This window comes from Zingiber officinale, chromosome 4B (assembly GCF_018446385.1).
Source record: "Zingiber officinale cultivar Zhangliang chromosome 4B, Zo_v1.1, whole genome shotgun sequence".
NCBI lineage: Eukaryota > Viridiplantae > Streptophyta > Magnoliopsida > Zingiberales > Zingiberaceae > Zingiber > Zingiber officinale.
The window spans coordinates 5,849,646-5,921,734 of NC_055993.1; the positions used below are offsets into that span (position 1 = coordinate 5,849,646).

The 72,089-nt window shown below is 39.8% G+C and overlaps 2 protein-coding genes across 2 annotated transcripts; both read right to left on the bottom strand.

The window, feature by feature from the left end:
- Nucleotides 1–41,281: 41,281 nt before the first annotated feature.
- LOC121974556 lies at nt 41,282–42,526 on the bottom strand. The gene is made up of 3 exons (XM_042525666.1): nt 42,319–42,526; nt 41,637–42,241; nt 41,282–41,546 (listed from the first exon to the last, which is right to left on the bottom strand). Exons 1-3 carry the CDS (start codon nt 42,410–42,412, stop codon nt 41,454–41,456), a joined length of 792 nt encoding a protein of 263 aa, XP_042381600.1. The 5' UTR covers nt 42,413–42,526; the 3' UTR covers nt 41,282–41,453.
- An 802-nt stretch (nt 42,527–43,328) lies between these two features.
- Nucleotides 43,329–53,045, bottom strand: LOC121977337 (CSC1-like protein At3g21620). The gene is made up of 11 exons (XM_042529920.1): nt 52,711–53,045; nt 49,603–49,752; nt 48,335–48,470; nt 47,177–47,278; nt 46,973–47,092; nt 46,778–46,858; nt 46,034–46,374; nt 45,664–45,909; nt 44,850–45,174; nt 44,081–44,314; nt 43,329–43,722 (listed from the first exon to the last, which is right to left on the bottom strand). Exons 1-11 carry the CDS (start codon nt 53,022–53,024, stop codon nt 43,468–43,470), a joined length of 2,304 nt encoding a protein of 767 aa, XP_042385854.1. The 5' UTR covers nt 53,025–53,045; the 3' UTR covers nt 43,329–43,467.
- Nucleotides 53,046–72,089: the final 19,044 nt, after the last annotated feature.

The following is a 72,089-nucleotide window of genomic DNA, read 5'->3' on the forward strand; positions in this document are numbered from 1 at the left end:
ATTAGATTAGTTTCCTACTTGCTTCGCTTTTCATTTGTTAGGTTCAGAATTAAAATCCAAACCCCCCATTTTTATATTTAAACCCCCAAAAATAGAAATAACAAACAATCCTAGATTACCATCTTATCGTTGCATTCATTGGGAGACGACCTAAGTCAATTCCATACTTCATTCATGTAGTTAGAGGGGGTTCAGAACTTTTAAATTCTTTTGATATTGTGTTTTCATGAGTATCAAAAATTGGCTCCCTTGCCGGGACAACTGGAATCAAGAAGAAGAAGGAATGGACTATGGATGGTCGGCCGGCGGCAGTGAAGAGAAGAAAAAGTCGCTAGCCGGTGGTGAGGAAGAAGAAGGTCGGTGGTGGGAGGTCGCGTGCCCTAGCTGCGGGAGAGGAAGCAATGAAAAAAGATGGGGGATCCACTATGCCATCTCGCATGAAGACTTAAGGGAGGAATTTCTACCCCCAGGACGTAGCGCAGACGGTGGGCGCATGGTATCTCTGGCATAATGCCAGAGGTCGATTCTCAGGAATTGACGACCTGGGGTTAACCCCGCCATACGCCTATGGCCTGTGTACCTGCATGAAGCTCCCTCCATATCCATGGGGCCGACACTAGGGGGGTCGCTAAGGTAGCGGATCTACCTTTTTTAAGGGAGGAATTTCTCTCTTTCGATCTAGGTTGTCCATCTTGATAAGGAAGATAGATGAAGATCTGACCATTTGATCATGAGATAAGCGGTCTAGATCATTTGAAATTAAATTGAGATTGACTTGATCAAACGGTCCATGTGGCTCCAAATCTAGATGGAGGGCTAGATGGCTTAGATCTAAATGAAAGGGAAGATCTCTCTTAATTTGGATCAACGGTTTATATTAATTCTTCTTGATCTCCTATGTTTGACCTCTAAATCAAACCAAATTTGATCTGGCTTGACCCTAATCCATGGCTATTTGAATTTCATACAAAATCACATAAAAATATGAAATTAAATTTCATAATTTGTAGAAAATTTATAATTAAGTCCAAAATATATCCTACTTACAAAACATTATATAAACACAATATTAAACATGTGAGAAGGTAAAAATGATAAGTATAAGAGCCAAAATAATGCACAAAAATATTAATTATCAGGCAGCATCTTCAAAAAAATACATCTGCTTGGGTGGGAAGTGGGATGGCATCATCTGCTCCATAGACTCTGCCCAAGCATCCCCTAGCTTCCCCTACAGTAAAACTATACCGGCATAAAGAGGGAGGTCATGATGTAGCCCCTGCTGGGAAAGCGCAGAGGCATGAAATTGAAATATCCGAGACCTGGAGGATCCATGAGCAGTCTTGTCGGAAGCATGTCTTGAGGAAGCAGAAGGTTGAGAGGAGGAAGGGCCGACCAGGGTAGGTGGTGGGGATCGCCTCTCCGGAGCGCTCTCCACCTGATTGATCCGAGTTTTCCCTTGGTCAGGATCTGTTTGAACTTCCGGAAGAACAGTAGAGCCGCCTAAGGATCCTAGCTCTAGAGAAGAAGTTGGAGTCGGCCTGGGTATCTGGACCGTAGAGGAGGTCCCAGCTACAGGGGAGGCTCCAGTAGGTTTGTGCCTCGGCCAACACGCAAGTGGTCATTCATCTGAATCTGACTCCTCTTCTAGAGTCAAGGGGCGACGATCAAGAGTAGCAGGAGGAGTTCGTCGAGTAGGATCTGAGGAAGAACAACCCGGTTGTGTCAATGGAGGGGCAGAAGGACTAGAGGTAGCAACAGCCACGCCCATCCGGGGAGCAGTCAGAACAAAGGATGAGATGCCCCATCCGCTCAGGATTATTCACCCTTGGCAATTTATTTCTAAGGCACTTAGTGGGAGAGGCCTGATCACAGACGCCCGAGTAATAGTGTCTACTGCAGCAAAGCGATGATCAGAATAGGAAGGCGAAAGCAAGCTAGGGCAAGTACATACCCAGAGAGTGCGGTAGTTGTGAACAAACGAAGCTCAACCCAAACAACCTGCTAGCTGCGTCGTTGTCTCCATAAATGTCGGGTCCAAGCGATAGTCTCCCAAAAAAGACACAGAAGGGAGAGTTGAGTGGTACCTGATGGGCCACACTATAGCAGAAGGGAAGTGCAGAAAGAAATACTTCTCTTTCCATTCTGGCTCGGAGGATGGTAGGGGAACGAACAGAGTTGTCCTAGTGCGAGCTTGGAAATGAAATAGACCCTTACTGTGGCGTCGAGGAGTGAAAAAATAGTAAAACGGGCGAGGAGTTCAGCGGATGTCACACAAGTTACAAATGAGGGCAAACCCGCATAAGATTCGGATGGAATTAGGGGTGAGTTGATAGAGGGATATGTGGAAGTAGTGACTCACGTCAAAGAAAAAAGGGTGGATGGGAAAACGAAGACTTGCTATGATTTGCTCCTTGAAGAAAGTCACATAACCATGTGGAGGTTAGGAGAGTCAGTGGACCTCAGAGGGTATGATGATGTGCATAGCAGTGGACATTTCATAGGTAAAGCGAAGATCGTCTAGATCTACGCTGGTAAATGTCGAGACTCCAAGAGCGTACCTAGGCGCTGAAGGATCCATGAAGAGGTTATGGAGGAAGGACAAGAAGATAGAATCAGAAAAGAAAGGAGAGAAGGGAAGTTGACTCTGGCTGCCTGCAAGAAGTTCAAGAGAGAAGACAAAGGAGGATATATATAGCAAGCAGAAAGGGCGCTAGGCGCAGCGTCTCGACATCAGCATCAATCATACGATTCATAGAAAAAGTGGGTGATGCCAGCCAAGGGCAAGGAAGTTGTGTTGGCCGTTGGATCGTCATAGAATATCACATAAGAGTGGTCTTGTCAGAAATGGCGAATCGAGGGGCCACATGGTAAAAGGGGAGTGGAAGCCTTTATGACACCTTAAATAGACTTCGAATTTCCTCCCTCCTTTTTCAGTTCTTTCATTTCAGTTCCTTAGCTTTAGGATAGGGAGAAAAGAAAAAAAGTATATGGAACCTCAACAAAAATGTGATAGATCGAAGATCGAATTTGGGAGACCTAAAATTTAAATGTGGATTCAGTCTAGGGAGGGTTCCGCGAGAAAGAAGATACTTAAATTAAATAAGAATAATAATTTAGATGATTTAGGATAGGAACAATTGATAGTTAGAAAGAAATTGTATTACTTAATTATTACTTCATAAAATAAAATTATTATTTTATTACTCTATAAAATATAAAATGAAAATCTTTACTTAAGTACAATTACATTAATATTAATTTTGAAACTTGAATAAATAAGAATTTAATAATAATTGCAACGAAATTTTTAGAAAATTATATTTCTAGTTAGTAACTTCTATTTAATTTATTTTTGTTTTCTTCTTCAGCTCGGATTGAAAATGTAAGAGTTAAGCCGATACAAAATTCAAAGGGGGTTTATGGCTAAGGCTAAGGATGTAAGAGTTATAGTTATTTTAGAATGTACCGGTTGTGCCCGAAATAATGTCAATAAGGAATCGCCGAGTATTTCTAGATATATTACTCAAAAGAATCGACACAATACGCCTGGTTGATTAGAATTGAGAAAATTTTGTCGCCTATAGTGACTCTCGCCTAGGCAAGTGAGGGGACTCCGAAATCACTGTAGCTCACAACCGAGCAAGCGGTTCACATTGACACAAAGTAACCTGCTCTTGGCACAGAAGGGCCTGCTCAGGAAACTAGATTGGCTAGTGCCCTATTAAGGCACGACCGAGGGGAGCGAGCCTCCCTTGGAATGAGGCTGGCCCAGGTAGATGGGCCGACCAAATGTCCATCTAGAGGCCAAACACTTAGCCTATCACTTAGAGGCATAAGCGGAACTATTAAAGGGCTCTGAATAAAGCCCAATGGGCATTCGCATGACACAACACGATAACAACATAGCCATTTACACAACATCCTAAATAACTACATTTCCAACGTTTGAAGCAGAGTCTAGGATATTAAGTAGTTGTTTTAAAACAAAGATTAAAACAAGAAGATAGTTATAGTATGCCCCTGGCTATTCAAAAATAGGGAAAGCCTCTTCAGGTAGCTCTTTGAGTAGATGGGTGCGGTACAGTAAGTCTTCAAGTGGAGTTGATCGGAGTAGACCTTTCTCTTGTAGTTATACTAGGGCCCCTTTGCCACCATAGCATAATATCTGATTTATAAGGTGGCCCACCATAGACCCGAAGTCTTTGGAGGCTAGGAAAGAAGTCTTATGGGATGCAAGGGAAGAGTCCTCCCCCACCTGGTAATTCTTCAGCTCTTCTTGGGCCTTGCACCCCTCATCTCAAGCTCCAACTAACGCTTGGATGGGCAGTCGCTACCTCAGTTTTAGCTGCTAAAAGTTCCGCTCGCAAAGACTTGAGTGTAGCCTAAGCTGCTTCCACTTGTTTGTGAAGAGTGGCTTCCCGATCAGCGCTAGCGAACAGGTCAGTTGTTTTAGCTACCAGCTCTATCATCAAGGAGGAATGGGTCTCCTGGAGGTCCAGTAGTTGTGAGGAGAGGTTGGTAACCTATGTGTCCTTCGCCTCTAGGTCGGACAAGATTTGAACTGGAAGAAGAGGATGGGCCCAGCACTTGAAGGGATGGTAGTCGAAAAGATGAAGTGAAGGCATACCTGTTGGTTAGTCCTAGGAAAACGTACCGGTTCCTCTGTACAAAAATATTTTTTGTACAAGTGTCGAACCTTTCCTTAAATAACCTATTGTGTTCTTTAGAAGTTAAATTAGGAATCGCAGACGGAACTTAACATCATTGATTCCAAATTTAACTTATCTGTTCTTAATGGTTTAGATTTGAATCGCAAACGGAACTTAACACTATTGATTCAAATCCACCTATGTTATTAATTCCATTAAATATTAATTTCCAAAATTAATTTCCAGGACTACATGGCGAGGCACATGGCCTTCTTGGATATGGGAGCAATCACCACCGCCTAGACAAAACCTATTAAGGAAAGTTAATATTTAATTTCCTTAAATAACTCTAGGTTAACCAAAAAGAACAATCGAATCACAAATTCGTAAAAGAAGAAAACACAAATTCGAAAAACTAATTCGAAAAACTAGATCTAATGCCTCTTGTGTTTGGAATTCTTACAAAAAGAAATAACTAACATGATGCGAAAAACAATTGCTAATTATACCTTCTCTTTGTATGCTAATGATCTCAAGATCTTCTGTCGTATTCCTCGCCTCGCCTCGACTTGGACGCCTAGCCTCACCTTGGGCGTCATGTGGGCGACGATCCTCCAAGATGAACACCACCTAAAAGCTTTCTTCCTCTTCCTCTAAAATCCGGCCACCACCACCACCAAGGAGAAGAGAACAAAGGGAAAGGGAGAAGAAAGAGAGGGCCGGCCACACCAAGAGAGACTCCTCTAAGAGAATAAGAATTGTGTCTCATGAAGCCTCCTCACCCCTTCTTTTATAATACTTGTCCAAGGCAAATAAGGGAAGAATTTTTACAAAAATTAAAATCATCCTCTAGTTTTTCCTTTTTCCTTTTAATTTTCCTTTTCTTTCCTCTTGATTGAATCAATCACCAAATCAATTAGATGATGATTTTTTTTTTATAATTGGTCGGCCCCTTGCTTGGGCTCCAAGCAAGGTGGCCGGCCACCACATCAAGGATAAGGAAATATATTTTTTAAAAAATTTACAAGAAGAAATCCTCTTATAAAATTTACAAGCACTCTTTCCTAAAGTAGGAGATAAAAAAGGAAAGTTTTAAAAATTAAAACCATGTTTTAAAATTTAAAACATCTCTTATAAAATTTCCTTTTTTAACATGCTAATAGAAAATTTAAATTTTAAAACTTATCTTCCCTTTTTTTTCTTAAACCATGAGGATGGTTAAAAAAAGAAAGTTTTAAAACCTTTTAAACTTTCTTTTAAAACATGTGGCCTAATTCAAATAAGGAAAATTTAAAAATTTAAAATCTCTCTTTTAAAACTTGTAGTTTTCTACAAAGAGAAGATTTTAAAAATTCAAAACACCCCTCCTTGTTTGAATTATTATGGTCGACCCCTACATGCTTGGGCACCAAGCAAAGGGGCCGGCCCCTTAAGAGAATAATGTGGCCGGTCATTGCTTGATCACCAACCAATGGACCGGCCCCCTTCTTGGACACCAAGATGAGCCTTTCTTTGGATGGACTTGAGGCTTTAATGAGGCTACGATAGGGACCTAGAGGAGAAATTGGTTTTGGCCTTCCGATGAGCTTGAGTATCCCGTGTTCGCCCCGAACTCACAACTCAAGTTCATCGATAACAACTCATTCCACTAGAGAGTTATTATCGCACTACCGCACCAATCCCAAATTACATTATGGGTTCCTTCTTATCATGAGTGTGTTAGTCTCCCTGTGTTTAAGATAACGAATGTCCACTAATTAAGTAAGTTACTATCAACTCACTTAATTAATATCTAGCTCCAAGAGTAGTACCACTCAACTTCATTGTCATGTCGAACTAAGTCCACCTGCAGGGTTTAACATGGCAATCCTTATGAGCTCCTCTTAGGGACATTCTCAACCTAGATAACTAGGACACAGATTCCTTCTATAATCAACAACACACACTATAAGTAATATCATTTCTCAACTTAACGGGCATATTGATTAATCATGCTAAACCTCACCCTTTGATAAGTCAAAGAAATAAATATTAAATATATGTGCTTGTTATTATATTAGGATTAAGAGCATACACTTCCATAATAACTAAGGTCTAGTTCTTTTATAAAGTCAGTACAAAAAAAACTTACCTAAAATGATCCTACTCAATACACTTAGAGTGTACCAGTGTAATTTATTAATCAAGATAAACTAATACCTAATTACACTACGACTATTCCGATGGTTTGTTCCTTTCCATCTTAGTCGTGAGCAACTATTTATAATTTATAAAGAACCGACAACATGATCTTCTGTGTGTGACACCACACACCATGTTGTCTACTATATAAATTAATTGAACAATTACATTTAACAAATAAATGTAGATATTGACCAATGTGATTCTTTTATTTCAACAAATAAAAGTTTACAAAAGCTAAGCTTTTAGTATACATTCTAACAATCTCCCACTTATACTAAAAGACTAAGTTGTCATATCTGCTGCCATACATCTAATTCTAATCCCCTCCACATGCCGATCAAAAGCTTTCGCCGGAAGGGCCTTAGTGAAAGGAACTGTCAGGTTATCTGCTGATGTAATCTTGGCGACGATAACTTCTCCTCGCTTGACGATGTCTCGTATCAGGTGGTAGTTGCGCTCTATATGTTTACTTGCCTTATGGGCTCGTGGTTCCTTCAAGTTTGCAACTACACCACTATTATCACAATAAATTATGATGATTTTAGGCAAACCAGGAATCACATCTAAGTCCATTAGGAAGTTCCTGAGCCACACAGCTTCTTTGGCTGCCTCAGAGGCTGCCACATACTCAGCTTCCATGGTTGAGTCTGAGACACATTTCTGCTTAGCACTCCTCCATGCAATGGCTCCACCTCCTAGAGTAAACACATAGCCTGATGTAGACTTACTATTGTCCCTATCTGATTGAAAGTCCGAATCCGTATAACCCACGGGGAGCAAATCGTCTGCTTGGTAAACTAGCATATAATCTCTAGTCCTTCTCAGGTACTTCAATATATGCTTTACAACAGTCCAATGTACTTATCTAGGGTTACTCTGATATCTGCTGACCATGCCCACGCAAAAATAGATATCAGGCCTTGTACACAGCATTGCATACATAAGGCTTCCTACAGCCGAAGCATAAGGGATTGCCTTCATATCCTCCATCTCCTTTGATGTCTTTGGAGACATCTCTTTAGATAAGGCTACTCCATGCCTAAAATGTAAGAAACCTTTCTTGGAGTTCTGCATGCTAAAACGAGCAAGGATCGTATCTATAAATGCAACTTGAGATAGGCATAACATTATTTTCTTGCGATCTCTTATGACCTTGATCCCAAGAATGTGTGCACAATCTCCTAAATTCTTCATATCAAATTGTTTGGACAACCATACCCTTATGTTCGATAATACCTTCACATTGTTGTCAATTAACAAAATATCATCTACGTATAGTACAAGAAATACCACCACGTTTCCGTTACACTTCTTGTATACACAAGACTCATCCGGACACTGAATAAATCCATATGACTGGATTACTTCGTTAAACCAGATGTTCCAAGATCTTGAAGCTTGCTTCAGTCCATAAATGGATCGATTGAGCTTACACAATATATGTTCTTTGCCCTTTTCAATGAACCCTTCTGGTTGCTTCATATGGATATTTTCTTCAAGACTTCCATTAAGGAAAGTTGTCTTGACATCCATTTGCCAAATCTCATAATTCATATGAGCGGCAATGGATAAGAGTATCCGGATAGACTTAAGCATGGCTACCAGCGAAAAGGTCTCCTCATAATCGATTCCCTCTTTCTGAGTGTACTCTTTCGCAACAAGCCTTGCTTTGAAGGTTTCTACCTTCCCGTCTGTCTCTCTTTTCCTTTAGTAGATCCACTTGCATCCAACGGCTTTTACACCATCAGGTTGTTCTACAAGCTCCCAGACCTTATTAGAATACATAGATTCTATTTCGAATTCATTACCTTTTGCCAAGATACTGCATCTATATCTTGGAGTGCTTCGTCATATGTCTGGGGATCAGGTTTATGTTTGCCCGGGATCAAGTCCGAAGACTCTCCCAAAAACATGAATCTATTAGGTTGCCTTACAACCCTCCCACTACGATGAGGCACTGTCTCTGGTTGAGTATCATGTGTGACACGTGTTGTAGTTTCTTGTGGTACTTCATCTTATACTGTTGGTATTAAAGTAGACGTGTCCTCTCTTATTTCTTTCAGAACTATTTCACTCATGGGCTTATGGCTCATTACATAATCTTCTTCTAAAAATCGAGCATTGATGCTAACAATGATCTTTTGATTTTTAGGATTATAAAACAAACCACCTTTAGTTCCCTTATGATATCCCACAAACAGACAAACTTATGTACGTGATTCCAACTTGTCAGTATCTCCCTTCAACACATGTGCTGGACTTCCCCATATCCGGATATGATTCTGACTAGGCTTACGCCCATTCCATAATTCCATGAGAGTAGAAGGAACTATTTTAGAAGGTACCATATTCAGAGTGTACACTGCTGTTTCCAGAGCATATCCCCAAAATGAATTTGGTAATTCTGAATAACTCATCATCGATGTAACCATTTCTATAAGAGTCATATTCCTTCATTTTGCCACACAATTCTGTTGGGGTGTACTAGGTGTAGACAATTGGGATTGAATCCCGACTTCTGATAAGTAACTCCTAAACTCTCCAAAGAGGTATTCGCCACCACGGTCAGAGCGTAGTGTCTTGATACTTTTACCAAGACGTTTCTCCACATCAGCCCTATATTCTTTGAACTTGTCAAAGCATTCAAACTTCCGGCGCATCAAGTAAATGTATCCGTATCTTGAATAATCGTCTATAAAAGAGATGAAGTATTCATAACCACCTCTTGCCTGGATAGACATAGGACCACACAAATCAGAATGAACCAATTCTAACGCATCTTTGTCTCTATACCCCTTGGCCTTAAAAGGTCTCTTGGTCATTTTACCTTCCAAGCAGGATTCAAGTTTTCCAACTCTAATGAACCCAAGAGTCCATCGGCTACAAGCCTTTGAATCCTACTTAAGTTAATATGACTAAGCCTTAGATGCCAAAGATACGTTTGGTTCATTTCCAAAGGTTCTTTTCTCTTAATAGAGTTAGAAGATGTGTTATTAATTTTCATATTTTTCTTTGTGGGAGAAATTGGATTTAAAGTGTATAAATTGCCAACCAATACACCAGAACAGATAATCACCTTATTTCTCTTTATAAACGACATTGTTACTAAAGAAAACAGAATATCCATCCAAATACAGTTTATAACTGAAATTAAATTTTTTCTAAAACTGGGTACATAAAGATAATTTCTTAAAATCAAATTTCTATTCCTATCAAAAGATAAGTAGACGTCTCCCATTGCAACAGTCGTCACCTTAGTAGCATTGCCCATGTAGACGGTTATCTCTCCATCAAATAGTCATCGGGTTTCCTGGAACCCCAGCAAAGAATTGTAGACATGATCAGTGGCTCCCGTATATACACACCAGGTGTTGGTAGATAACACCGCTAAACATGTTTCAACTACTAGAGCATAAGATATATCTTTATTGTTCTGATTTCTACGAGGACAGTTCGCCTTCCAATGTTCTGAATGCTTGCAAATGAAGCACTTGCCCTTCGGCTTTTCATTTCATCTTTTTGTCCCTGAGCTTTATTCACTCTCTTTGTTGAAAAGATCTGTTTCTTCTTCTTCTTGCCTTTCGGTTTAGAAGTAGAACTATTTTTAGCATAGTGAATCTGAGAACTTTGACGAAATATACCTGTAGGACCGTTGGGCCGGTTAGAAGGGGGGGTTGAATAGCCCTGAATAAAACACAACCCTTTCTCGGACAATTAAGTTAACACTTGAAAAATAGATTAAGCAGAAAATAAAGCATAAAAACGAGGCACCGGATTTGACTTGGTTACAACCGGGGAGGTTGTTAATCCAAGGAAGATGGTTGCACTAAGAAATCCTTCAGGCGGAGAAGCCTCGTTTACAGTAGTGTAGGCACAAAAAGAATGAAGCTAATCAAAGCAGTGGAAGCACACAAGTGTTGTTACAATTTTTTAACTGATGAAAAGCTTCTGGACCAAAGCTATATTTATAGCCTTGGTCGGGGCGCCTGGAAGGGCTCTCGGCAAGGGGATAAAGTTTTATCTCCCTTCGGTCGCGTAAATCGCGATCTTCGTCAAAATCGGTCAGGGCGGAAGCATTCGGCGCCCTCCGGCGCCAGATTGGTTCAGGCGCCGGGCAAAAAGTCAACTGCGGTTGACTTTTGTCCGGACCACTTCTCCGTTAAGTCCCGTCTCGGTCCTTTGCTCCGGATCCGCTTGATTGGGTGATCTCGACATCCGAAATAGGGCTCACCCGAACCCATCTTCGGTCTTCTCGAGCATGCTTTACTCCGTCGAAAGCACTGCGCGTGTCCTTCTCGTCCACGGTTTCATCCAGTCAGCTCGACCCTGTGATCCCTTCGCGCTAGCTGCGTCTCTTGCTTCTCGAGCAATCTTCCGCTCCGGCTTTCGTGCCTCGGAACCATCGCGCGCACTTCCTTCTCGTCTGTCGGTGTACTCTTCCGCAGCGCCTCGTCCCTCGGACGCACAGCGTGCCGTCCTTCTCGCTAGCTGCGTCTTCCGCTCGAGTACCTGTGCTCCTAAGCTCCTGCACACTTAGACACAAGGTTAAATACAACGCAGGACCTAACTTAACTTGTTGATCACACCAAAACAACCTTGGGGTTCCAACAATCTCCCCCTTTTTGGTGTGATCAACCCAAGTTAAGCTAGGGTCAACAATAGATATGAAATTAATTGCAATAATATGCAAAAAAATTAAAATTTCAAATTTTAATTTACAATTTTTTCTACCTCCCCCTAGACTTATACTTTCCCTTCTCCCCCTTTGATCACAATAAAAATGGGGTTCCATAAAAAACAATCTAAGGGTAAAAGACTTAAAAAATATTTCAATAAATTTCTAAGTTTTTAAGAAATTTAGAAAGTTTTTCTAAGTAATTTAAGCTGAGATTTCTTGTTTAAAAAGATTCTTAACAAAAAAAATGATTTTTGAGAATAAAGAGATTCTTAGCAAGTAAATTTCTAATTTGAAATAAAATGTTTTGAATAACCTTTTTCAAGCACTAATTAATTCTTGTATTAATGCTTCATTAGTAAGTTAATTAAACATTTATTTCAATATTTTGGCTTCCAGGTCGTGGCGAGGCACTAGGTCTTCTTGGTTATTGGAACAACAACCACTTCCTTAGACAAAGCCTCATAAAGAAATTCTTTGTTTAATTTTCTCACTTAAAGCGTAAATTTTAATTTTAAAATTAATTTAAGGATGATTTAGGAACCCAATATAGGTTTTAACTTACTGGATTAACTAAAAAGTTTTTAGGAACATATTTTCTTGAAATGTTCCTAATTTGTCCAGGGTGATATTTAAAGTACCAATTTAAATTATTAAATCTTCTAACATTGGTTTTAGATGAACATGCATGGTTTTTCAAGTTGTCTACTTGAATTTTCAAATCATCATTTTCAAGTTTCAATTTTTCATTTGCTAGTTTTAATTTATCTAATTCTTCTAAGGGACAAGACTTAGCTAGAATTACTTTTAAATTTTTATTTTCACTTTCTAATTTGTAGCAATCTTTTGTTAAAAGTTTAACAAACTTAAACATTTTATCGGGAGGAAGAGATCGTACCTGACTTACATTGTCGATCTCGTTGTCCGTTTCTCCCCCTGAGCTGCTGCTTTCTTCCGACATGTCTCCCCCTTCATTGATGCTCTCGATGCTCATTTCGGAAGAGCTTGAATCGCAGTCGTCGTCTTGATGACTCGCCATCAGTGCGAGTCCGGAGAATGTTTCGACTTCCGATTCGGACGACGTATCATCCCACGTCGCCTTCAGGGTCTTTCATTTTTGGATAGGCTTCTTACCCTTTTCCTTGTCTTTGTTCTTCAGCTTGGGGCAGTTGTCCTTGACATGCCCTTCTTCGTCGCAATGGTAGTAGCGGATCATTCTTTTCTTTCTACCCTGTGGATGGTTAGTTTTTCTAGAATTATATAACTTCTTAAATCGTCTTACCATCATTACCATTTCCTCGTCGTCGAGAGAAGATTCTGATTCAGGTTCGTCTCTCGAAGCTTTGAGGGCGACGTTGTTCTTTGGCTCTCTCATTCCTGCACATCTTGACTCATGCACTTCAAATGTTGAAAAAAATTCTTCTAATGAAATTTTTTCTAAGTCCTTCGAAATGTAAAAGGCATCTACTAATGATGCCCATTTTGAATTTCTAGGGAAGGAATTTAAAGCGTACCTGATCGAATCTCGGTTACTTACCTCTTCTCCGAGATTCGAAAGTCCGGTGATGAGCTCCTGTATCCTCGAGTGTAGATGTGCAATTGTTTCACCTTCTTCAAGACGGAGGTTGGTGAGCTGGTTGCGAAGTAAGTCCCATCTCGCAAGCTTGGCTTCGGATGTTCCTTCGTGTAATTCAAGGAACTTCTCCCAAAGCTCCTTTACCGAATTGTAGGTGCCGACACGGTTGACTTCTTGTGGAGGAAGTACGGTTAGCAGATGGAATTCTGCTTTCTTGTTTGCCACGTACTCGGCCTGCTCTTTCTTTGTCTATTGACTTTTTGTTTTGCCCTCGGGAGCTTCAAAACCGAGTTCCATTATTAATAAATCAAAAAAATACCTCCATGTGCTTCTTCCAGCTTGCAAAGTCCCCCTCGAATTTTGGCGGGTGGATGTTAGATCCGGCCATCTCGTTGCTTCGTTCGGCGGTTAGTCCTCCTGAAGCGTCTCGGCTCTGATACCAGTTGTAGGACCGTTGGGCCGGCTAGAAGGGGGGGTTGAATAGCCCTGAATAAAACACAACCCTTTCTCGGACAATTAAGCTAACATTTGAAAAATAGATTAAGCAGAAAATAAAGCATAAAAACGAGGCACCGGATTTGACTTGGTTACAACCGGGGAGGTTGTTAATCCAAGGAAGATGGTTGCACTAAGAACTCCTTCAGGCGGAGAAGCCTCGTTTACAGCAGTGTAGGCACAAAAAGAATGAAGCTAATCAAAGCAGTGGAAGCACACAAGTGTTGTTACAATTTTTTAACTGATGAAAAGCTTCTGGACCAAGGCTATATTTATAGCCTTGGTCGAGGCGCCTGGAAGGGCTCCGGGCGCCCTGGGGGGATAAAGTTTTATCCCTCAACTTTCAGATCGCGTAAATCACGATCTTGGTCAAAATCAGGGTCCGGGCGCCCGGGATAGCTCCGGGCGCCCGGATTGGTTCCGGGCGCCCCGGAGCAAAAAGTCAACTGCGGTTGACTTTTTATCCGAGACCACTTCTCCGTTAAGTCCTCGTCTCGGTCCGGGTCTTCTGCTCCGGATCCGCTTGATTGGGTGATCTCTGACATCCGGAATAGGGCTCACCCGAACCCATCTTCCGGTCTTCTCCGGCTTCTCGTCCCTCGAAATTGCCGCGTGTCCCTTCTCGTCCACCAGCGTACTCATCCGCAGACTTCGTCCCTCGATCGCACCCCGTGCCGACCTTCGCGCTAGCTACATCTCTTGCTCCCCGAGCAATCTTCCGCTCCGGCTTTCGTACCTCGGAACCATCACGCGCACTTCCTTCTCGTCTGCCGGTGTACTCTTCCGCAGCGCCTCGTCCCTCGGACGCACCGCGTGCCGTCCTTCTCGCTAGCTGCGTCTTCCGCTCGAGTACCTGTGCTCCTAAGCTCCTGCACACTTAGACACAAGGTTAAATACAACGCAGGACCTAACTTAACTTGTTGATCACACCAAAACAACCTTGGGGTTCCAACAATACCTTCTGCTGTCTGTAGTTCTGTCAGAAGTTCCGCCAACGTATACTCTCTTTTGTTCATGTTATAGTTCAGGCGGAACTGCTCAAAACGTCTGGGTAGCGTTTGGAGAATTATATCGACCTGAGTTTCTCCATCGATTTCTCCTCCAAGAACTTGTATTTCGTTCAGATAGGCCATCATTTTGAGGATATGATCCCTTACGGGTGTTCTCTCAGACATGGTGGTCGTCATCAACTTTCTCATTGCCTCTTGCCTAGCAGTCCGGCTCTGGTGCCCAAAGAGTTCTTTGAGATTGTTCATTATATCATAAGTTGTTGGTAAATCTTGATGCTGATGTTGCAATACATTTGACATTGATGCCAAAATGTAACACCGCGCCATCTTATCTTCTTTTACCCGTTTCTTATGATACTCAATCTCCTCTAGGGTAGAGTCACCGTCAGGTGCATCGGGGCATGCCTCAGTCAGTACAAACTTATAGCTTTCAGCAGTAAGAACAATGTTCAGGTTCCTTTTCCAATCAATATAGTTGGGACCAGTAAGTTTGTTCTCTTTTAGTATAATGGGCAGTGGGTTGAAAGTCATCCAAAGAATCACAAAAATAAACTTTGGTCAAGACTCTAAATTTAGAATAATATTGAACTCTCAAACAATACTATTTTAAATTAACCAACACCTCAAATCACCGTGAATATTGCATGCCACGTTAGTGTGGACGTATACAAATTCAACATTTGTAAGAGGAGGGTGTGACCCATTAATTTTATTATCTTATCATCCTAACTTTATGACAAATAAAATTAATAGTTGGTTTCACTTTGGTCACACAAAATAATAGCAGTGACTCCGTTTGGAGGATACTATTGAATGCGTCTAAGTGTATATCATTACTTGATACTAAGTCCATTAAATAGGATTGCACCCCTTCATTTAGAGAAGATCACACACTCCTAAATAATTTCCTATAATCATCCATAAAGGAAGTTTGATCTAGTGATCCGCAACAAACTCATCCGTTGTGGAGGGAGGCACTCAGAGCCAACACACAAGCTTATTGTATCACTTACAAACTAGTAATGGAGACCATAAGATTTATTAAAATCTCTCTCCCACTTAGTTATTTAAAATGAGGATTTTAACCTATGCTAGCATACATCACATGCACATAAACATCACAGTAAATAAAAGCAATAAATATAGAAATTAATTTTCCAACTATTATGGCCTTTTTTATAACTATCTTCGGTATGCTCCTACCCTTGCTGCTGCCATCTTTAACCACCGCCATCGGGTCGAGTTATCGCATCTATTTAGCTTCTTATTCCGCTACGCCTCAGGTCCTCCAATAGCACCACGCCTTGCAAAGATACGATCCGCGACAAATATAGAATTTTACATATTTCGATCATATATTCCATAAAGGAATGAACATGTATTCTAGATCGAACAAAAAATAAAATTCTAAAAATAATACAGCTCCTGCTGTATTTGATACATACAATCAAGCACACAAAATAATGCCCTTGACATGTCCAATGGTCCAATCACACACAATATCTAAATGTCATAATAGTTGAAGCCTGCAACCACAAAGTTAGCACATCCTACTATTATCCTGCCTAAATTATATATGACATGTGCATAATTAATTTGAAAAACAAAACACACAGAGGCAAACCCTAGCTCTGATACCAATTGATGGTTAGTCCTAGGAAAACGTACCGATTCCTCTGTATAAAATTTTTTGTACAAGTGTCGAACCTTTCCTTAAATAACCTATTGTGTTCTTTAGAAGTTAAATTAGGAATCGCAGAAGGAACTTAACATCATTGATTCCAAATTTAACTTATCTGTTCTTAATGGTTTAGATTTGAATCGCAAGCGGAACTTAACACTATTGATTCAAATCCACCTATGTTATTAATTCCATTAAATATTAGTTTCCAAAATTGGCTTCCAGGACTGCATGGCGAGGCACATCGCCTTCTTTGATATGGGAGCAACCACCACCGCCTAGACAAAGCCTTTTAAGGAAAGCTAATATTTAATTTCCTTAAATAACTCTAGGTTAACCAAAAAGAACAATCGAATCACAAATTCGAAAAAGAAGAAAACACAAACTCGAAAAACTAATTCGAAAAACTAAATCTAATGTCTCTTGTGTTTGGAATTCTTACAAAAAGAAATAACTAGCATGATGCGAAAAATAATTGCTAATTATACCTTCTCTTTGTATGCTAATGCCCTCGAGATCTTCTGTCGTATTCCTTGTCTCACCTTGAACATCGTGTAGGCGACGATCCTCCAAGATGAAAACCACCCAAAAACTTTCTTCCTCTTCCTCTAAAATCCGGCCACCACCACCACCAAGGAGAAGAGAGCAAAGGGAAAGGGAGAAGAAAGAGAGGGTCGGCCACACCAAGAGAGACTCCTCGAAGAGAATAAGAATTGTGTCTCATGAAGCCTCCTCACCCCTTCTTTTATAATACTTGCCCAAGGCAAATAAGGGAAGAATTTTTACAAAAATTAAAATCTTCCTCTAGTTTGTCCTTTGCCTTTTCCCTTTTAATTTTCCTTTTCTTTCCTCTTGATTGAATCAATCCCCAAATCAATTAGATGATGATTTTTTTTATAATTGGCCGGCCCCTTGCTTGGGCTCCAAGCAAGGTAGCCGACCACCACATCAAGGAAAAGGAAATATATTTTTTAAAAATTTTACAAGAAGAAATCCTCTTATAAAATTTACAAGCTCTCTTCCCTAAAGTAAGAGTTAAAAAAGGAAAGTTCTAAAAATTAAAACCATGTTTTAAAATTTAAAACATCTCTTATAAAATTTCCTTTTTTAACATGGTGATAGAAATTTTAAATTTTAAAACTTATCTTCCCTTTTTTTTCTTAAACCATGAGGATGGTTAAAAAAGGAAAGTTTTAAAACCTTTTAAACTTTCTTTTAAAACATGTGGCCTAATTCAAATAAGGAAAATTTTAAAATTTAAAATCTCTCTTTTAAAACTTGTAGTTTTCTACAAAAAGAAGATTTTAAAAATTCAAAACACCCCTCCTTGTTTGAATTATTGTGGCTGACCCCTACATGCTTGGGCACCAAGCAAAGGGGTCGACCCCTTAAGAGAATAATGTGGTCGGTCATTGCTTGGTCACCAAGCAATAGACTGGCCCCCTTCTTGGACACCAAGATAGGTCTTTCTCTGGATGGACTTGAGGCTTTAATGAGGCTACGACAGGGACCAAGAGGAGAAATTGGTTTTGGCATTCCGATGAGCTTGAGTATCCCGTGTTCGCCCCGAACACACAACTCAAGTTCATCGATAACAACTCATTCCACTAGAGAGTTATTATCGCACTACCGCACCAATCCCAAATTACATTATGGGCTCCTTATCATTAGTGTGTTAGTCTCCCTGTATTTAAGATAACGAATGTCCACTAATTAAGTAAGTTACTGACAACTCACTTAATTAATATCTAGCTCCAAGAGTAGTACCACTCAACTTCATTGTCATGTCGGACTAAGTCCACCTGCAGGGTTTAACATGGCAATCCTTATGAGCTCCTCTTGGGGACATTCTCAACCTTGATAACTAGGACACAGATTCCTTCTATAATCAACAACACACACTATAAGTAATATCATTTCTCAACTTAACGGGCATATTGATTAATCATGCTAAACCTCACCCTTTGATAAGTCAAAAAAATAAATATTAAATATATGTGCTTGTTATTATATTAGGATTAAGAGCACACATTTCCATAATAACTAAGGTCTAGTTCTTTTATAAAGTCAGTACAAAAAAAACTTACCTAAAATGGTCCTACTCAATACACTTAGAGTGTACCAGTGTAATTTATTAATCAAGATAAACTAATACCTAATTACACTACGACTATTCCGATGGTTTGTTCCTTTCCATCTTAGTCGTGAGCAACTATTTATAATTTATAAAGAACCGATAACATGATCTTCTGTGTGTGACACCACACACCATGTTGTATACTATATAAATTAATTGAACAATTACATTTAACAAATAAATGTAGATATTGACCAATGTGATTCTTTTATTTCAACAAATAAAAGTTTACAAAAGCTAAGCTTTTAGTATACATTCTAACAATCTCCCACTTATACTAAAAGACTAAGTTGTCATATCTGCTGCCATACATCTAATTCTCATCCCCTCCACATGCCAATCAAAAGCTTTCGCCAGAAGGGCCTTAGTGAAAGGAACTGTCAAGTTATCTACTGATGTAATCTTGGCAACGACAACTTCTCCTCGCTTGACGATGTCTCGTATCAAGTGGTAGTTGCGCTCTATATGTTTACTTGCCTTATGAGCTCGTGGTTCCTTCGAGTTTGCAACTGCACCACTATTATCACAAAAAATTGTGATGATTTTAGGCAAACCAGGAATCACATCTAAGTTCATTAGGAAGTTCCTGAGCCACACAGCTTCTTTGGCTGCCTCAGATGCTGCCACATACTCAGCTTCCATGGTTGAGTCCGAGACGCATTTCTGCTTAACACTCCTCCATGCAATGGCTCCACCTCCTAGAGTAAACACATAGCCTGACGTAGACTTACTATTGTCCCTATCTGATTAGAAGTCCGAATCCGTGGAACCCACAGGGAGCAAATCGTCTGTTTGGTAAACTAGCATATAATCCCTAGTACTTCTCAGGTACTTCAATATATGCTTTATAGCAGTCCAATGTTCTTGTCGAGGGTTACTCTGATATCTGCTGACCATGCCCACGACAAAACAGATATCAGGCCTCGTACATAGCATTGCATACATAAGGCTTCCTACAGCCGAAGCATAAGGGACTGCCTTCATATCCTCCATCTCCTTTGATGTATTTGGAGACATCTCTTTAAATAAGGCTACTCCATGCCTAAAAGGTAAGAAACCTTTCTTGGAGTTCTGCATGCTAAAACGAGCAAGGATCGTATCTATATATGAAGTTTATGATAGACATAAAATTCTTTTCTTGCGATCTCTTATGACTTTGATCCCAAGAATGTATGCACATTCTCCTAAGTTCTTCATATCAAATTGTTTGGACAACCATACTCTTATGTCCGATAATACCTTGACATTGTTGCCAATTAACAAAATATCATCTACGTATAGTACAAGAAATACCACCATGTTTCTGTTACACTTCTTGTATACACAAGACTCATCCGGACACTGAATAAATCCATATGACTGGATTACTTCGTTAAACTGGATGTTCCAAGATCTTGAAGCTTGCTTCAGTCCATAAATGGACTGATTGAGCTTGCACACTAGATGCTCTTTGCCCTTTTCAATGAACCCTTCTGGTTGCTTCATATGGATGTTTTCTTCAAGACTTCCATTAAGGAAAGTTGTCTTGACATCCATTTGCCAAATCTCATAATTCATATGAGCGGCAATGGATAAGAGTATCCGGATAGACTTAAGCATGGCTACCAGCGAAAAGGTCTCCTCATAATCGATTCCCTCTTTCTGAGTGTACCCTTTCGCAACAACCCTTGCTTTGAAGGTTTCTACCTTCCCGTCTGTCCCTCTTTTCCTTTTGTAGATCCACTTGCATCCAACGGCTTTTACACCATCAGGTGGTTCTATAAGCTCCCAGACCTTATTAGAATACATAGATTCTATTTCCGAATTCATTGTCTTTTGCCAAGATACTGCATCTATATCTTGGAGTGCTTCGTCATATGTCCGGGGATCAGGTTCATGTTTGCCCGGGATCAAGTCCGAAGACTCTCCCAAAAATATGAATCTCTCAGGTTGTCTTACAACCCTCCCACTACGACGAGGCACTGTCTCTGGTTGAGCATCATGTGTGACTCATGTTGTAGTTTCTTGTGGTACTTCATCTTGTACTGTTGGTATTAAAGTAGACGTGTCCTCTTTTATTCTTTCAGAACTATTTCACTCATGGGCTTATGGTTCATTACATAATCTTCTTCTAAAAATCAAGCATTGGTGCTAACAATGATCTTCTGATTTTTAGGATTATAAAACAAACCATCTTTCGTTCCCTTAGGATATCCCACAAACAGACAAACTTCTGTACATGATTCCAACTTGTCAGTATCTCCCTTCAGCACATGTGCTGGACTTCCTCATATACGGATATGATTCTGACTAGGCTTACGCCTATTCCATAATTCCATGGGAGTAGAAGGAACTGTTTTAGAAGGTACCATATTCAGAATGTACACTGCTGTTTCCAGAGCATATCCCTAAAACGAATTTGGTAATTCTGAATAACTCATCATCGATCTAACCATTTCTATAAGAGTCCTATTCTTTTGTTCTGCCACACTATTCTGTTGGGGTGTACCAGGTGCAGATAATTAGGATTGAATCCCGACTTCTGATAAGTAACTCCTAAACTCTCCAAAGAAGTATTCACCACCACGGTCAAACCGTAGTGTATTGATACTTTTACCAAGACATTTCTCCGCATCAGCCCTATATTCTTTGAACTTATCAAAGCATTCAGACTTGCGGCGCATTAGGTAAATGTATCCGTATCTTGAATAATCGTCTATAAAGGAGACGAAGTATTCATAACCACCTCTTGCCTGGATAGACATAGGACCACACAAATCAGAATGAACCAGTTCTAACGCATCTTTGGCTCTATACCCCTTGGCCTTAAAAGGTCTCTTGGTCATTTTACCTTCCAAGCGGGATTCAAGTTTTTCAACTCTAATGAACCCAATAGTCCATCGGCTACAAGCCTTTGAATCCTGCTTAAGTTAATATGACCAAGCCTTAGATGCCAAAGATACGTTTGGTTTATTTCCGAAGGTTCTTTTCTCTTATTAGAGTTAGAAGATGTGTTATTAATTTTCATATTTTGCTTTGTGGGAGAAATTGAATTTAAAGTGTATAAATTGCCAACCAATGCACCAGAACAGATAATCACCTTATTTCTCTTTATAATGACATTGTTACTAAAGGAAATAGAATATTCATCCAAATACAGTTTAGAAACTGAAATTAAATTCTTTCTAAAACTGGGTACATAAAGATAATTTCTTAAAATCAAATTTCTATTCCTATCAAAAGATAAGTAGACGTCTCCCACTGCAACAGTCGTCACCTTAGTAGCATTGCCCATGTAGACGGCTATCTCTCCATCAAATAGTCGTCGGGTTTCCTGGAACCCCTGCAAAGAATTGTAGATATGATCAGTGGCTCCCGTATTTACACACCAGGTGCTGGTAGATAACACCGCTAAATATGTTTCAACTACTAGAGCATGAGATATATCTTTATTGTTCTGATTCCTACGAGGACAGTCCGCCTTCCAATGTCCTCACTGCTTACAGATGAAGCACTTGCCCTTCGGCTTCTTCATTCCAGCTTTTTATCCCTGACGTTTATTCACTCTCTTTGCTGAAAAGATCTGTTGCTTCTTCTTCTTGCCTTTCAGTTTAGAAGTAGAACCATTTTCAACATAGTGAATCTAAGAACTTTGACGAAATATACCTTCTGCTGCCTGTAGTTCTGTCAGAAGTTCCGCCAACGTATACTCTCTTTTGTTCATGTTATAGTTCAGGCGGAACTGCTCAAAACTTCTGGGTAGCGTTTGGAGAATTATATCGACCTGAGTTTCCCCATCGATTTCTCCTCCAAGAATTTGTATTTCGTTCAGATAGGCCATCATTTTGAGGATATGATCCCTTACGGGTGTTCCCTCAGACATGGTGGCCGTCATCAACTTTCTCATTGCCTCTTGCCTAGCAGTCCGACTCTGGTGCCCAAAGAGTTCTTTGAGATTGTTCATTATATCATAAGCTGTTGGTAAATCTTGATGCTGATGTTGCAATACATTTGACATTGATGTCAAAATGTAACACCGCGCCATCTCATCTTCCTTTACCGATTTCTTATGATACTCAATCTCCTCTAGGGTAGAGTCACCGTCAGGTGCATCGGGGCATGCCTAAGTCAATACAAACTTATAACTTTCAGCAGTAAGAACAATGTCCAGGTTCCTTTTCCAATCAATATAGTTGGGATCAGTAAGTTTGTTCTCTTTCAGTATAATGGGCAGTGGGTTGAAAGTCATCCTAAAAATCACAAAAATAAACTTTGGTCAAGACTCTAAATTTAGAATAATATTGATTCCTCAAACAATACTATTTTAAATTAACCAACACCTCAAATCACCGTGAATATTGCATGCCACGTTAGTATGGACGTATACAAATTCAACATTTGTAAGAGGAGGGTGTGTCCCATTAATTTTATTATCTTGTCATCCTAATTTTATGACAAATAAAATTAAAAGTTGGTTTCACTTTGGTCACACAAAACAATAGCAGTGACTCCGTTGGGGATGATACTATTGAATGCGTCTAAGTGTATACCATTACTTGATACTAAGTCCATTAAATAGGATTGTACCCCTTCAGTTGGAGAAGATCACACACTCCTAAATAATTTCCTATAACCATCCATAAAGGAAGTTTGATCTAGTGATCCGCAACAAACTCATCCGTTGTGGAGAGAGACACTCAGAGCCAACACACAAGCTTGTTGTATCACTTACAAACCAGTAATGGAGACCATGAGATTTATTAAAATCTCTCTCCCACTTAGTTATTTAAAATGAGGATTTTAACATATGCTAGCATACATCACATGCACATAAACATCACAGTAAATAAAAGCAATAAATTTGGAAATTAATTTTCCAAGTATTATGGCCTTTTTTTATCACTGTCTTCAGTATGCTCTAACCCTAGCTGCTGCTATCTTTAGCCACCGCCATCGGGTCGAGTTGTTGCATCTATCTTGCTTCTTATTCCGCTGCGCCTCAGGTCCTCCAATAGCACCACGCCTTGCAAAGATACGATCCGCGACAAATATAGAATTTTACATATTTTGATCCTATATTCCATAAAAGAATGTACATGTATTCTAGATCGAACAAAAAATAAAATTCTAAAAATAATACAGCTCCTGCTGTATTTGATACATACAATCATGCACACAAAATAATGTCCTTGACATGTCCAAGGGTCCAATCACACACAATATCTAAATGTCATAATAGTTGGAGCCTGCAACCACAAAGTTAGCACATCCTACTATTATCCTGCCTAAATTATGTATGACATGTGCATAATTAATTTGAAAAACAAAACACACAGAGGCAAACCCTGACTCTGATACCAATTGTTGGTTAGTCCTAGGAAAACGTACCGGTTCCTCTGTACAAAAATTTTTTGTACAAGTGTCGAACCTTTCCTTAAATAACCTATTGTGTTCTTTAGAAGTTAAATTAGGAATCGCAGACGGAACTTAACATCATTGACTCCAAATTTAACTTATCTGTTCTTAAGGGTTTAGATTTGAATCGCAAGCAGAACTTAACACTATTGATTCAAATCCACCTATGTTATTAATTCCATTAAATATTAATTTCCAAAATTGGCTACCAGGACTGCATGGCGAGGCACATGGCCTTCTTGGATATGCGAGCAACCACGACCGCCTAGACAAAGCTTTTTAAGGAAAGCTAATATTTAATTTCCTTAAATAACTTTAGGTTAACCAAAAAGAACAATCGAATCACAAATTCAAAAAAGAAGAAAACACAAACTCAAAAAACTAGATCTAATGCCTCTTGTGTTTGGAATTCTTACAAAAAGAAATAACTAACATGATGCGAAAAACAATTGCTAATTATACCTTCTCTTTGTATGCTAATGATCTCAAGATCTTCTGTCGTATTCCTCGTCTCGCCTTGGACGTCGTGTGGGCGACGATCCTCCAAGATGAACACCACCCAAAAGCTTTCTTCCTCTTCCTCTAAAATCCAGCCACCACCACCACCAAGGAGAAGAGAGCAAAGGGAAAAGGAGAAGAAAGAGAGGGTCGGTCACACCAAGAGAGACTCCTCCAAGAGAATAAGAATTGTGTCTCATGAAGTCTCCTCACTCCTTCTTTTATAATACTTGTCCAAGACAAATAAGGGAAGAATTTTTATAAAAATTAAAATCTTCCTCTAGTTTGTCCTTTGCCTTTTCCCTTTTAATTTTCCTTTTATTTCCTCTTGATTGAATCAATCACCAAATCAATTAGATGATGATTTTTTTTTTATAATTGGCCAGCCCCTTGCTTGGGCTCCAAGCAAGGTGGCCGACCACCACATCAAGGATAAGGAAATATATTTTTTAAAAATTATACAAGAAGAAATCCTCTTATAAAATTTACAAGCTCTCTTTCCTAAAGTAAGAGTTAAAAAAAGAAAGTTCTAAAAATTAAAACTATATTTTAAAATTTAAAACTTCTCTTATAAAATTTCCTTTTTTAACATGATGATAGAAAATTTAAATTTTAAAACTTATCTTCCCTTTTTTTCTTAAACCATGAGGATGGTTAAAAGAAGAAAGTTTTAAAACCTTTTAAACTTTCTTTTAAAACATGTGGCCTAATTCAAATAAAGAAAATTTTAAAATTTAAAATCTCTCTTTTAAAACTTATAGTTTTCTACAAAGAGAATATTTTAAAAATTCAAAACATCCCTTCTTGTTTGAATTATTGTGGCCGACCCCTACATGCTTGGGCACCAAGCAAAGGGGCCGACCCCTTAAGAGAATAATGTGGCCGGCCATTGCTTGGTCACCAAGCAATGGACCGACCCCCTTCTTGGACACCAAGATGGGTCTTTCTTTGGATGGACTTGAGGCTTTAATGAGACTACGACAGGGACCTAGAGGAGAAATTGGTTTTGACCTTCCGATGAGGTTGAGTATTCCGTGTTCGCCCCGAACGCACAACTCAAGTTCATCGATAACAACTCATTCCACTAGAGAGTTATTATCGCACTACCGCACCAATCCCAAATTATATTATGGGTTCCTTCTTATCATGAGTGTGTTAGTCTCCCTGTGTTTAAGATAACGAATGTCTACTAATTAAGTAAGTTACTGACAACTCACTTAATTAATATCTAGCTCCAAGAGTAGTACCACTCAACTTCATTGTCATGTCAGACTAAGTCCACCTGCAGGGTTTAACATGGCAATCCTTATGAGCTCCTCTTGGGGACATTTTCAACCTAGATAACTAGGACACAGATTTCTTCTATAATCAACAACACACACTATAAGTAATATCATTTCTCAACTTATCGGACATATTGATTTATCGAGCTAAACCTCACCATTTGATAAGTCAAAGAAATAAATATTAAATATATGTGCTTGTTATTATATTAGGATTAAGAGCACACATTTCCATAATAACTAAGGTCTAGTTCTTTTATAAAGTCAGTACAAAAAAAACTTACCTAAAATGATCCTACTCAATACACTTAGAGTGTACCAGTATAATTTATTAATCAAGATAAACTAATACCTAATTACACTACGACTATTCCGATGGTTTGTTCCTTTCCATCTTAGTCGTGAGCAACTATTTATAATTTATAAAGAACCGACAACATGATCTTCTGTGTGTGACACCACACACCATGTTGTCTACTATATAAATTAATTGAACAATTACATTTAACAAATAAATGTAGATATTGACCAATGTGATTCTTTTATTTCAACAAATAAAAGTTTACAAAAGCTAAGCTTTTAGTATACACTCTAATAATACCGCCCCTTGGAGCAGTCCTTGGATCGAAAAGAGGGCACAGGAGCCGCCGAAGAGGGCTGACTCGAGGAAGCCAGAGGAAGAGAAGGAGCGGAACCCTTCCGATCAGGACGATGTTTGTTCCTGAACTTGGGCGGGGACGAGAGAAGACGTTGTTACTGCTGAGGAGGCCAGAGTGCTTGCCTGAGCGAGAGTCTTGACCTGGGTAGCTTGGGCAGGCACTCGTAACAAAGGTGGCCTCTGGGGGGGAAGACTAAGTGAGCATGCTCTCACGACCAACAATCTCTTGGTCGGCGTTCCAGACTCTCACACCAGCGCAAGTTATAAGTGAGCATGCTCTCACAACCAATGGCCTCTCGGTCGTCTTTCAGACTCTCGCTCCAGTGCGAGTTATAAGTAAGCATGCTCTCATGACCAACAACCTCTTGTTAGGATCGTTTGTACTCGGCTAGAGAGGGGGGTGTGAATAGCCGCCCCAAATTCTCGCGTTCTTCCTACAGTTAGGGTTAGTCGCAGCGGAAATACAAGGAAGAAAATAAGGAGAAGAAAAACAAACCGATGTAACGAGGTTCGGAGATGAACTCCTACTCCTCGGCGTGTCCGTAAGGTGGACGAAGCCTACCAATCCGTCGGTGGATGAGTCCCCGGAGAACCGGCTAAATATGAGCTCCTTATGGGTGGAGAAACCTCGCCACAACTACTTCTTGCAACAGCAAGATAAGGAGTACAAATACAAGAGAAGCAAGAAGTAAATACACAGCAAATGTAAGCAACCCTTGCCTTCTTGTCGACTGTTGAAGAAGCAACAGCTTCTCAGACGCCAACCACAGCAACAGCTCAGTCGGAGTCCCAGCCGAAGGAAGAAGCTCACGCGAAGCTTGCGAAGAAGAGCTCAACAAAGCTCAAGCACCAGAACAGCAGCTCTGTAGCAGAAGAGAAGAGGAAGAAGCTATAGCACAGAAGATGCCCTCGTTTCCTTTATACCTGCGAAGAAGAACACGAAGGAATCTAGCCGTTGCGTCGCAACGGCTAGTTCCCTGATCGGTCCACAGACCGATTAGGAGTGTGCCTGATCGGTCCACAGACCGATCAGCGCTTTCTCCCGAGCTACTGATCGTGCTTTGATCGGTCTGCTAACCGATCAGGGTATGGCCTGATCGGTCTGCTGACCTATCAGGGCTTATTGAGTGCGGTTCCTCGCACTCCTCAAGATCGTTACCTGATCGGTCGGCAGACCGATCAGGATATCGCCTGATCGGTCCCCAGACCGATCAGTAAGCTCACAGAATCGATGCGTGCCTTCTGTTTGTTATCTGATCGGTCACCAGACCGATCAAATACACAAGCGTATCACTGGATCGGTCTGGTGACCGATCCAGAGCTTGGTTTTTGCCCAAACCAAGTCCCAAGTCTCCCAAACCAACATCCGGTCAACCTTGACCTGTTGGTACATCATGCTTAGCATCCGGTCACTCCCTTGACCTGCTAAGACTCCCTACCAAGTGTCCGGTCAATCCCTTTGACCCACTTGGACTTTCCTCTTTGTGTCAAGTATCCGGTCACTCCCTTGACCTACTTGACATTCTCAACACCAGATGTCCGATCACCCTTGATCCATCTGGATTTTCCCTTGCCCGGCTTCACTCACCAGGACTTTCCCACTGCCTGGCTTCACTCACCAGGACTTTCCCTTTCACCTAGCTTCACTCACTAGGATTTTCACCTGGCTTCACTCACCAGGATTTCCAAACTGCCTAGCTTCACTCACTAGGTCTTTCAACTGCCTAACATCCCAGTTAGGACTTTCCACTGCCTGGCTTCACTCACCAGGACTTTCCACCTGCCTAACATCCCAGTTAGGACTTTCCCTCGTGCCAAGCTCCCTGCTTGGACTTCTCCGTGCCAAGTCTCCATACTTGGACTTTTCCAGTGCCAAGTCTCCATACTTGGACTTTTCCCGTACCACTTTTCGCGTGCCAAGCTCCCTGCTTGGATTTTTTTTCGTTGCCAAATCTCCATACTTGGACTCTTTCCCGAATCAGGTCAACCAGGTCAACCTTGACCTACGGTTGCACAAATAATCTCCCAAACATCTATTCTTGTCCCATATCAAGAATACAACTCTTCCACGAGTGTCAAACATCAAAATACAACTCAACTAGGTCAACCTTGACCTAAGGTTGCACCAACAATCTTCCTAAGTCAAACATCAAAATACAACTCGAGTCAGATCAACTCGAGTCAGGTCAACCAGGTCAACCTTGACCTAAGGTTGCACCAACAATCTCCCCCTTTTTGATGTTTGACAAAACCATAATCAAGTTAGGTTAATCCGATAACCTAACTTAGGTTTCCCAATGTTCTTCAATGTTCTTCCTCGAACATTATCTAGAACATTCTCCCATTCTCCAACACTCTCCCCCTTTTTGACACACATCAAAAAGAGAGAATCAAGGTCAAGAGTTTCCTCCTAATGAAAGTCTCATACCTTTCATTGAAACTCTTAATTTCCCCCTTGATACTAAACTCAACAATCAACTTAGTGACAATCCTATGTCACTAATCCTCAAAAGTCTTAAGGAGTAAAAACTCCCCCTAAGAGTCAACTCCCCTTGACAATTAGGTAAAAACTCCCCCTAAAGGTCAACTCCCCCTTGACCATTGCACCAACAATGTCTCGGAGAGTTTCAAACCTTTAGAAACCCGAAACTCAACTCCCAAAAACTGAAATTTCAGACACCTGCTGAAAATCAGAAACTGGCACGCACTGATTGGTCCTAAGACCGATCAAAACCCCCTGGATCAGTCCCCAGACCGATCCATGCTTCATTGATCGCACTGGATCGTCACTGATCGGTCACCAGACCGATCAGGCCTTCACCACATCGCACCCAGCTCTCTGGATCTTACTGGATCGGTCTGCAGACCGATCCATGCTTCACTGGATCGGTCCGCAGACCGATCAGGACTTCCCTGGATCGGTCCCCAGACCGATCCAGACTCTGACAGGAGATTTCTGAAATTTCCTTCCCGAAATTCAGAAACTCCTAGAAAATTCGAAAAATTGTGAAATTTTGAGGATACATTCCTCATAACATATACTATCATGGAAAAATAGTTTTCTATGAAAATAACTTCCATTTTTCAATCTTGATACAAAGTTCAAAAACTTTGAAATAGTTCAAGTTTAACTCAACTTTGTATCACAATGTTCAATGATGAATGCAATCACTAAGATGACTTCATCAAGGTTTTCCAAATCAATTTCAAAATGATTTTAAACCTTTTAATTTAGGACCATAATCTTAGGGCTAAATGTACATGACTTGTACACAAGCTTTCCCTATGATCCTCCATTTCTTGAATTAGGCTCATCTAGGTACAAGAACTATGCACCTTGATCCTAATTCATGATCCTAATATCTCACACACATCTAAAGTGTATCAAACACATCCATGGCAATTTTGATGTGAGATATGGGTTTAGGTATCTTAGACTAAGGTCTCATGCATTTTCTAAACACAAATTTGATCTCAATATCAAAATGTATTCTTCATCCTTAAATCAATTCAATTGATTATTAATGCAAGAGATGATGACATGGCATAAAATGGTATCATAAATGAACACATGTGCCAATGTCATGATGTTATGGCATAAAGTTTGAAACTTAAATAAACATGACATAAAAACTAGCCTAAGCATTATCATGACATTTCAAATGATAATAAAGCTAAACATGATGTCATGACATGTGAGGGCAAACAATCATGGCATAAATAAATATACCTAGATTACCTATCTAAGTATCCTTAGCCTTAGCTAATACTTAAACTTTAACCCTTGATTGCCCTAATATGCCAAAATCCTAATTTTGACACTTCTTGAACTCTAGATTCATTCATGCCACTTAAAGATCAAATTTATCCTCAAATCTTGGCATGTTTCATTTTTCCTCAAGAGTTCTCTAGATTTACCCAAATTGTGCCAATTGAAATTAACATTATCATTTTCCATGATGGCACATTTTACTCTTCCAAGGAGTAAATATTCCATTTCATTTTCAAAGGTTCCCAAAAACCTTGAAAATGCTCCTTGAGTGTCAATTTCCTCAAAGTTGGGTTAACTACCCTTCTAATCGGAGTTGACACTCTCTAACCCATCTATGGGGTAGAGAAGATGCTCCTAGGAACCCAATACCTATTTGAGCTCATTGGGTTCACTAAATATTCACTAGGGATAACTTCCCTAGCAACCCTCCTAATGACCCTCTTAGGCTTTAAAGCCTTGGCCATTTGGGACTCATCAAGATCAACTCTAGGGGTGACTCCCCTTGTGACCTTGGTGTTGGTCTTCCTAGCCCTAGGTTTTGTTCCATAATCGAATGGAACATTATGATAGGTGGGCTTGACCATTTGGGACTTAGGTTTGTGACCCAAACCTTTCTTATCCTTGGACTTGGGTTTTTGACCCATAGACCCTAGAGTCAAATCCTTAAGAGCCTTTTCTAGAGAGTCAAGTCTTGACCTCAAGACTTGATTTTCTTTCTCTAATACCTCAAGTTTTGATTTATCATTTTTCTTTGAGGTATTCCTAGGCATGTGTCTAGATGATTTGGGATTTCTATCTAGATTTTCCTTAGCTTTAGATGAGTTAATTCTAGGGTTAGCATTTCTAGAATTGTTCTTATCTAGGCTAACATGTTGGGCTCCTAAGCACATGTATCGATTTCTAGTATTAACATGCTTATCATTATTGACAATGGCAATAAGACTACTAGCATGCATCCTACTAGAATTGCAAGAATGAGCTTTAAATATTACCTTAGGGTTTGCCTTAGCTCCCCCTTTACATGTGTTTGGCCTCTTGTCTTTGTGAGGTTGCCTCCCCCTTGGACATTGACTCCTATAGTGTCCCCGTTGCTTGCATTGGAAGCACACCACGTGCTTCTTGCTCTTGCATGTCGGGACTCCGGCTTCCTTGACCTTTGGTGCCGGTGGAGTCTTTCTAACCCTCTTTGGACACTTACTCTTGTAGTGCCTAAACTTCCTACACTCAAAACACATTATGTGTAATTTGCTTGAAATCACAGTGTTTGAGTTACCTAGGGTTGTGAATGTATATGAGCTTTCTTCTTTATCCCTTCCGGAGGTAGATGCATCTTCTTGCTCCGATCTTGAACAAGAGCTCTCCTCCTCTTCTTCCTTGGATATTGAGTAGCCCTCAACTCCCAATTCGCTTCCTCCATGATGTGAGCTACTTGGCTCACTAGGCTCCTCTTCATGGAATTTTGCCAAATTGTTCCACAATTCCTTGGCATTGTTGTACCTATCTATCTTGCACAAAACATTATTAGGTAAAGCAAATTCAATAATTTTTGTTACCTCGTCATTGATTTCGGATTGTCGAATTTGCTCTTTCGTCCACTCCTTCTTCTTGATAGGTTTTCCTTCCTCATCCATCGGAGGGGAAAACCCTTCTTGTACACAAAACTAATTTAACATATTAGTCCTAAGAAAATACATCATCCTTACCTTCCAATATGTGAAGTTGTCGTGAGACTCGTAGAAGGGTTGAATCGTGACATCTTCTCCATAGAGATCCATCTCTAGCCCGTGCTCCCCCGGGTGTCGATCCGTCGAAGAGCGGCCTCGCTCTGATACCACTTGTTAGGATCGTTTGTACTCGGCTAGAGAGGGGGGTGTGAATAGCCGCCCCAAATTCTCGCGTTCTTCCTACAGTTAGGTTAGTCGCAGCGGAAATACAAGTAAGAAAATAAGGAGAAGAAAAACAAACCGATGTAACGAGGTTCGGAGATGAACTCCTACTCCTCGGCGTGTCCGTAAGGTGGACGAAGCCTACCAATCCGTCGGTGGATGAGTCCCCGGAGAACCGGCTAAATATGAGCTCCTTATGGGTGGAGAAACCTCGCCACAACTACTTCTTGCAACAGCAAGATAAGGAGTACAAATACAAGAGAAGCAAGAAGTAAATACACAGCAAATGTAAGCAACCATTGCCTTCTTGTCGACTGTTGAAGAAGCAACAGCTTCTCAGACGCCAACCACAGCAGCAGCTCAGTCGGAGTCCCAGCCGAAGGAAGAAGCTCACGCGAAGCTTGCGAAGAAGAGCTCAACAAAGCTCAAGCACCAGAACAGCAGCTCTGTAGCAGAAGAGAAGTGGAAGAAGCTATAGCACAGAAGATGCCCTCGTTTCCTTTATACCTGCGAAGAAGAACACGAAGGAATCTAGCCGTTGCGTCGCAACGGCTAGTTCCCTGATCGGTCCACAGACCGATCAGGAGTGTGCCTGATCGGTCCACAGACCGATCGCCGCTAGCTACTGATCGTGCTTTGATCGGTCTGCTGACCGATCAGGGTATGGCCTGATCGGTCAGCTGACCTATCAGGGCTTATTGAGTGCGGTTCCTCGCACTCCTCAAGATCGTTACCTGATCGGTCGGCAGACCGATCAGGATATCGCCTGATCGGTCCCCAGACCGATCAGTAAGCTCACATAATCGATGTGTGCCTTCTGTTTGTTATCTGATCGGTCACCAGACCGATCAAATACACAAGCGTATCACTGGATCGGTCTGGTGACCGATCCAGAGCTTGGTTTTTGCCCAAACCAAGTCCCAAGTCTCCCAAACCAACATCCGGTCAACCTTGACCTGTTGGTACATCATGCTTAGCATCCGGTCACTCCCTTGACCTGCTAAGACTCCCTACCAAGTGTCCGGTCAATCCCTTTGACCCACTTGGACTTTCCTCTTTGTGTCAAGTATCCGGTCACTCCCTTGACCTACTTGACCTTCTCAACACCAGATGTCCGATCACCCTTGATCCATCTGGATTTTTCCTTGCCCGGCTTCACTCACCAGGACTTTCCCACTGCCTGGCTTCACTCACCAGGACTTTCCCTTTCACCTAGCTTCACTCACTAGGATTTTCACCTGGCTTCACTCACCAGGATTTCCAAACTGCCTAGCTTCACTCACTAGGTCTTTCAACTGCCTAACATCCCAGTTAGGACTTTCCACTGCCTGGCTTCACTCACCTGGACTTTCCACCTGCCTAACATCCCAGTTAGGACTTTCCCTCGTGCCAAGCTGCCTGCTTGGACTTCTCCGTGCCAAGTCTCCATACTTGGACTTTTCCAGTGCCAAGTCTCCATACTTGGACTTTTCCCGTGCCAAGTCTCCACACTTGGACTTTTCGCGTGCCAAGCTCCCTGCTTGGATTTTTTTCGTTGCCAAGTCTCCATACTTGGACTCTTTCCCGAATCAGGTCAACCAGGTCAACCTTGACCTACGGTTGCACCAATAATCTCCCAAACATCTATTCTTGTCCCATATCAAGAATACAACTCTTCCACGAGTGTCAAACATCAAAATACAACTCAACTAGGTCAACCTTGACCTAAGGTTGCACCAACAATCTTCCTAAGTCAAACATCAAAATACAACTCGAGTCAAGTCAACTCGAGTCAGGTCAACCAGGTCAACCTTGACCTAGGTTGCACCAACACCTCTCACGCGGCGTTCTAAACTCTCACCCTGGTCAGCGTTCCAGACTCTTACCCCCAGCGCGAGTTATAAGTGAGCATGCTCTCACGACCAACGACCTCCTGATCGACGTTCCAGACTCTCGCCTCAGCGCGAGTTATAAGTAAACATTCTCTCATAACCAACGACCTCTCGGCTAGCGTTCCAGACTCTCGCCTCAGCAACGAGTTATAAGTGAGCATGCTCTCACGACCAACGACCTCCCGGTCGGTATTCCAAACTCTCGTCTTAACACGAGTTATAAATGAGCATGCTCTCACGACCAATGACCTCTCGGTTGGCATTCCAGACTCTCACCCCAGCGCGAGTTATAAGTGAGGATGCTCTCATGACCAACGATCTCTCAGTCGGCATTCTAGACTCTCACCCCATCGCGAGTTATATGCGAGCTTGCTCTCGCGACCAATGACCTCTCGATCGACTCTCTAAACTCTCGCCCTAGAGCGAGTTATAAGCGAGTATGCTCTCGCAACCAACGACCTCTCGGTCCGCCTATTCGTCCCCATTCAAGCGTCAATGGCCCCTAGCTAACAGCTACACTGGAGCCGCTTTGCAAAAAGTGCTAGCCATCTTCGTACTCAAGCAAGATTCATCCTTTACTAAGATAGTCAACCACACCCCAGTCCCTTGCATGACGGAGGGAGAAATAAAGGGACCAGCATCTAGTCAGTCGGACTTGAGCCTCCTGTTGGTGCAATCGACCCAAGTTTGATCGGTATGATCATGGTTTTGATGTGTGTGTCAAAGAGTTTAAGTTAGGCTTTCATATGTATTTGATGTGTTTGAGTCTTACAGGACTTGGTGAAACACACATGAGGAGCTTGGTGCGGCTAAGCTTGGGAAGCTCATCCTATAGCTCGGGTCCATGAGATCGGTGAAGGATGGTGCATCCGAGGGACGACGGACGAGGAGCAACGGAGTGAAACCAAAGGAAGCGGACTTCAAGGCAACGGGAAGGATGGCATGGAGAGGAGTCGTGGGCTCGGGTGCATTTGAGGGACGAAGGCCAAGGAAGAGGGCTTCAAAGGCGACTCCGGAGAGGATGAGTGTAAGTAAATGTAAAGTACCAGTCGACTCGTCCAAATTCACGAAGAGCACAGAATGCTTCTGTGCTTGTCGGCTATGGGGATCAGTCGACTGGTCTCAAGACCAGTCGACTAGTACATAGCCATTGACAGGATCGCGGATTCTGCAGAGTGTCGTTGGCTGTGTCCAACGGTCACACCAGTCGACTAATGCATGGATCAGTCGACTGGTATCGGGTTGAGTTGATTTGTTGATCAACTCTCTCCACTTATAAAAGAGGAGCTTTGGGGCATAAAGGAGGTTACTGATCATTATTGAATCACTCATTTGTTATTGTCCAAAGCTTCCAAGTCCACTCTTTCTCTCCAAACCTAAGTTCTATCTTGTAAGAGGAAGAGAGCTTTGTGAGAGGTTGTACTCCACCGAGAAGGAGTAAGATCTAGCCGGAGATTGCCGAGAACTGATCCACCGAAGGATCAAGGGTTCATCCACCTCAAGGACACGTCGTGGAGGAGGAGCAAGCAATCTCTGAACCATGTAAAGGAATCGTGTTATCGTTTGTATTCTCTCTTGTTTGCTTTCATTGTTTTAGTTTTTGTATTTCCGCTATGCACTACTCTTTTGTAGAGAAGAAATCGAAGTTGGGGTGACCTAGCTATCCAACCCTCCTTCTAGCCAACCACCGATCCCCTACACCTCCTTCAACTAGACTTGGAGGGGAGGCTTGTGATATGGTGTATAAATGAAGGCACCGAGGGGGCCAAGGAGTCAGAAATCAAGAGGACGTGGCAGTCAAGAGTCAAGGGGGCGTGGTAGTCAGGAATCAAGAAGACGTGATAATCAAGAGTCAAGGGGGTGTGGCTGTCATGAATCAAGAAGACGTGACAATCAAGAGTCAAGGAGACGTGGCAATCAAAAGTCAAGAGGGCGTGGTAATCAACAGTCAAGGAAGAATGGGAGTTAAACCACCCGCGTCACTAGTGTCATAATTCTTGATCGGTCACCATTAGAGAATTGTAACCTCCTATCAGAGAATAACTGTCATCCGTCAGGGAATATTCTAGTGGTCTGCCACTCCCTGAGATTAGAACCTTTCTTCTACCAATGAGATGTCGTCGTACATCCTCTCTCACCTGATAGACCCTGACATCCGGCATCTCCTGACATCGGTCAGACTTGAGCAAGTACGCACAGTCATATAAAAAGGGAGGTCCTCTCCCTTAGCAGGTACGCGCACATACGCACTCATCTTCTACAGTTCTTTTTCTTTAGTACACTGTTCTTCTGGGGGAAAAGGACCAGACTTGAGCATCGGATGGTCTGCGCCAGGGACTTTTTCCCTGGTTTCTTGTCTCTAACGTTCTGGGTGCTTGTCTGAGTGTGTGCAAAGTTCTCTTACCACTAGTTCTCATACTATAAATCTTGGAGTTCCACACGGGGGTTAGCTTTGGAAATGTGTGTATACAGTGTGTGTGAAGTTGCCTCTCCATCAACACTAATGCCATCTCCGTCGGCCTCCGTCTGACTCAAATTTCGGACAGGATCATTGGTGATCCAAGCACCCGAACTAGGTGGTTCGGGTGCTCGGACCAGTCAGCCTAGTGCTGACTCATTCGATGCCTTCTTCGGTCACTGGTTTCATCTCTGGTTGCTGGCATCATCTCCGGCCACAATCTTCATCTCCAGTCGATTAGATGATCCTCCGGTCTTCCAGAGTTGAACTCACCCGAACCCAACTCCAGCCTTCTTCTCGAGTAATCTTCCACTCTGGCTTCTCGTTCCTCGAAAATATCGTGCATATCCTTCTCTCTCCACCGACGTACTCTTCCGCAATTCTCGTCCCTCGGATGCACCAAACCTGTTGACTCGATTCCCGTGTCATCCTTCTCATCCGCCTCGTCTTCCGTTTGACTTCTTGCGTTCCTAAGTCCCTACACACTTAGACGCAAGGCATCAAATAGGCAGAATCTAACTTGATTTAGTTGATCACATCAAAACCATCATTGAGTACTTATAATCTGATTTATGGTAGATCTAGGTATTGATTGTGTTACTTATTACTAGTTTCAGATTCAAGCTTGAGGTGACCTTCGGACTTGAAGACAAGCATGACACTCTACATTTGAGATGGGTAGTTCCTACTTGTTTTCTTTAAATCTTTATGATTCTATTATTTGCTTTGATTTAGTAGTAGTTATTTTACATTGATATTTACTCTATGTTACTTCTTGATCTTGTACTTTTATTGCTTGAGCTTTTATTTTGATCTATTTTAATATCCTTTGTTTTCGTGCATGTATTGTTTGGGTATGCATGATATCATTAGACCATAGTATAGTTACAGATTGATACTTGTGCATGTACATCATACTCTAGTTATATACTTAGGCTTGTACCTATAAGTATACTCATGTATACTTACATGAATGTATATATCAACGAGACTATACCTACCTATACATGATAGATATTTTATCCTAGTAGAGGGGTAGAGTATTCCACTATGTTATTTTCTTTGTAATGACATCTTTGGCTACTTGATTCTGAACACATTGGTTTACGGTAATTATGATGACACTAGGGAGTTAGATGAGATATTATGACTAGGTAACTAGGATTCCCTTGATTGTGATTATTATTACTGTATTATTATTGTTGTACTTAGGTACATGTTGATAGACTTGTTACTTATTGTATTTCTATGCATTTGAACTGCCCCTTAGACCAGATAGTGATATTGGCCTATCATACATAGTTCATAACTAGATAGCTGAGTATCTTACTAGACTCTTGCTCATTCTTTAGGCTCATGCCTATACATTCGTAAGATTATACCGTATGGTAGGATATCGAGTATCCTACTGGACCTTTTGCTTATTATGTAGGCTCATGTCTATACATTAGTAAGATTATACCGTAGTGTAGAATATCGAGTATCCTACTAGACCTTCGAGTATAGGCTCATGCCTATACATTCGTAAGATTATACCGTATGGTAGGATATCGAGTATCCTACTGGACCTTTTGCTTATTATGTAGGCTCATGCCTATACATTCGTAAGATTATACCGTATGGTAGGATATCGAGTATCCTACTGGACCTTTTGCTTATTATGTAGGCTCATGTTTATACATTAGTAAGATTATACCGTAGTGTAGAATATCGAGTATCCTACTAGACCTTTGATTGTTATACAGGTTCATTCCTATACGCTAGTGAAGTTAGCCCATAGGGTAGATTGGAAAGTATTATCCTTGGATGGGTTGTTACTGCTGATTTTGTTATTTTGGCTTAGTATATGTATATATCATGTCCGCCCACAGGATCATTCGCTTATGTATCCTATTTTCCCACGGGACCATTTGTGGTAAACCATTCTCATGTAGAAAGTGACTATTTATATACCCTGACTGTCCACGGGATCATCCGTGGTAGAGTGTTCTCCTGCAAATAGTGACTATTTATTAAGATTTTAAAATTTGCTATGCGCTAGTCGGGCACTAGACTAGCACCTAGAGCCTAGGCCGCCTAGGCAGGGACTAGGCGTCGCTAGGCAGATTCTACGATATCAACATAAATTATATAATAAATCACATTATATAACTCCAACACAATAACTTCAAATTTAAAATGAGTTCAAAATTACACAACTAATAAAATATCATAAATATATTCTACGTCTTGTTCTCCATAATTTTCAACAACTTGTTCTTCATCAGACACAAACTCAATATCATCATCGGACACAAACTCAAGGTTACATTTCAATTTTTTTAATTGGACTTTAAATTTAAAAGCCCAAACTAAAACAAATCATGAAGACCCTGCATTGTTTCCGTTGTGCCTAGACGATTTGACCGATTAGTCGGTGCTTAGGGCCGCCTAATCCCGCCTAGGTGTCATGACCGCCTAAGCTGGTCGACTAGTAGGTTTTCAGTGCGGCTGGTGAACACCTAGAGTCTAGGCGGCTGCCTAGGCTAATTTTTAGAACACTTATATTTATATACTCTGATCGTCCATGAGACTCATTCATGATTGCATATTATTGCGCTAGACAGGATTGGTTATATGCTTACTATATGGCAGTTATGTATTTATTCGTGCAAATTTGGATATCCTGTATGTACTCCCGGTCTATTGGTTATACCTAGTTAAGCAGGTTAGTGAAGTATTTTATTGTTAGTTATGTTTTTGGTTAACAGACGATTATATCAGTGTTCTTACTTTGATAGTAAGTATTTTACTTAAGACTGCATTCTTTGATCTCCTCATATTTAGTATCATGCACTATCTTCTTATACCCATTGAGTTGTTGTACTCACTACCCCTTGCTTTTCCTTTGTCTTTCAGGTTAGCAGATAGAGGATGTGTTATGTCGCTCAGAGGTTTTGGTTATCAGTCTCACATCACACTCGAGATTGCGTTTTTCCATATTCTATTTTGCTACTTTGTATTTGCACTTGATTTTGTTTGTGGTTTTTAGTCTTGCAGTGTACTTTTATTTGGTTGTGACATTTGTTGTGTTAAGCCATGTCGGCACGCAGCCATTTATATTTTCTATATTGTGTGAGGATTGTGTAAATTGTTATCGGTATATTTTATCTTCCGCTATGTATCTATGTCCGTGTTATGGACTCATACTATGTTGTATCGTAGATTGTCACTAGGGGGTATCCTCCGTTCCATCGGACAAGTATACCTTCAATGCGTGATAATTTTTAACTGTTAACAATGATTAACTTTTTTAATAAATATCCGATAAGAATATTTTTTAATGTAAATAGGAAGAAATTACTACTAGGGTTGCATAGACGTCTCAGCCTAGTACAAAGGAAGGTGAGACGTAGATTTTATCCATCGACCAGATAAATAAGAGTTATTATGATGTGGTCAGTGGAAAGAAAAAAGACCTCCACCCTCTATGAGCTTGGGTCCCAGGCAAGAGTTGTATATGATCGGATAATAGCTTCTAGAGCTTGGGATAATCTCAGCAAATCTAGATCATTTGCTAGAGTATATACCTTAGAGTAAGAAAATCAAGATTTGAAAAATTGACTCTCGATCCTGGAAAGAGATTTTCAAGAGAAACAACCATCCCAAATGCATCTTGAGAAAATTAGATGGAAAATACGGGAATTCATGACTCGAATGAGTCAAACACCGCATTATTTTGACTCTCAAGAGACTCAGGACCATACTTGATCAGTAGCTGACTCAGAGGTATGTTGACCTTTTACTTTTGTTTATCACTTATGAAATATACAAAATATATCTATTAATTTTCATATTAGATGCATATTTAATTGTATTATATCTTTTCAGGACATTATAGATCTATTCTATATATTACTATAAGCATATATCCAAACTAGTATTCAGGTGTTTAAAATAATTTTCTATCCAAACTATTCATATTATTAAATTCAATATATTAGTTAAAATTCTAATGATGTATAATTAGTTTGTTCATTCTTTTATTAATAACCTATCGTATTATATTTTTTGCAGGATTGAATACTACTAGTTAGTTTTGAAATGGATTGTCTTTACTAGGAGGTATTGTATTTTGTATTATTAAACTCAAATGTATTATACTTTATTTGAGATGTCTCGATATTTGTTTTTACTTTGTTGTTGGATTAATTTGATACATGTTTAGATTGGGTCTGATATATACTTTCCATTTTTATGAATGTATCATTTTGTTGAATTTCAATTTTGTGAATGTTATAATGTGTTTGTTTATGTGAAAGTGTTATGTTGTTTGTGAAAATATGTAACACATGTTTGTAAATGTATTATCTTTGTTTGTGAACATATATATAAACAGGTAGAAAATGCAAAAATAGACAACTATTGTTGAAAATTTTGATAATTAGCTTAGAAAATGCAAAAACTGAAAATTTACTAACTAGGTACGAAATATTAAAATTCAGTTGCTATTTTATTCGGCTGGAATTGATCAATCGAAGATCCCCAACGGTACTATGGTCACTGCCAACCTCGACCGCTTCCGCCGCCAACTCCAGCTCCTGCGGTCCGCACAACCCCGAGTTTTGTAGGTTTATCTTCTTATTTGCATTCGTTATGCTGACTTTTATTTTTTATTTTTTTTAATTTATCGGATCAAGCAAGTTGGATCATCCGGATCTCTATATTTTTATTGCATTTAGTAGAAATAGAAAAGGTTTGTTAATCACTTGAATCCAGAAAGCACTTCTAGACTAGGGGAAACAGACCATAGGACGTTTATTTGCACTACATTAGAATCAAATCATCTTTGCTTGAGAAACCTATCCGTCATTAGTATGAGATTTGGAGGAACCACCAGTAATAACAAAGATTGTATCTTGCTACAGATTGAAGAATAACACTAAAGCAACAGGACATTTATTTTTGTTTTTAAGAAAAAAGAGTTGACACACTTGAGCTACGAAATTGTCTATGAAACAGTATGGAGTCGAAACAAAATTGTTTCCAGGAACCAAAATCAAACAGTGGCATGCTATTTAACTGCTTTTATAAACAAGCAACCAAAATCATCACTCAGTTAAATTGGCGTCTGAAAGTCAACATATTCCACTGGTTTATTTTCCAAAAATAAACATGACTGCAGCTGCGTCACATTGAAATTAGCAACAAAATTGTTCTTGAAGGGTACTGAAGTACCTGAAACTATCCATCAGGATTCGTGAAAAAATCCAGCAACCCACAGCAATTCCACCATTGATTTCTGCGGCGACCCACCGGCGGAGAGCGATGCAGGAGCTGCGTAGCATGAGAGATTCTCTAATCAGTGCATTGATTCGAGTGAAACGAGAGAAGTAGTGTGCAATCACAAGAGTCCGACTCTAGCACCTCCGTCGCCGGTAATGCCTCGTCTCCTGCAGCAGCTTGACGGCCATCGCCTTCGTGTTTGACGGCCACATCGACGTCGGGGAGTTGTGATTCTTTTTCTCCGTCGAGAACCTCGGCAGCAGCCTGCTTCACCTCGGTCGCCGGTGAAGTCTCGTCTCCTCCGGCAACTTGATGGCCATCGCCGTCGTGATTGAACTTGAAGACCCCTTCAGCTCTTTCTGTATTGTCACCCGACGTCTCTTCAAGAACCCCAGCAGCAAACTCCGTCGTTTGGCTTCTCTCAGTCAGATCGATGGCGTTGTCGACGGAAATGGTCGATTCCACAGCGGGTTTCGAGCTTTCCTTCTCAGATTCAGCTAATTCATTCGATTTAGCGGCCGATTGATCTTCCGGCCGAAAAGCTACTTCCTTTACTGCGGGAGCCAACTCCCGCCCATCCTCCTCGACCAAGTCCTCGCCTTTAGGGTTCTTCGAGCTATCCGCCGCCGCGCTATCAGCAGCGTCAGATCCAAACCACTCTTCGGAGGAAATTGTCGGGGACGGGGACTGTCTGTCCGCCTCCTCTCCGCCCTCGTGCGGCACCCGATCCTCGCTCTGCCCAGCATCTGTCGAAATCGCCCGATGCCACGAATCGAAGAGAAAAGGCGAAAGAGCAAACCAAAGGGGAAGAAAAAGAAGATACCTCGGGGAGAATCGGAAGGGGAAGGGGTCTTCATCCGTTCCTCCATTTCCTTCTTGCGCTTGGCGGCTCTTCTCTTCCTCGGGCCCGGCGGCATGGCGATGAACCGAGGAATCGAGAAGCAGCCGATTCAATCCGGAGGAAGAGGAAGAGGAAGGGATTTGGGATGGGCGGGAGCGGAATCGAGGAGATTTGCTATCCAACCGATCAGGGACGTTTCGATTCGGTTCCTATCCGCTTAAATACGATACAGAGGCAACAAATTATCCTGTTTTTATTTATTTATTTTTTTGCCCAAATGAAATAAATAAATATTTTTCATCATTAATTTTATTTTCAAATCCATTTGAAAACAAATAAAATGTCCTAATAATGAACTCTTGCCTTTTCACATTCTTATCTTCCTATTTATTGCATTAAAAAAGGGGCAAAATAAACTATAACTGTGTAATTAATCCATAATCTCTCTTTGTTTGTTTTACATTATATTATTATATCATATCAAATAAAATGTTCCTTCATGTAGTTATTATTGTAATAAACTCAACTTTAATTAGGTGGACAGATTATAGAAGGAACACAAATACCATTTGAGTTAGGCATCTTATTAAAGCGCTGTTTTTTAGTCTTTAAGGCATGTAATAATATGTAATATAATAAAAATATAATAATAGATTTATTATTTTATTTTCATTGAATAAATTTCAAATTTAAATGAAAGTGAAATTAAGAATTTCTCCTTATTCAATTTTTATAAAAATTTTTTTAAGGAAATCGGCCAAATAAATTTAAATTTATAGTTAAGTTAAATCACACATGTTTATTTATTATATTTTTTTATTTAATATCTCTAATTAAATTTAATCATTAATTAGTGGCCCACCTATCTTGTTAATTTTGAGATAAAAAAAAAGCGGCTTTAAAATTTCTCGAAACTACAAAGCTGACATTGAACTTGAATAGCACATCTATAAATACAACCAGAAAGAAATACAACCAGAAAGATGGGAGATTTCTAGTTTGGGGTTTGTTCTCCCATCAAAGGACACACAAGTTTTGGAATTTTGATCATAGATATCAAATTAGAGAAGAATCAACAAATTTCAATGAAAATGAATTACAGTGGAGATCAATGGGCACAATAAAGCGTGTTTAAAGTTGTTCTTGGATTTCGATAGGAAGGGAAGGTGGTGGTGATGATGCGTGCTTACTGGAGACTGGTGTGTTCTTGTTAGAATTGCGCTTGGTGGCCACCAAAGTATTCTCGTGTTCTATCTCTTCGGCAATACAAACATAATTCTTTTTCTCAGTTTTGAATGCAGGATGAATATAAGCGTCTAAAAGGTATGTTTTCAACTCGAAGTTCGGTTCCCTGGCACGTTCTAATATATCTCTCATCATCGCTTCCTGAGAAAAAAAATCAAGAAAAGGAAAGATTTCCAAGTCAGTAATCCTAGTTGTCAAGAATTTTACAGTACTAACATGGTATTGTAAGTTTAAGTATCACCATAATGAAGCTCTATTTATCTCAATTATTTCGTATAGGCTATATTCGTTCGTTCATTAAGTTCTTTATAAGACAGAGTTTTGAACATATCTCTTTCTATCTTCACTAGTGACATAACAAATAAATTGACATTCCCCTATTCATCAAGTTGCCTGAAAGATTTTTAAGCTTAATAAATTCATCAAGAGAGGTCTTTGCAGATGTGAATTATGAATATTTTAATAAAAAGTTAATAAAAACTTGCAACCAATAGCTTACCTGAAGTGGATATTTAGTAAAAGCAGACGTGTAGCGGTTTATGCAAAACCTATGAAACCATATGGTCAACACCGGTAGGGGGATAAGGAAAGGTGTTGTTAAAGCAGCTTTCTTTGTACTTAAAAGTCCAATTAGAAGCAGTTGGGATACGACCAGTGCAGTGACAATGCGCCTATGAACATCTGGCCAGAATGCTGCCGCACTCTCGTATTCTTGATTGTAGACATTTATGATCTGCAGCAAGAACAAAAATGTCAGATATGAAAGATTTTAACTAATGATTTGTACTAAAGTTCTTAACTTTTAGTTTAGCATTATGTGCAAGGTTAGTGCATTTCTTGTCATTCTTGTTATCAGATTTTTATGCCCAAAAGTGAAGATTATTGCTGGATATTTTGCAAGAAATGGATGAGAATTATTTTTTGCAGCAAACCGAGAGGTTAGCATTTCACAGTGATGAATGTTTTTACAAGGAATTGAGAAGAATAAGATTAAGCTAACATCCAAGATCATACAATGGTTGAAGTAAATTTGAAATGATCTCCATAGAAATATATTCTCATACTTCCCTTTTATTATGAGTGATTCTTTTGCACCTTCCTATTTCTTAGGACATGAGGATTTTTGAAGTTCATTCAAAAAATTTAGAAGCTGAATTTCGCAAATGTTCTAAATTTGCTCTCTAAATCTACACAGTTTATGACTGAGAAAATAAGTGAGCCTAAAATGCATGTATTAAACTATTACTAGCAGACCCAAAGTTGCTCACCTGATGGCGAAAAACAACATATGCCAGACCGAAAAATATTAGTATGAAAGGAAGCAAGAAGGGCGTCACGGTTGAGTATACAAGACCAAGTAGAAAATACAACTGTATTCGAGGTTCCGATGAAGCAAACTCAATGCACCCTGGATCTGTTGCCTCTTCTTTATCCTTCTCTGTCTTCACTAAGAAGGCAATTTTCAAGTGGTATATTATAAGAGGCACCAACCTCACTATCTCCAGAGCAATTCCAGCCCAACCATCAATCATGATGTATGTAATGAAGAAAGTAGCTTTCATAGGAATAGATACACCTATTGCCTTCGGAATTCTACATTAAAGGACCAAATACAAAGCAATCAGGATAGAAAAAATATATATTAATTCCTAAACAAATTGGACAAGCTAGTTGACATTGAAAGACATGATACATGGGGCAGAATTTAGAATTTCTTATTTTTTATGTTTAGGAACAAAGTTTAAGATACTTCCTGTTTCATATTCAATAGAATTTTGCTAAGCAATCTTCATGTAGCCAGGAAAAAAAGGATGCAGTACAATACTTATTCACTTGTAATCCATAAATATAAAGAATATTGTCGAAGCCCTGTAATGTCCAAACCTGTAACCTTTTCCGTTTAAATTATCCCTATCCCTAGTTTATTTGTTATTTCACCTTTTCTCTCTAAAAACTTTAGTATTTTGCCTTTCTTTCTTTTAGTATTTTGCCTTTTCTCCCTAGTATTGGCTTGGAAGTTACAACTTTTTAGAAACTTCAGTTGGTTAAATTCAAATAAAAAGGAAAAAATCTCTAACATACTCATTTGCTGACTGGTGGATGAAAGCATCAAGCTGTTGAAATGCTGTTCCAGCAATTATATTTGCTAAAAGCACGTTAATTATTATGAAGATGTAATATTTAGATGCAGCTCTTCTCTGGAGAGATGACAAAGATATAAACCCTTCATACTTCGACATGATCATCAATATTGTTGGCAGCAATATAAGAAAAATCTTCAAAGCAATTCCCGGGAGAAAACCTTGGATGAACGACTTAACTACAGGTCTGCACAGTCATAAAACTCTTGTCAATGCAAGGGAAAAGTCCATGGAAGGAGAAAAAAACATTAGCAATCACTTAGCCACAACATATGGGTACATTTCATAGTTAAACAATAAACCACACTTACATTTCAATCAAGGGCTTCAAAAAAGGAACTGCCTTCTCAATTCCCTCGATATTTGCAAGAGACTGTACTATGGTTATTGGAACAATATAGAAGAAGGTCAGGAAAAAGAAGGTAACTGCCATAATCAATCGTCTAATTGTAAGGGAAACAAGAGGAATGGATAGATTTGGCCAGTAAACATCACGAGGCTCTGGAGCCCAATCAGTTAACCATAGGGTGGGATTTCTAGTTTGCTGTGTCTGAGCACAAACAGCAGCTCCCCATCTTGTTCGGAAAGAAACAAATGCAGTTGGCATGATATACTTCGGATTTTTTATTATATTTTCTCGCTCAGTAGCTTCCTGATAATATATTCCACCAGAAATTAGGAAACTGAATTCTGTACTAAACAAAATGAATTGTTGTTGCATCATATAATACGTAATAAAAGGAATATATGGCCGAGGAAGACTTTCTTATTGCAGAGTTCACAAGCTAAATTCCAGAAGTTAAATCATATTACTTGCAGAATAACCATGGAATGTCTATATATAACAAGAACATAGAAGATCCATTAGTGCCTATATGTGATATGAAAATACATTGTATAGTAAATAGGAGAGCAAGGATTTCTTATGTTGGATCTGGATTTTATCTCTGTATTTGTCTTTCCTTAGAAATACCCTACACTTTCAGTAATAAATAAGATGATTAATTAATCAAAGTTAACCAATAAGATTAAGTATGAAATTCAGTAATACTTACATCTTTACGTAGTTTATCAATCTTAGATCTATAAAAATCAATTGCATCCACCTTCTTGCCAAACAGTCCCCAAAACCCAGTCTGTTAAAGGAAAACATAGATATCGTGCAGCAGAGATGTGATTATGTAACTTCATTGCTGTAAATAGAATTAGAAAATATTTCCAAAAGAAAGAAACATTTGTTCCAATTTAACCTTGCAAGTAGGTCTTTTTGACGGCCTGCGTTCATATTGCAGCTCATAATAGTCACGCCAGTTCTCCATCTGCTTCTTCTCTTCAACCAGCCCACCAAGTTTGTTTGTATCATAGACAACCTGCATAAATAATCTACTAATTCCCAATATTCTGGCTTGTATCATCTCTTATTTATAATTATTCCGAGAACCATTATGAAATACCTGATGCATCAAGTAGTGATCACGATGATTAACAAGGAAAAAGTGCTCAACAAGTTCGCTAACCGTCTCATCTGGATCAGGTGGCACATTTTGAACAAGTACCTGGAAGTATTTTAACACATTCAACTAATTCATGAACAAGACTACAAGAGACTAGGTTACTCATAAAACTCTAAATGCCTAGTTTTCACCATGAAATTCAAATAGAAACATATTGAATTTATGTGGGATTTTTTGTGTGGTTTAAAAATCATTTGTCAAGTGGGATTAAAAACTGTAGTGAGAATATGGATTCGTATGACCTAAGCTTACTAAAGAAGTATTGAATCATTACAATGTTGGAAATAGATAGTATGCATATAATATGGTAAAAGGTATATACATTGCCATCACAACCAACATAATTGTCAAGCCACATATGTCTTAATTATTTGAGGCTGATTATATGGATTTTATTCCCTTGTTGAGCACTATGCACACTATATCACTAGAAAAATAGAAATATAAAAAACAACTAAATCATTTTTATTATATTAACTAGAGTTTTTTTTTCTATTTCTCTTTATCCTTATATTTTTCAATTCTAGTTGATTTAACTCGTCCAATTATACAATCAATTAGTCACCTTCGAACATATCTATACCATTTCTACTCTTTCTATGCATCACAACACAAAGAAATTGACTTGAAGAGATGCAAAATTCATTCATAAATAAAATTTCACTAAGATTTATGCTTTTATGTAATATTATTTTTGAAAAATTACTTTTTTAGCACATTCGCATAAAGTGATATGACACATGTTATTTTATCATTTTTTAAATTAATATACCCATCTGTGATTAGCATTTCTAATTTTCTAAAACAAATTGAAGAAATTGATTATTCATCATATGCGTCAGGTCATGTGATGTCATTGGAACTTTGCAAATTTTCCCCATCACTTTGTGAAAATGAGGACTTCCCAGGATAGGCACTCATGTTGACAAAGTGAAAAAAAAAAGACAAATGGGGAAGTGAAGGTCAAGCATAATGATATTATCCTATATTATAAAATTGGAACTGAAACTTCAGTTGTATGTTCACTGAAGTATGTTGGTTAAATGAAGATAACAAGTGATTCCAATAACAATTTCAAAGATTCTTAAATGGACTTACAGTAAATTGATCAGGTCGACGTTTTGCTGATGAAAGAAAATGTAGTCTCATGGATACAACAATCCCATATTCCTTAAGCAATATGTAACAGGTCCAAAAGGTAAAGATATATGCCATACCCAAATGGGCCCAAAACCTGTGAAAATTAGCAAGTTTTACACAAAAACATTGACATTTGAGTATGGTAATTTCGGTCAGCGAGAGAAATATCAAAAGTGAAGAATATTGAAAGCGCTAGGATGATGACAGGTAAAAGAGAAACCTATTGATTGTTATTTTAAAATAAAGGGAACATAGTTCTAGACATGTCTCGTTTCCAAAAACCTAAAAACCATTTGCATCTGTAGAGGTTCAAAATTTGGCAAGACTCTATCTCATCTGTCACACAAACTACATGAATTTCAATCAGTTCTAGTACTTGATTTACCCCTCTGTACACCAACATTCCCACATCGACACAGTGGATAAAAAAGGAAAAAGACTACCATCTGAAAAAGGAGGTCAACCAACTTAAAGAAAAAACTTGAAGACAAAGTTAGTGTACTAAGTTATAACCTTCAAGGATTTCTCTTATAGATGATAGTGTCTCTCAATCAGTGGCTACAATCTAGATCTTGAATTACAATTTTCTTCTGCTCTCTACTTAACAATTGGGTATTTGGTTTCCAATTACAATGCCATCAATCTGATCTATGCAGAAACAATCTTCTTCTCCCTTCTCTTTGCTTCACAATTGAGTAGTGTAGAGTTCTTAACTGCATAATCAAATTTCCTTTTCAATTATCCTTTTAACCACTGATTGTAGATTTCAAAGGAGATTAGTTTTATATTACTCTTCTAACATGTGTTTTACTATTTGAGTTGGAGTAGATGCTCAATACACACACACATATACATTTTTTTTTTTAATTTTGTCTTCATCATTGGAGTAAAATGACCACAAATTACTTTCCTCTATCTATGAGAAGATATTGGAACTCTAATCTCACATTTTATCTGTGCCACTTCATCATAATTGTGTTCATTTTTTTTTCTTATTTTGTAATTGAATCATTTGTTCTATTACTTTTAAGTAGATGCACTAGACTTGTCAACAATCTACTAGACATTTGTGATCTGTTACTAAACTGTCCACCATCTAAAGCTGATGCTTGATATGTGTTGGTTTGTTTTTACATGGTTCAGACAAGAATCAGATCAGGAGAAGTCGAAACCCAGAGTTATTTTAACTTATCCAGTTCATTCCTGATCTACATTTAACTGCTTACCTCTGTGATCCTGTAGGAATATTTGATATGGAGAGAGCATCTATCTCACTATGTTCTAAGTTGCCTGAGTCTTTTAGAGTGTCATTTGTCCAGTTGATAGGTGCAAGAACAGTAAATGCAAGGATGGTGATGGGAACAAATATTTTCAGCCTGTAAAGAGAGGGGGAAAATGATAAGAATAAGAATAACAAAGAGACAACATATAACAACTCAAATTTTGGATTAATTGATAGCAAGTTCTATCAGTAGCTACAAAAATAACTCTTTATTGTCAAATGAAGTATATATACATAAAAAGCTATATCGAGTTGGCGTAATCCAATAGCTGTAAGTTAATTAAATACATAGACACACTTAATATGCAGACTCGTTCGTTGTTAAGCTTAGTCTGGCTGCCCCAAAACCGCTAACTTGATATCTCCTGGCCCTCTGTGTTTTTATTTTTGTTGCAGGGCTCAATTTGGAGAAGTATTAATGGCTTTAGTTATTTCAGATATAACTTTGACCTTAGGCATGAGGTGGAACACAAGTATATCATAATGACAAATAAAAGAAATATTATTCTTGAGGCATACAATAGCAAGAAATTTACTACATAAAATTATAAATAAAAAAATTTACTACATAAGTCAGAAATTAATTTTTTCCCTTGAGCTCTATAAATGCATATCTCAAGGATAATCTCTTTTTATTAATCAAATTAGTCTCCTTTAGTCCCTTTCTATCGAAGCAAAGTAGTCCCACTTTAGTAGCCTTTCCTCCACGCTATCTCAGTTTATTTTCTATTATTTTATCCTTTACTAAAACTATATCTAAATAACTTAAAAATTTAGATGTCTTCCATTCTATTATTTTCTATTATTCTAACATTTCTTCAGTTATTTTTTTGCAGATTACTCTATCTTTGCCAAATACTCTGAGTCAGATATATAAAGCATGATTTTACATGTTATTGATTCTGTGAACAATGTATTCACTGATCTCTTAATTTAAAAAATAACAGTTCCATGATATATGAAGATTCTGAAATTTCTTTTTTCAAATTCTTTGTTCCATCCATCTAAATTAACCCATAAATTTTCATTGTTTATATAGTTTTACTAATATAAATTAGTTAACATAATAGTCAGTCCTATAGTTCTATTTAACTTAAAATCTTGCTGGAATTGATTTGAGCAAACTAAGTCTTGTTTATATATATCCAATATAAGCAAGCCAATGCATATATTTATTGGGTCAACCCGAGTCATTATTCAGAAAAATCCATCACATAGAAATTCAATGAATCATCTGAGCTTCCGGTTATCTTCTCTGGTTTTTGGTTTCTGGGTTTGATGTGATTTTTCATAACTATGCTCAAAAATATCTATCTAGCCTAAGTTTTTCTTTCAATTATCCTTTTGAAACACTTTGACTCATTCATATTGCCGAGAATGGTTCCGTTCTTAATGACATACAAATAGATTTCCAAGTATAATCTAGTTCTAGGTGTAAAGGGAGCTTTGTCCACATTTAGGGCGTGTTTGGTTCGGGGTTATCGCTGATAACCTTAGTTGGTTATCAACGATAACCTTGTTTGGTTTAAGTAATTGGTGATGCCTGGTAATACAACATTCCCGCCACATCAGCAATTAGGGAATAGAACCAGGAATCAGAAAACCTTGGAAATCTTAGGTTTTCTGTGATTCTAGGGTTATCAATATTTTTTTCCAAAAATACCCTTCTCCTCGAAGAAGAAGAAGAAGAAGAAAGTCGGAGCGAGGAGCTCAAGTGGCTGGACCGGGCGGTAGAAGGGCGGTCGCTCCACCGCTCGCTCTCCTGCTCATGGCAGGAAGTGGAGGACGTCAAGGTGGTGATGAAGCTTCTTCCTATCTTTACATCGACCATCATGCTCAGCTGCTGCCTCGCGCAGCTCTCGACCTTCTCGATGCAGCAGGCAGAGACGATGGACACGCACGTAGGCAGGCTCACGGTCCCGCCGATGTCGCTGCCGGTCTTCCCCGTCGTCTTCATCATGGCCATCGCGCCGCTATACGACCACGCGATCGTGCCCCTCGCGCGCTGCGCGACGGGGAACGAGACAGGCATCACGCACCTGCAGAGGATCGGGTTCGGGCTAGTGCTCTCGGTAGTAGCGATAGCGGTGGCAGGGGTGGTGGAGGCGAAGCGGAAGTGGGTGGCAAGGCAGGTGGGGGAGGGGTCTGAGGGCCCGCTGCCGATCACATTCTTCTGGGTGGCATTCCAAATTTCCAATACCTGTTCCTGGGCTCGGCGGACTTGTTCACGCTGGCTGGGCAGCTGGAGTTCTTCTTCAGCGAGGCGCCGGCGACGATGCAGTCGCTGGCGACGTCACTGTCGTGGGCGTCGCTGGCGCTGGGATACTACCTGAGCTCGGTGCTGGTGTCGGTGGTGAACCGGGCGACGCGCGATGGAGAGCGCGGGGGGTGGCTATCGGGGGAGGTACCCTAGGGAAAATAAAATCTATTAAAATAATTAAAAATTTTAATCACATATCTAAATATATATAAATTTAAAATATATATAATAAGTTAATTACATATCTAATTTTTTAAAAAAATATATAAATTTATTTTAAAATTTAAAATTTATAAATCAATTTTATTTATTTATTATATATATTATCAACTTATTCATTAATATAATAATAATTATTATTATTATTATTAATTTAATTTAATTTATTCTACAAAATTAATCATATAATTAAACAAGGGGTAATATAGTAAATGTCAAGTTAGATTATATCATTACCTAGATGAACCAAACAAGATTAAGATTATATTTTATCCACTCATAACCTTGGTTATGTGATTACCAAGTAATCACATAACCAAGATTATATACGATAACTTGAACCAAACGCACCCTTAAGACTTTATTAGCTTTTCCATGGGGTACATAAGCCCTGTAGAACAGTTTGATTGAATGGGGAAAGTTAAAAGTCGTTTGCTGAAGCTCAGTTTTTTTTTTTTTTAATTATCTTACGTAACTACAAATATGAGGCAAATTACCCTAAACGGTATTAGATATGTGCTGAAGGATAAAGGAATGGATGAACTAACTACAATAGCATAGAGAGAAACATACCCGATCAAATATATCCGCAAGAAAACAACAGAATCAAGTCCTGCATGTTCTATTAGTTCTGGTTCAGGCATTCTAAGGGCAGCTGGTATCCATTCAAGAAATCTCAGGTATGACCTAAAATTCAGGTTGACAAACTTCTGCACAGATGCTCCAGATTGGATCGGACTGTTTCTCACACCTTTAACATACCACTTAGCGAAATAAACCCTGTCATTTATTGGCTGCAGCCTTAGTACAGCAAATGCCACAAGGAATGCAAAGGTAGTTAATATGTTAATGGCCGCTGCAAGTCCTATGTCAGAGATTGTGGCCATGACTGCTTCCAACAAGATCAATTTTCCTGTGCACGAATACGATTAGGCTCATCGAAGAGGTAATTTCAAAGCCAACAGACAGGGGACAAGATGACCTACCCAGTGGTCAACGAGGCAAAGAAAGCAATATCATCGGGTCACAATGCTTATGCAAAATCTGATCTTTTTCTGCCGCTATAATGTGGCTCGTCTATGAAAATCAACTGGCAATCCACGAACAGCTCGGGGTTTTGCCGCCGGCCGGAAGTCGAAACGCCGTGCCCTTGCGGAGATCGAAAGGGCCGGCAATCGCGTACAGATGAAGAAATGAGGGTTGGAACTAGCAGAAGGAAGGAGCAACCCAATGTGAAAATAACATTGGCCACGACGAAGACGACGACAAACGACAAGAAACAAGGAGGGAAAGACATTGTTGACGTCGCCGCGGCTCCGCGAGGAAACAGTCTCTCACAGCATCCACTGCCGGACGTCAACTAGCCGTTACACCATTCCATTGGCATTGAGACAGAGAGTCAACGAGATTGACGATTCAGATCAACCAGGTTAGCCACAATGTTTCATGTTGTTGGAAAAATATTGTTTTTTTATTTTATTTTTAATATTTCTCTCGTCGTTTATTTGATCTATATTAAAGCTAATCTCTCTTCGTTTTTTGCAAAATACCACAGAATTTTAGTGTTATCAAAATGTCGTCTAAAGTTTACTTTTTTTATGCAAAAATATAATTGACATGACAACTTGTAAAAGTCAAATTACAAAATATAGTCGGACAGAAATTAAAAGGCATCCGGAGAAATATCAAATTCATATCTGTTTAAAAAAAAAAGTTAAATGGATGTCCTTCCATAATTTTATCCTAAAATTATCTCTGAATTTAATAACCTACCCATTAAAAAACTAGTAAGTAACTTATAAATATTGTAAAAGTTACATGATAGTTTCTGCATGATCGATTATAATCAGATAATATTTATTTAAAATATAGTATATTATGAATGTTGATGTAATCGACCTTTAAAATTTTAATATTTATTTGATAATATGTTCAATAAGATTTGGTCAAGGTTGACTAAGTTAATTAGAAGTTTTGACATATCAAGACTAACCTAGGTAAAATGAAAAATCTCACCAAGTCAAAGTTGACCGAATGCTTAGCAAGAAAAAAGTCTAGTCAGATCAAAATTAGGGATGACAATGGGGCGGATTCAAACCCGACCCTGTAATAAACCTGCCCTGCTAGGGCAGGTTTAGACCCGCCTAAAAGGGTCTAAGGCAGGTCCGGGACGAGTTCTGGGTTTAACTGGACCCCCCCCCCCCCCACACCGGACCCATATTATATATATATATATATATATATATATATATATATATATATAATTTTTCTTATATTTAATCATTAATATTTTAATTAAAATTTTATTTTATAATATTTTAATATTGAAATAAAAAAAATTTAAATATGGCGGGTCTAACCCAGGCCCGGGGTCGGGTTCACAGGGTGGGGCGGGGCAGGTCCAAAGGGAAGTGGGGCGGGTTCCGGGTTTGGCCAAACCCGTCCCAACCCGGATCCGTTGTCATCATTAGTCAAGATTAATCGAATAACTAGCAAAGGTAGAAATCTGGATAGAACACAAAACCCCGAGGTTGACTTACTATTTGTCCCTATCTGATTGGAAGTCAGAATCCGTGTAACCCACAGGTAGCAAATCATCTGCTTGGTATACCAGCATATAATCTCTAGTCCTTCTCAGATACTTTAATATATGCTTTATGGCAGTCCAATATCTCTACCCTATATTACTTTGATATCTGCTAACCATGTCCACGCTAAACCAAATATCCGATCTCGTGCACAACATAGCATACATTAGGCTTCCTACAACTGAAGCATAAGGAACTGCCTTCATCTCTTCTATCTCTTTTGATGTCTTTGGAGACATCTCTTTAGATAAAGATACTCCATGTCTAAAAGGTAGAAAACCTTTTTAGGAGTCTTGCATGCTAAAACGAGTTAGGATTGTATCGATATATGAAGCTTGGGATAAGCATAACATTCTTTTCTTGCGATCCCTTATTACTTTGATCCCGAGGATATGTGCACATTCTCCCAAGTCCTTCATATCGAATTGCTTGGGCAACCATACCCTTACTTCCGACAATACTTTGATATTGTTTCCAACTAACAAAATGTCATCTACGTATAGTACAAGAAATACCACCACGTTTCCATCACACTTCTTGTATACACAAGACTCATCCGGACACTGAATAAATCCATGCGACTGGATTACTTCATTAAACCAGATGTTCCAAGACCTTGAAGCTTGCTTCGGTCCATAAATAGACCGCTTGAGCTTACATACTAGATGCTCTTTTCCCTTTGCAATAAACCCTTCTGGTTGCTTCATATGAATGTTTTCTTTAAGACTTCCATTAAGGAAAGTTGTCTTGACATCCATTTGCCAAACCTCATAATCCATATGAGTAGAAATAGATAAAAGTATCCGGATAGACTTAAGCATAGCTACTGGCGAAAATGTTTCCTCATAATCGATTCCTTCTTTCTGAGTATACCCCTTCGCAACAAGCCTTGATTTGAAGGTTTCCACCTTCCCGTCTGTCCCTCTTTTCCTTTTGTAGATCCATTTACATCCAATAATTTTTACACTATTTGATGGTTCTACTAGCTCCCAGACTTTGTTAGAATACATAGATTCTATTTCTGAATTCATTGCTCTTTGCTAAGATGCTGCATCTTTATCTTGGAGTGTTTCATCATATGTTCGGGGATCATATTCATGTTTACCTGGGATCAAGTCCGACGACTCTCCCAAAAACATGAATCTTTCAGGTTGTCTCACAATCCTCCCACTATGACGAGGCACTGTCTATAATTGTGTATCATTTGTGATACGTGTTGTAGTTTCGTGTGATATTTCATCTTGTACTGTTGGTACTAAATTTAGACGTGTCTTCTCTTATTTCCTCAAGAACAATTTTACTTATGGGCTTGTGATTCATTACATAGTCCTCTTCTAAAAAGCGGGTATTGGTGCTAACAATGACCTTCTGATTTTTAGGACTAAACCTCCTTTCGTTTCTCTAGGATTTCCCACAAACAAGCGAACTTCTGTTCGTAATTCAGTGTCTCCCTTCAGCACAAGTGTTGGACTATCCCAAATCCGAATATGCTTCAGACTAGGCTTACGTCCATTCTACAATTCTATAGGAGTAGAGGGTACTGACTTAGAAGGTACTAAGTTCACTGCTGTTTCAAGAGTATATCCCCAAAACGAATTAGGTAATTCTTAATAACTCATCATTGATCTAACTATTTCCATAAGAGTCCTATACCTTCGTTCTGTCACACCATTCTGTTGGGGTGTACCAGGTGCAGTCAGTTGGGATTGAATCCTGACTTCTAATAATTGACTCTTAAACTTTCCTAAGAGGTACTCGCCACTACGATCTCACCGTAGTGTCATGATACTTTTACCATGACATTTCTCCACATCAGCCTTGTACTCTTTGAACTTATCAAAGCACTTAGACTTGTGGTGCATTAAGTAAAAGTACTCATATCTCGAATAGTCATCTATTAAAGAGACGAAATATTTGAAATCACCTCTTGTCTGAATAGTCATAGGTATAAATCAGAATGAACCAATTCCAACACATCTTTGGCTCTATACCCCTTGGTCTTAAAAAGTCTCTTGTTCATTTTCCCTTTCAAGCAAAACTCGCAGGTTTGGAAAATTTTCCACTACCAATAAACCCAAAAGTCCATTGGCTATTTACCTTTGAATCCTACTCAAGTTAATATGACCTAGTCTTAGATGTCAAAGATATGTTTGGTTCATTTCCGAAGGTTGTCTTCTCTTATTAGAGTTAGAAGATGTGTTATTAATTTTGTTGCATCGTGGGAGTTATTAAATTTATAAATTACCAACTAACGTACCAGAACAGATAACTTCCCTATTTTTCTTGATAACAACTTTGTTATCAAAATAGACAGAATATCTATTCTTTAATAGTTTAGAAACCGAAATCAAGTTCTTTATAAAACTTGGTACGTAAAGACAATTTCTCTAAATCAATCCCTATAAATATCTCCCACTGCAACAGCTGCTACTTTTACAGCAGTGCCCATGTAGACGATGATTTCCCCTTCATATAGTTGTTGGGTTTCTTGGAACCCCTGCAATGAATTGCAGACATGATCAGTGGCTCCTGGTACCGGTAGATAACACCACTAAATATGTTTCAACAACTAATGAATAAAATACATTTTTATTATTTTCAGTTCTGAGAGGACTGTCCACCTTAGTGTTCAAGTTTTATTTCCAATCATTATAATTGGGACTACTAAGTCTATGCTATAGTATAACAGCTAGGGGATTGACAAACATTTGAAATCCTAAGAATCACAAAAAATATTTGGTCAAGACTAACACCTCAAAATCCCCATGAATTTTGTATGTCACGTCAGTGTGGACGTATACAAATTCAAACTTTAAGAGGAGATTTTATCTATTAATTTTATCTCGTCAACCTAACTTTATGACAAATAAAATTAATAGTTGGTCTGACTTTGATCAAATATTTGGTCAAAACTTTGAATTTAAAATAATATTGATTCCTTAAAACAATATCATTTAAATTCACCAACATCTCAAACACCTTGAATTTTGTATGCCACATTAGTGTGGACGTATACAAATTCAGACATTTATAAGAGGAGGGTCTTACCCACTAATTATCTTGTCAACCTAACTTTATGACAAATATAATTAATAGTTGGTTTTCCTTTGGTCACACAAATAATAGCAGTGACTCCGTTGGGGAGGATACTATTAGATGTACCTAAGTGTATACCAATATTACTTGATTACTTATAGGATTGTGCTCCTTCACCTAGAGAAGATCACACAAACCTAAACAATTTCCTATAATTACTCATAAAGGAAGTTTGATCTAGTGATCCGCAATCAAACTCGTCCATTGTGGAGGAAGGCACTCAGAGCCAACATGCAAGTTTGAATGCATCACCTACAAACCAGTAATCATTCATAAAGGAAGTTTGATCTAGTGATCCGCAAACAAACTCATCCGTTGTAGAGGAAGGCACTCAGAGCCAACACGTAAGTTTGAATGCATCACCTACAAACCAGTAATCATTCATAAAGGAAGTTTGATCTAGTGATCCGCAAACAAACTCATCCATTGTGGAGGAAGGCACTCAGAGCCAACACGCAAGTTTGTTGCATCACTTACAAACTAGTAATGGAGACCATGGAATTTATTTATTAATCCCTCTCCCACTTAGTTTTTTTTAAATGAGGATTTTATTATGCAAGCACACATCACAGCAAATAAAAAGCAATAAATATGAAAAAATAATTTTCCAACTATTATGGCCTCTTCCATCACTGTCCTTTGTGTGCTGCCAACCCTAGCTGCTGTCATCTTTAGCTACCACAATCGGGTCTAGTGGCCGCATCTATCTTGCTTCTTTTTCTGCTGCATCTCTGGTCCTCAAACAGCACCACGCCTCGCAAGGATACGTTCCGCGATAAAAATAGAATTTTACATTTATCGATCCTATATTTCACGAAGAAATGTACATGTAATCTAGATCGAAACAAAAATGTAAAATCCTAAAACTAATACAGCTCCTGCTGTATTTAATACATACAATCATGCACACGCATAAAATGCCCTCGACATGTCCAAGGGTCCAATCACACACAATCACATTAGGGTCATAATAGTTGGATCTAGGATGCATGCAACCACAGAGTTAAATCTATTTGCACATCCTACTATTATCCTGCCTAAAATATGTATGACATGTACATAATTAAACTGAAAACCAAACACACAGAGGCAAACCCTAGCTCTGATACCAATTGTTGGTTGCTACTGGGAATATCGTACCGATTTCCCTGTATAAAAATTTTGTACAAGTCCTGAACCATTCCTAACAACCTATTGTGTTCTTTAGAAATTAAATATGGAATCGCAAACAGAACCTAACATTATTGATTCCAAATTCAACTTATCTATTCTTAGTGGTTTAGACTTGGATCGCAAACGATGCTTAACATTATTGATCCAAATCCGCCTATGTTACAAATTCAATTAAATATTAATTTCAGATATTGGCTTCCAGGTTAAACATGGCGAGGTACTAGGCCTTCTTGGGTATGGGAGCATCCACCACTTCCTAGACAAAGTCTTTCAATGAAATTTAATATTTAATTTCCTTATAGTAACCTTAGGTTTAACCAAAAAGAACAATCGAATCACAAGTTCGAAAAACAAAAGAAACACAAAATCGAAAACATAAATTCGATTACCTAGATTCATTAGCCCCTTGTGTTTGGTATTTCAAGATCTAAATAAAAGGATGAACTAGTTATGATGCGGAAACTAATAACTAGTTATACCTTTTATACCTTATAGACCTCACGATCTTCTGTCGTATTCCTCTTCTTATCTCGGACGTCGTGTGGGCGATGATCTACCGAGACGAGAATCCACCCAAGCTTCCTTCTTCTCCAAGAAAGTTTCGGCCACCACAAGAACTCCAAGAGAAGATGAGGTTTGGCCACCACCACCAAGCTCCAAGGGATGCTAGAAACAAAGCTTCCTTTCTCTCCTTCTTCTCCAAGCAAGATCTGGCCACCATAAGAACTCCAAGAGAAGATGAGGTTCGGCCACAAGAAGAAGAGAAGGGAAGGAAGAGGGTCGGCTACACCAAGGAAGAAAAGAGAGAGGAATAGATGATAAGTTATTATTAGATGAGGCACCTCTACCCTCTCTTTTATATTCCTTGGTCTTGACAAATAAGGAAAATTTAAATAAAACCTTCCTGATCCTCTATGCCAATGAAAGGAAAATTTAATTAAAATTTCCTTTCTTGTTTTTATTTGGCCGGCCACCTCAACATCCTCCATACTAGGAAAGTTTTAAACAAAAATTAAACTTCCTAATTTGTTTCTGGAAATTTTTAAAATAAAAATTTCTAATTAAAAAATTCCCTTCATAGTTGGTTATAAAAGAAAACTTTTATAAATTAAAATCTCTCTATTAAAACATGTGGGTGATTTACAAAAAGGAAAGTTTTCTCTAAAATTAAAATCTTCCTTTTAACTACAAATAAGGAAAGATATCAAATCTTTCTCTTAATCTTTTGTAGAAAACTATAAAAGGAAAGATTTATAATTTTAAAACTCTCTTTTAAAATCATGAGGATGGTTACAAAAAAGGAAAATTTTATCAAAAATTAAAATCTTCCTTTTAACTACAAATAAAGAAAGATATCAAACCTTTCTCTTAATCTTTTGTAGAAAACTATAAAAGGAAAGATTTAAATTTTAAACTCTCTTTTAAAACCATGGTTTCCACATAAGAAAGATTTTATAAAAATAAAATCCTTTTAATTTATTGTGGCCGGCCACACCAAGCTTGAGTTCAAGCTAGGGTCGGCCACCTCTTTAAACCATCTCACCTTGGTTTGGTCGACCCTAGCTTGGCCTCCAAGCTAGGCTTGGTCAGCCACCTTAAGGTGGGTAAGAAGGTTGGTATGGGTGGGTATAAGACTTTATAAATAAGAGGCTACAACAGGGACTGAGAGGAGGAATTGGTTTTGGTCTCCCGATGAAATTGAGCTTCCCGAGTTCGCCCCGAACACTCAACTCGAGTTCATCAATAATATCTCATTCCACTAAAGAGTTATTATTGAACTACCGCACCAATCCCATATTACTATATGGGCTCCTTCTTATCATGAGTGTGTTAGTCTCCCTGTGTTTAAGATATCGAATGTCCACTAATTAAATGAGTTACTAACAACTCACTTGATTAATATCTAGCTCCAAGAGTAGTACCACTCAACCTTATCGTCATGTCGGACTAAGTCCACATGACAATCCTTATGAGCTCCTTTTGGGGGATATCATCAACCTATATTACTAGGACACAGTTTCATTCTATAATTAACAACACACCATATAAATGATATCATTTCCCAACTTATCGGGCCTATTGATTTATCGAACTAAATCACACCCTTTGATAAATTAAAGAAATGAATATTGAGTGTATGTGCTTGTTATTATGTCATGATTAAGAGCACACACTTTCATAATAACAAAGGTCTTATTCTTTATGCAGTCAGTATAAAAAGAACTTACCTTAAATGGTTCTGCTCAATACACTCAGAGTGTACCAGTATAATTTTATAGTTAAGATAAACTAATACCAAATTACACTATGACTATTCCAATGGTTTGCTCCTTTCCTATCTTAGTCGTGAGCTACGGTTTATAATTTATAAGGAACTGATAACATGATCTTCTGTGTATGACACCACACACCATGTTATTTACAATATAAATTAATTGAACAACAACACTTAGCATATAAATGTAGACATTTGACTAATGTGATTCTTTATTTCAAAATAAATGTTTACAAAATGCTAGGTTTTTAGTATACACTCTAACAAGAATAACAAGGAGAAGAAAAAGAAGAATATCTGTGGACCAAGAAGGAACAACTTGACTTCATAGAAAATGGACGAGCGGAATTCCACCTCCTGAGTGTGCTACCACCAAAGGAAGCCACCAAAATTGACACCTACAGATCAGCAAAAAAACTCTAGAAGAAATTCTTAGAGTTACACAAAGAGACTTCCAAAGACAAGCTCGCGAAACGAGACCTGCTCTAGAATCAACTGATGAACCTTTGACTGAAAGAAAGAGAGTCAGTCACTCAACTGCACGCCAAACTGAAGGAGCTTATCACCGGACTCACAAATCTCAAAGAAAATGTAACAAACCGATATTCATTAAAGTATGGACTAAACGCTTTTCCAAGAACACCTGAGTGGACATTCATAATTGACTCATATTATATCTCTAATGTTCTAGAGGTAAGTTCATTAGAAAGTTTATTTTTTATTTTGGAACATTACGAATCTAGATGTGCAAAACTAAGGAAGAAGTCAAATCAGAACATTATCTTAAAAGCAAAAATATATGAACCAGACTACGGAACTTCTATCGATGAAGACGAAGCAACCCTCATGGTAAGAAACTTTAGTAAATTTCTTAAAGCTAATAAATTTCACAAGTCGCGGGCAAAGAAACACCCTCGAAGCGAAAGGAAGGTTTGATGCTACAACTGTCAGGAAGAAGGGCACATCAAGGATGATTGTCATAAACTAAAGAAGAAGGAGAAAGAAAAAGAAAAGGGCCAAGACAAACGAAGCAGAGAAACTTAAAATCTACATGGAATGAATCGTCGTCTTCTAAATCCGAGATTGAGACCTATCCCAGACTAGCACTAATAGCGAACTATCAGAGGGATTGAGAACATACATCAGAAATGAGCATCGACAAAGGGAGAGTATCAACGGATGGAAGCAGCGATGAAGGAACGTAAGATCATGAGGTAAGTGAGATGTGTTCCCTATCTCTTGAACAATTATATAAATTTATTAAAATACTTTCTAGAAATATGTGTAAATTAGAAAAAGAAAATATAAAGTTAAAATTAACCTTAGCAAATGCATGCCAACTAAAAGATTTTGATAAATTAAAATTTAAAAATGAAAAATTGAAAGAATAAATAGAATATTTGAAAAATGACTATGCATGCTTAAAATCAAATGTTTTACAAAAGTCAAATTTTAGTAATTATGGCGGACTCAATTGGTATATCAAAAACCAAAGGGGCAAATTAAAAAATTCCCTATAAATTATATTCCACCAAAGTTCCTATTAAATCTAGTAGGTAGAAACCTATATTGGATTCTAAAATCGTATCTAGATTAAATCCTCCATTTAATTGATTTACTAGGATAGAAATTGCTTTACTTAGAAAAATATGTTTCATACAAAATGTTCTTTAGAATTTTGTATTCAAAATTTTTATAATGATAGAACAACAGAGATTATTTGTTAGATTAATTTTTTCAAAATTTTCTAATTAATATGAATTAATTATCAAAAAATTAATTTTTAATATTAAAAAATCTCAAAAAAAAATTTGAAAATTTTAATTTTTTTTAAAGATGTTTATTCAGTTTTCCATACTTAGAAAAATTAGCAAGAATTTTCTATATCAAAATCTATTTTTAATATTTATTTTTCTAAAAATAGGATTTTATAATGATATGATTGATTACTCCTAAAATAAATTAAAAAAATCATAAAAGATTTTTATTGATCTACCTGCTGCTTCTGTTTGACTTTGATAAAAAAAAAATTAGAATTTTTTGAAATAGAAAAATTATTTTTAAATTATTTTTATCAAAATAGAGAATCAATTAGTAAAATTAGAATATTTTTAAAAATTATGTTTGAAAAATGTTATATTATATTGTTCATTCTGTTCATAATCCCTTAGGAAACTTTTCAATATTTTTTCAAATATTTTTTTATTTTTTCCATTTTTTTTTTGATATGATGAAAGGGAGAGAGATAAGATTATGTTAAGGGGATGTAGGAAAATTATAAATTTATTCTTGTGTTTACTTACAAGTTTTCTATTATAATTGTAATTTTCATTTAATTAGTCAAATAATATAATTTTATGTTGGTTTAAACTTTAACTTAACTTGAGTCGATGCACATTAAAAAGAGAGAGATTGTAAGTACCCCGGATTAATTTTGATGTGGTCAATCGGGTTAAGTTAGGTCTTGTTGGATTTAATCCTTGTGTCTAAGTGTGCAGGAGCTTAGGAACACAAGAAGTCGAGTAGAAGATGTAGCGGACAAGAAGAATGGTACGGGAGAAGCTACGGAAGAATACACTGATGGAACGAGAAGGACGAGTGTGACGCTTCCGAGAGACTAGTAGCCGGAGTGAAAATCTACTCGAGGAGAAGGCAGGAGTTAGGTTCGGGTGAACTCAACTCTAGATGGCCAGAAAATCACCCAAGCAATCGGAGAAGAAGCCAGACGAGTCAGTACGAAACTGACTCGTCCGGGCGCCTGGACCAAGTCCAAGCACCCGGACCACCTTGGCACCAACTAGGCACCCTTTCAAGCCGTTGTAGCATGGATCAAATTTAGGTACACGTCAACAACGATTCGGGCGTCCGGACCAGTCTAGGCGCCCAGAAGGGGATACAATTTTATCCCTGCACCATTGCGTAGCCATTGCACAAGAGATATGTTGCATTGCTGGAGGCGCCCGGAGCTATTCTAGACGTTCGAAGATGTTACGACAACCAACGGACGTATTTGACCAAGCTATAAATAAAGCTCTGGTTCACTTCATTTTACTACAAGTGAACAACAACTTCTGTATTAACTTTCCTAGTCTTTTCTAAGTTGTCAACGTGTGTAAAAGGCTAGTTCTTTGTCTTCAACGAAGGAACTTTTAGTGAATTTTTCAATGCATTAGATTAACAACCACCTAGGTTGTGACCAAGTAAACTCTAACTTTTTTACCTATTCTTTTTAAGTTATTTTCTTTAATATTAATTACTTATATTTGCTTAATCTAATTGTGCATCCTTACTAAGCAAAAGCAAGAAATTTTTTTCTAACTTACTTGAAAGATAATTCACCCCCCTCAAACTAACCTACTGGGACCTAAAGGTGAGAGTGAGATGGGCGAGGCCGGTGCGATAAATTATATTAGGGATTATAAAAATTAATCAGCTACCCCTGCCTAGGCGGCCTGGGCGACCGATTAATGCGGCGACACCTCTAGGCGTTGCCTTTGCAAAAGGCAAGGTGGTGAGCGGCCACCACCCCTAAGCGCCGCCTAGGCGACACCTTTTAGAACACTATATCAAGTTGATCGGACATTAAGCAAAAAAAGAAGTTCAAACAGATCAATTATACCAGATGTTTGGTAGGCAAGTAAGGTAAGTCTTGGGGAGACCTTTCATTCTTGAAAGCAATAAGGGCGTATCCCAATTAGGACAACCCTAGACATTGATCTGATTGAAGAAATCAACGGAGGTTTCTAAGTCGAGATCAGACAATCCTAATTGTCAGACTCATTCATGCATAATCATATATTTATTTACTATGTTTTGCAGGTTTATTATTGGTATTCTTGTCGTGTTAACTTTATTTTGCATAAAACAAAGTTTGAGTTGATCGAAGGGTTTGGTCCCGAACAAGATGGTTTGGTCGACTAATCCAGGCAGATAAGCACAGACAAATTGTGATCGAGTTCAAAAAGGAAATAAAAGTTCAGTCGACTGATCAGGAGGATCAGTTGATCGAACAAATATGGAAAGTGCATAATGGATATGATTGGATCGAATAGTAAAGGAAACCCCTAGAGTCCAGGGGCATGAATAAGATTTAGTCAATCGAAAATATGGATTTCACAAGATAAATCAGATCAGATCAGAACAAATAAGGAAAGAAGAGGGATCAATCGCCTGATAGTAGGTTCAGTCGATTGAAAAAGTTCTATCGACTTATCGATTTCCAATCAACTGGATCAAGCCTATAAAAGAAACCTCGAGATCCGAGGCTCAATACATTATCTCAATCCAATTCTTTCAACGTTTTCTCCGTCGTTGTTATTCGTGCAAATATTGCTACTGTTCTGATAGGCTCTCCGACAACTTATTACGAATCTCTATCTTTGAAGTTGTCAGTAAACTTTATTTACTTGTAATTACTTTTAAATGGATAGTAAAGCTTTTTTTGAAGAGGAGAATATTTGTTGATTTGCCCATTCGAATCTTTGCTTTTGTTTTGTTATCAAAGAAAAGAAATATTTTAAATGAGTAATATTCCACTTTCTGATCCTATAATAGAATCCTCATCGTTTGTTTTGTTCGTTAAAATATTACTTTCACTAAATTATCACTCTGAGAAGCACAATTAAAAAACAATTATAGAAACTAATTACTAGTTTCTAGTTTATACATCTCATAGAAGCTATGAAAATAGAACATCCATATGATGATTTAGGAAATGATGACGCCCTTTTATTTTTGCCTAATATAGTTTACTTTTATTATAGAAAATTTCTACTCCTTTCCTTTTACAAAGAACTGGTTATTTGACAAATAAATATGCAGTTAATGGAAGAATTAACTGGACAACAGAATTTAATTACTCTTTCTATCTGTTGACAATATTACATGCAAAAAAGCTATGGATCTTAAAAGTTGACTTCAGAAAATGGTAAACCCTAATGTGGACTCAAGATCGTCAAAAGTAACATTATTTATTCATTTATTTATAATACAAAAGTAAGTTGCTTTGTACAGAAAAAGGAAGAATTAATATATACAAAATGGCAGAAGTTAGCGAGGCCGAGAAGACTTTTGGACTGAATGAAAGTACTGCTTCCAAATCATGTCTTGGCAGTGAAGACTGAAGAGCACTGCACTGGAATTGGAAGACATCCTCTACTAGTTCAATAGATATTAATCAAGGACAATTATCACCCATAATTACAGTGAAGAGTCTTTAATGATCCTTACAAGTGACCAGCTGCTGAATTATAATAGCACCAAAAAAAAACCTGTATTCTCCAATTTCTTTAGATTCCTGCAGGAAGTTGTAAGGACTATTGGTGCATTGATGGAGGAGGCAGTGGATAAGCAACAGGCATGACATATGGAGCATGGCCATGAGGAAGCATAATTGGGGTGCCAACTGCTGAGATCATATGGCCGGCGGCGACTGGATGGCCGACCGGTGGCCCGTACACTGGCATCCCTTGCATATTGGTTTGTGAAGGATGCTTCATAGATGGCCCAATAGCTGAGGTACTTGTGTCCTTGAGATGGCAAAGTTCCTCGATATGCTTCTCCAGTCACCCTTCCCAAACTTGTCAAGACCAAGCAGGAAAAGCCTACAAGAAGTAGTAAAAATTAGTTGTGCTTCAATTTAGGCTGCAGCTACTACATATTGAAGTAGAGTAGTTCTTTATATTGAGTGTGCATAAGCTGTGCTTTGAATTTACTAGATAGGAAAGCAATTTAGGGAATAACAATAAAGGAAGTGTATGCTGGGTCGATTTAAGCAATGCCCTTTGTGGTGCTTTTTTGCTTGGAATATGTAAGAACTTTTTGGTTTACAAACCTAAAATTTGCTTGTTCAAAGTCCTAATCTGGTCTTTGGTGGGCAATTAGGTACTTTAAAGGAGCTGAATTTGGTTGCTTAACCGAATTAATGCATTCATACATTGATTTTTTTTCTTTATAGTCTTGTCAATTTGAGCAAAAGTTGATCAAAATCCCTTCGAACACAGCAAACTAGTAGCTTTGATGCAAATTAAACAAGAATAAATGATAAAATAGCAATTGGACAAAGCAAGAAACCTGTGCTCTTCTTCGGCTCATGGCGTTCCCTTCCGCCGCTCTTGGTCTGCCTTGGAGCAATTCTTGCCCCGCCCTCCAATGTCAAACCTCCCCTTTTTTCTATCTGCCAAACCCAGGTGGCTGTTAGGATCTTGTTGTTGCCTCACCTCTGCCGTAGTCTTCTCGGGGACTCTATCCGCGATCAGATCCCACCATCTCCCTTCGTGTTCATCGCCCTCCACCCCCTCCTCCTTCGGCGGCACGGGCACCGTCGCGAGCGCGTCCTCGAAGGCCTTGTTGTCCTCCCTGCTCCATCCCCCCGCGCCACCCCCGGCCTCGATCCCCTGTCGCTCCGACCATCGGGCGGCGGTGCGCGCGATAAGGGAGGGGGGAGGAGGCGGTGGACGAACGCGAACCAGGCGGTGACGCTAAACGATTAGGGCGTCCAATCAATTGGTGACCGGATCGACTGATCCGCTCACCGACGGTGGCTGGAAATAGAATTAACAGGCAACCGCCAAAGCTCATCCCGGCCCATTTAATAATACGGTCAAAATTACAAATTCACCCTCCAATTTCTTTTCTATTACATATCGTTCATAATCATTTATTCCAAAATTTTACAAAAAGCACCCACTTATTCAACCATATATATTTTGAAAAAGTCCTCTCAGGATGGACTAGTGACTAGTGCATAAGGTGTTACCATAATAAGGATTAAGGGTCAAATCCTGGCTACTAGCTAGGTTCATGTCCTCCCTTATATACTAGTCATTGTCCGTACTAGTAGCCCCGTTGATCCTGTCCGAGTGATGAGTGGATGGACGCTAGGAACGTGGCGCTTTCCGCTGTCTCCGACTGGTGATGTGGCTCTCCGCCGCTACCTGCAAGGAAGTCTGGCCGGGAAGGGGTTCCCGGCGATGACCCTCCGACGCTCAAGTCAGGCAAGGGGAAAACGATGAGGTGGCTCCAAAGATGAGAGATCGCATACCTCCGGTGAAGTTTGTGGGCTCTTATATAGAGCTCTAGGGAGGTTTGTGCACACCTATCGAGGCGTACACGTGTCCTTTACCATACCTCAGTATGGGCTTACCAGAGGAGCATGCCTGACACCATACTGCTACAGTCCGAGCACCTCTCTGATGGGACAGCAGAACCTTCCGTCGTAAGATTCTGCGTATGGCTTGGTCATCGAACATGCCTATTGTCAGAAGATGATGTTCCCCAATGTCCCCTTGTCCTTGTCTCTTTTTTCCCCGCGCTGAGCGTCCAGCCGCTCGACAGGCACATCACTTCCGACCTGGCGTAGGTGTTGGCCCGACCGGGGAGATTCCCGATCGCGTGCTCGGCTGATATTGTTCCTGCCCGTGTTGCTCTATGCCTTGGCCGAGCGGACTACCCGCTCGGCCCGGCGACCCTTTTCACCACGAGCGTCGGAAACCCGACTCCCCGTCGGGTTTTCTTTGATTCCGCTCGGACCCATTCGGCCGGTCGACCCCACCCTTCTCCGATCGGCCGGACCTTATGCTGACCCTTTTGACCTCTACGTGTCATTGGCTCCCCTCAAAAGGGGGTCCCCCATCCTTACCGCCGGATCACTTGCCTCCCCTTCAAGTCTAGTCGAAGGAGGTGATTAGTCTGACTGACTGGACCGCCAGTTACGCCGAGCGGCGTCTCTGTGAAAATATCCTCCGCTCGACCCCCACGGGGGTAGCTATGACGTTAGTCAACGCCAACATTCCTCGGATCTCTTCGAAATTTGCGCCAATCTTCGACATTAAGGCCGGGCATGCGCTCTGTGCCTCGTGAAGGCGCTCATTAAATGCACTCCAGTGGTCGAATGCCACATGGCGCTGCTGCCGTCATCGTACGGCGGCGGCGTCGCGAGTGACGAGACCGAGGTGGTTTGAAATGGACGGCTCGATAGAGTCCTTGGTTTTTGCGACCTGCATCCGACGGCTGAGGTCGTTCGGGCCCAACCCTATAAAGCTTTCGCCTTCTTCCTCCGCCGCATTCCTGCTTTCGCGTGCCAAGAAGTTTTCCCTGTCGTTCTTGCTCCGGTGATCCTGCTGTTGCTTCTTCCGGCGACCTCTCGCATTCTTCCTTCGATCTTCGTCTGCTTCCATAAGGTCCTTCTTCCATCTTCTTTTCATTTCTTGTTTTTCCTCGTGCTTTCTTCTTCTATTAGCGTTCTTGTCTCCTGGTTACGATTCGGTCTCCTCTCTTAAGCCTTTTGCCCTTTCGTCCATCTCTTGCTCCTTTTCCTGCTCGACTTATGGCCAGCTCTTCTCAACCTCAAGACCCAGACCTCGGCTCGTGGTATACCACCATGGAGTCGCGCTTCGATCACCGTGAGGCTGAAATTTTGATGGACAATTTTGACATCCCCTCTGACTTTGAACTTATCTTACCGTCCCCCTCCGCTCGGCCACACAGACCGCCGCACGGAGCTATCTGTTTTTTCCGCGACCAGTTCATAGCTGGTCTGCGCTTTCCACTCCATCCTTTTATCGTAGAAGTCTATAACTTTTTCAGCATTCCGCTCGGAAGCTTAGTCCCTAACACCTTCCGCCTTCTATGTGGCATTGTTGTCTTGTTCAGAATCCACAACATTCCCCTCCGACCGGAGGTCTTCTACTATTTTGATTATCCTAAACAGTCCGAGCTGGGTACTTATATGTTCCAGGCTCGGCTCGGTTTAGTCTTCTTTAATAAACTGCCCTCTTCCAATAAACATTGGAAAGAGTACTACTTCTATCTTCGTCTTCCCGAACGGGCTCCTTTCCGAACCCAGTGGCAGGTCGGACCGCCAACCTCCCCTGAGCTAAAGAGGTTCAAGACCCGACCGGACTATCTTCACGCTGCCAACATGCTAGCCGGTCTGAAGTTTTACATCAACAAGTTCTTACCTGAAGGGGTGATGTACATATTTGGCCTGAGTCCGATTTGGACTCCCCTCCCGAGCAGCTTCGGTAAGAATTTTACTTGTGCATTCGCCTTGATTGCTAACTGATTTTCTCCTTTTCCTTTGCAGCGGACATTGTCATGGAGTCCGTGATGGCCGGGATTTTGAAGAGGAAAGCGGCGGCGCTCGAGGCCGCAGCTGCCAAGGAGATGAAGTTGCGTGGCATTGAGCTGGTCGGCTCACACGAAGGGGAGAGCGAGACCCACGAGGAGTCGGCCGCTCGAGCCTCTCCCCGGGATGTGGCAAGAGGCGCCACCCCCAGTAGGGGACCAACAGTCCAGGACGAAGGCTCCGCTCAGGAGGAAGAGCGTCCTCTCCGACAAAAGAGGCGCCAAACGGAGACACCACTTCGATCGGCCACTTCCGCGGTCCAGCCGTCCGAACGGACCACCGCCGATTCTCGCGGCAAAGCCCCAGCGGTGGAGGCGATCTCGTCCGATCGGACCCCATCCCAACTGGACGCTTCCGCGGACCCACTCGAGGCCCTACCCGTCAGCGCCCTTCCGGCCTCTCCCCGCCGAGTCCAACGCTCGGCCATTTTGTCCCAATTTTCTGCACCGGCCTCCGATCCTTCCCCAGCTTCCGCTCAGATTACTCCCGGTCGATGTCGTACCATCAGGGTCGCCCTACATCTCCCCACCGAAGAGTTGATGCCCGAGTCTGATCGGCCAACCGCTCCTGAGCACATGATCACCATGAAGGGGCCCCTAGCCGAAATGTGGGCCGACGCTCGGGCACGTGTCGCGATAATTCCACTCGGCAATCTGGCCAACAGCCATATGCAGCAGGCCACTGGGGTAACTATGCTATTTATGTCAGAGATGATTCTACGCGCTTTCTCCGATCGGCTATTAATGATTTTATTTATGTCAGAGATGGGTAGAGGAGATCGCTGTCTCCAATCGTCTGGCCATGGTGGACGAAGAGATAAAGAGGTTGAAGGCTTCGGGCGGCCCGTCCGGCTCCCAAGGCCCCTCATACGCCGAGCTGCAGAAAGAGCTCAAGAAGGCCCAAGATTTGTTGGAGGCGGAACGGAAGAAGACGGCCGATCAGGTCTATACTCTAGCAGAACTTGGAAGACAGGCGAAGACACTCGAGCGGAAAATTAGTCTTGCCACCGATCGGAAGAAGACGGCTATCGCCGATCTGGAGAAGAAAAACGTCGAGGCCCGGGGCCTGGAGCAACGAGTCAAAGAGCTGATGGAGCAGCTAGACGGCGAGAAGGCGAGCCGCTCGGCCGAGGCGATTAAACATAAGGATGAACTGAAGACTTTGCAAGAGTCTCTCGAAGCTTCCCAAGCTGCCTTCAAGGAATATCAAGAGGCGGAACCCGGCCGAGTCGCAGCCCTGAGGCTGAAGCACATCCGCTCGACCGAATTTTCAGAAAAAGTGTGTGAGCGGATGTATGCTGCCTTTGAGCTTGCCCTCACCGCCACGACGGACTATCTGAAGTCCAAGGGTCATCTCCCTGACTCCGCAAGCATCCCGGCCCAAGACTATGCGGCGCCCCTTAGCACCATCCCTAAGGACCTTTATGATTTTCTGGAATAGAAGTCTTTATGTAATTCGGTCGTTCGGCCAAAACTTCCCTTTTTGTAATTCGGCCGCTTGGCTTTGATTCCTCTAATTTCAATGAAAAATTTATCTGTGTTGTGCAACTTCATTTTTACTTTGCATGCTTGTGGGTGATTGGTCGGGGCTTATGACACACAACTCGGCCAACTAGGCCTCCCGAGCGGGCGTAGGTGCATACGACTTGTGGCATACGACTTGTCACTACTTTCCCTTGTCGCTCATCTCCAAG

Coding starts and splice junctions, on each gene's coding strand:
- LOC121974556 (XM_042525666.1), bottom strand. CDS start 42,412: ATGCCGCCGGGCCCGAGGAAGAGAAGAGCCGCCAAGCGCAAGAAGGAA. Junction 42,242..42,318: donor CCCTTCCGATTCTCCCCGAG/GTATCTTCTTTT, acceptor CGATTTCGACAG/ATGCTGGGCAGAGCGAGGAT. Junction 41,547..41,636: donor AGGCATTACCGGCGACGGAG/GTGCTAGAGTCG, acceptor CATGCTACGCAG/CTCCTGCATCGCTCTCCGCC.
- LOC121977337 (XM_042529920.1), bottom strand. CDS start 53,024: ATGGCCACAATCTCTGACATAGGACTTGCAGCGGCCATTAACATATTA. Junction 45,910..46,033: donor TTGAAGCCCTTGATTGAAAT/GTAAGTGTGGTT, acceptor ATGACTGTGCAG/ACCTGTAGTTAAGTCGTTCA. Junction 43,723..44,080: donor TTACTAAATATCCACTTCAG/GTAAGCTATTGG, acceptor TTTTTTTCTCAG/GAAGCGATGATGAGAGATAT.